The following is a 72,089-nucleotide window of genomic DNA, read 5'->3' as shown; positions in this document are numbered from 1 at the left end:
GCAGAAAAGACTTATTCCAAAGGAGATGAGGAGCACATGTTAGTCATAGCTATCCAGAGCAACGGAATTAATCAGATAGATATATTACAGAAACAGGCTCTCACAGTTCTGGAGGCCAAGATGCTGGAAGGCCATGATGTCTACAAGCTGGACAAGGAAAATCAGTGATGTAGTTCACTCTGAGCTTGTAGGCCCAAGGACCAGAGAAGTTAATGAATGGTGGAAGTCTCAGTCAAGTGGAAGAACTGAGAACTGAGAGCAAAGAGTCTGTTCTTATAAGACCAGACACTGAAAACTGTGCCAGCGTCCAAAGGCAAGCGAATACTGAATAAAAACAAATGAATGCCCACCACATGTCTGAGTCTCTTTTTCTGCCTCTATAAGGTAACTCTGTTAACAGGACCTGGTAAATTAAAAACAGTGGAAGTTTATTGGACTCATGGTTCTGCAGGCTAGGAAGTTGAAGTGCACCAAGCCAGCTTTGGTGAGGGCGTTTATATTGAATCATAATATGGCAGAAGGTCAAGACTGCTTGAGAGACAGACAGAAAAATCTGGCTGAACTCTCCCTTTCTGTAAACAATCCATTCCTGTGATAATGACCCTAATCCATTCACTCTTGATGGTGGTGTTCTAGTGATCTAATCACCTCTTTTTTGTGGTGCTGGGGATCAAATCCAAGTCCTCAAGCACCTAAGGCAATCGCTCTCCCACTGAGTTCCCCCCCCTTCCCTGAAGCCCTTCTAATCACTTTTTAAATCCACACCTGTTCTGGTTGTTTTGAGGACAATTAAATATCACTGGCATTTTACAGGGGACATTCAAATCATAAACCGTAGGGAAGGACAGAAGCTCAGAAAAGCTGGGTGTTTTGTCTTTCTGGTGGATTTTTTTACTTTCTAGTAAGAAGCAGCCCACACTCTGGAGTTTCCACTTGTATGGGGAATGCTCAGCCTTTCTCACAGCTTGGTAGAGTCAAATCATAAGGGACATTTCTCTCATTTGGCTGGGTCAGATACTGAGGTTTACAATAAATGTTTTTTTTTTAAGTACAAAAGAAGACAGTTAATTCTTCACTGCTTTTGAAATATTTATAGCAGTATAATGTTTTTGCTTTGTTTTTGTTTTTTATTTTTTGCTCAGACTCACTCCCTGGGGAGCCTGGAGGAACTACAGGCATTATCTAATGTGATCTGGGCTGGGGGTGGGAAAGAAAGGCATAATAATTTCTATTGTCTGGGGAAAAAAATCCAGTATAGGGCAGAGGTCTGCACAGTACACCCAGGAGTTGAACAGGCCTTGCCCTGATTGTCTGACTTTGGCTCATGAATCTCTCTGTGCCTGTGAAACTTTTTTTTTTAAAGGATGAAAGTAAACATTTTTATTGATTTCTTCTCAGATGAAATTTTTCTTTCTTTTGCATTCAAATATCCCATTTATAGAAAGACTACAGGTAGAACAGATTCATTTGTTCTTTATTTTTATTTTCATTCTTTACTCTTCCTTTTTATTTAACTCCTCCTTTAAAGGTCCTGCCTCCAAATACACATCTGAGATTAGGGCTCCACACACAAATTTTAGGAAGGAACAGTGTTGTCCCATAATACTCTGCGATAGTCATAGGTTGTAGGGATTTGGATGTGGATACTTTTAGGGGAAGTTTTCTGCATCTCACAAGGGTAATGTTGAAGACTATAGCACATTTTAATGCATTCTATTGGTTAGTCTTTCCTTTTTAGTGTGAAACAATAAATGATTATGCTTACAAAAGTGATATTGCATGAGATGACTGCTTTCAGACTTTATAGTAGAGCTTTATGTCTATTATACAAAATTTAAACCTCCAGAGTCCTTATTACTACTGATGGAGAGGCCAGGCATAGATCTGATTGATTGGCTTTGACAAGTGGACACCTGAGAACTTTTGTGGTTTGTTCAACCTGTAGCAAGTGATTATGGGTTCTACTAGGAGAGCGCCAACCCTGATGTGTTAATAAACAACATGGCCACTTTGAACAGGATAGGCCAAAGCCTTTATACTTTCATGAGATTCTAATCATATTAAGGTTTGAGAACCATCTTTCTAAGCGCAAAATTAATGAACATATATATTTTTAGTCTAGTTGGTTTGCTGGCATGATATTATGCTTCTAAATAATAGCATATCTCTTGGGTGTGACCTTTTTGCAAAATAATTTCTTACCTCTGGAAGGGGAGAGATACCGAAAGTACTATCTTTCTATGAGGCAATCAAAAGAAAACTGGAATCATTGATAAGAAAAGTTACTAAGCAACCATAAACCATAAATGTATACCAGGTCTTCTTGGGGGAACAAAAGCTTTAGAGTCTCTTTAAGGAAGAATTGTTATTCACTTTGTTTTGCTTCTGTTATTTCTGCTTGGTAAACAAGCTTTATGACAGCATCTTCAAATACTTAAAATACTAAAGCGTATTTGGTGTGAGAGCTAAGACTCATGTACGTGGTTCTTGAGGATAGTGGAACACACTAATCTGCACCTGTGTATGAAGTTTTGCTGCAGATCTATTCTCTCTTTAAAAAAAAAAAGAACCCTGGGAACACCCCAGAATCTTTAGTCAATAGTTACCCAAACCACACATCTTTCCAGTTCATCTTCTCTAAGCTATGAGAGCAAAACAGTTGTCAACCCTGCTGGGATTTGAACATTTGAACCTCACTTTTGCAGAGTGTGGGGTGTAAACATGCTGTTATTTGGCACATACACATCCCTACTCCTTTTTTTATTCCCATGGCAGGACACAGCAGGCTACATGTGGGAACTTAAAAAAAATCAAAAATAAGTGGAAAATTGGCACTAAATGCTCCAAGATGTTTACAAGGGCCCAGTAACTACTGACATTTTCATAAATGGAGTATTTGTTGAAAAAGAAAGAAAGGAGTCAGCTTTGAGAGCTTTGAAAAGAAAGCAGCATTCTCCAAGTTTGCTCCTCACCCTGATCCTCAGGCTACCCCCAGGAAACACTGTGATTCTTTTCAAGGCCAACTGTTGAGACGGTTGGTGACTCCAAACACAAGGCCCTGTGTTTCCCAAGTTGCATATTCTAAACACAAATTTATAGCCCTAGAAAATATTTGTTTGTGGGGTGACCGTGCAGAATATTTGCAGTCAGAACAGTTGTCAAGAACTGCGGATGTATAAATATTTCACCTAACTTTAAGGCTGCTGCCAGCTCTCACATTTAAAAATACAAGGCAAAAAGCCAGGCCCTGGTGGCTCACACCTGTAACCCCAGCTATTCAGGAAGAGGAGATCTGAGAATCATCATATGAAGCCAGTCTGGGCACAAAAATCCATGAGACTCTTAGCTCCAAAAAAACTATGCAAAAAAGCTGCAAATGGCACTGTGGCTCAAATAGTAGAGTGCTAGCCTTGAGCACAGAGAGGCTCAGGGAAAAGATCCCTCCTGGCCCTGAGATCAAGCCCCAGGACTGGCAAAAATAAAAATAAAATAAAGCAAGTAGAAGACATATTGGGCAGCACGTTTTCCACACACATTCTACTTGGGCAGGACTTGGACGGCTAGATTTGAGGATGGCTTTGCTTATATAGTATATATGTTTTTCCTTTAAGCACTCCCACCCCCCGTTCCTTGGAAAGAGAATGATTTGTTCTAGATTTTAAAATATATAAATATTTGGTCTAACTACTTATGGATGCTGGCTTGGAAAATTATTTCTCTGCTGAGGTTTTTGTTCCTTTTTATTTTATTTTTGTACCTATTTGGGACTTGAACTCAGGGTCTGGGTATTAATCCTTACCTTTTTTGAGTAAGGTAGATGTTTTATCACTTGAGCTGTAGTTGTACTTCCAGCTTTCTGCTGGATAATTGGAAATAAGAGTTGCTTGAACTTTGCCTGCCCAGGTTGGCTTTGAATCGTGACCTTCAGATCTCAGCTGCCTGATTAGCTAGGATTATAATCACGAGCTACCAGCATCCAGCTCTCTTTGCTTTTTATGACAGAGCAAGAAGGTTCTTATCAAGTATAGTCCTTCAGTCTCAGACTTTCCTGTCTCAAGCTCAATGAGCCAAAGAGAGGCAACACAGGCTGGGCTAGTCCTGACACAGCATGGCTGCCCATTTGACTAAACTCTGGCCAGAGATGAATTGGCCGAGGATATTGGACGAAGAGTAGGAATTAATGTAGTCACTCATCACACATTTCAGAAGAATGAAGGAAATAGCAATTGCAGGGATTGATTTTGCTCAGTGGCTTTGCTCAAAGTCACACAATGTTTCAGAAGTATTTCAAGTTAAAGATCAAAATTCCATCTTATTGTGAAATTCACAGATTCGTGGAAACTGTAACAACATTTATCAGCCAGAAATATGTCACTGCCATTGAGATGATGCAATTGAAAGTCAAGAATATAGCAATAGTAGTCACTAGATACTATGTTGAAGATGAACTGTACAACTCGTGGGTGGGAGATGGGAGGGAAAAACTGGGAGAGAACAAGGGAAGGGATGTCATTATCCAAAAAGACATGCAGTTATTGGCCCAGGAGTGTGGCCTAGTGGTAGAGTACTTGCCTAGCCCTGGGTTCCCATACACAGAAGGAAAAAAAAAAAGCTGGAAGTGGAGCTGTGGCTCAAGAGACAGAACACTAGCTAGCCTTGAGCAAAAGAAGCTTAGGAACAGTGCTAAGGTCCTGAATTCAAGCCCCAGGACTAACCAAAAAAAGAAAGAAATGCACTTATTAACTGATTTATTGCCTGATTTATATAATCCCTCTGTACATCATCTTTATAATAACAATTTTTAAAACTTCTTAAAAAAAGCAAGTCAAGAATTCAATATGCAGGTACCCCCAGAACCCAAGAAAGCTAAATTAACTTTCCTTGAATAAAGAATAGCAAAACTACTGCCAATCAAAATGGAAACATCTACCATTAGTAGGCAATGCTGAGCTTAAGTAAATTTTAATTGGAGGAATGCCCAACTCCACCAGCTATCAATGCCTAAGCATTAGCCAGAACCTGCATGTAAAAAATGTGACCTACATCACAGCTTTCTGTGCCATGGGCTGGACAAAGCCTGCCCTCCAGGTCCTCTGTGTAGTCACATTACATGCTATCGGAAACCTTTGCCCACTTGCTTCGGTCAAGGCTTTCTAACTACAGTTTCTAAACGTGTCTGTCATCTGTTGCTTATAAACAGTTTTGCAAAACTTTAGCTTTACCAGTTGGCAGCTGCATTTATCCTGGGTTGGGTTTTGTTCTAAGTAGCTGAGGGGAGGCCTGAATACACTTGTAAATGTCTACGTGTTTACAGATACAGTGATACCATCACATGTCAAATTCTGCTGCATGGAGGCATCTCCAAGGAGCACACCTAGGCTGTGAGTCACTACTCTTTACCTGTAAGCACAGTGCTGCCTACACAGGGGTGTTGGGTGAGGGGTACAGGGCAGCTGTTCAATTTTTGTTTGTTTGTATTTCCTACTTGCACATATTTTATGGTAACTAGTTTTTTACCTCTGGGGTTTTATGCAACGCTCAATGTCTTCTAGACCTCTTTCAACTGTTATGTCAGTTCATCTTCCTAATAGCCCTGCAAAATAAACAATTACTATTCCCATTGGACATATGAAGAAATGAACTTCAAGTGCATGTAATATGATGGTTGAGAAACATCCGTAATGAATACCCTTGAATAAATTTCTACAGATCCATATCTGTCTTAAGTTATTTTTTATTATGGTGTTAAAAAATGTACATCTAGGCCAGGCACTGGTGTCTCATGCCTGTAATATAAGCTATTCAAAAAGCTGAGATCTGAGGACTGTGGTTTGAAGCTAGCTGGGGCAGAAGTAGAGTTGTGGCTCAAGTAGTAGAGTACCAGCCATGAGATAAAAGAGCCAAGTGAAAACTCAAGGCCCTGAGTTCAAGCTGTGAAGCCAATACACACACATACATGCTCACACACAAAAAATATACAGAAAGAAAGGTAACCATATATCCCAAATACTTACTATACAACCCCTAAAATTTTACCTACTAAATACAAAGAAGATAATATAAATCAAATTCAATTTGATAATATCCATTCTATGTGTGGCATGACATTGCTAAAACTAAATTGCCAATTAGAAGATAGATGTATCTACATTATTTTGTACTATACTTGTTAATATGATTGTTTGGATTAATTTAAGTCTTTGTACTTATTATGGTTACTCTTCATCCATTGAGATTGGTGTTTATGAGAAGAAACATGAGAAGATAGAAAGACCTCTCTGCATGCTAGACAAAGTCCCTGTATAGACACGAAATATAAAACACTTACGCTTCTCTACCCCCACAAGACTCATTGTGGTATAACTAGAACTAGTCTCCCTACTGCAGAGGAAAATGAGGGCAGTTCTTTTTGCTAGATGGGAGAGTGAGAAAGGAGTTTACATTAAATTTGCCTAAAGTTCATGTTTCTTAGTCATTCATCAGTTAATATTTAAGATATTCATAAGGGATCAATGGTTTTCCAAAGACATAGGCTTCTGCTACAGCAACCGGTGTTATATACCTACCATCTGTTAGAATAATTGTTCCATTTCACTCCAAGAGATCAAATGTGCATCTCGCAGAGAAGTACGAAATTGAGTTTGCTCATCCATTTCAAACAGCCTCTTTGAGCCACTTCTGTCTCCTTGGGGAGTGTCTATTAATCCAATCAGATTCATGAGGAGATAGGACGATAAAATCAGACAAGCTCTAAAAAGCTCAAGGCCTATGAAAAATATGACTGATGAGCTGCAAGGGGAACTTCTGAAGCAAGAAAATAGAACTTATAAAGCTTGAAACCCACAGCAAGGCAATCAATTTACTGATTTCCCCAAAGTACAGAAGTTAATATGTGACATTTCAAACCAAGTAACTACTTAGAGGGACTCAATTTCAGTCCTGAGTAGTTAAGGAAAAGTTGACAACTGAAAACTGGAACTCCTTTTTGAAAAAAAAAAATAGTAATGTAGCAGAAGGTAAAAGACAATTCATGCTCTTAAACCTAATAATTCAACTTCAAGATTGTTTAAAGGAAATAATAAACAGAAATCAGTGATCCTTATGCAAAAATCATTACCACTACTACTACATGATCTTTAAGATTAAGACATGTAACATGATTTATGTTTAAAAATCCATATTAGAATGTTAAATAAATTATGCGGCTTTAATCTTATGAAACCATGATAGCAAAAAATTATAGAGAATGCATAGAAATATAAAGACATGCGGTCTAGTTTAAATAAAAATAAAAGTAACTAAAAGAGGGTGTCCATGATAACCATAGTTATGTCAATATTGTGTGGTTGCAGAATTATAAAGACAGAAAACAGTTTAATGAGGTAGTGTGATTGTGTTAGTCAGCTTTCTGTTATTGTGACAAGCACTTGAGATAAGGCGACTTAAAAGGAGTGATTGTTTAGTTTGGCTTATGATTTCGTAAGTTTCAGAAGTCTCTGGTCTCTTGGCTTGGTTGCTTTTGGTCTGTGATGGGAGCTCATGGCAGAGGAGGCTCCTCATCTTGGGAAGGCTGGTAATCAGAGAGTGCTAGGAAGGTGCTGGATGCCCTGTATTTCCTTCAAGGGTATGTACACAAGGACTGCCTTCCGTTAAGACCCACAATCTCCTAAAAGTGCCACAGACTGTCCATCAAACCTGTAGCATACAGGGATTTGGGAAAGACTTCCAAACCACACTATGGGTGACATTTTATATGCTTCTTGGATGGTGTGTGTGTGTGTGTGTGTGTGTGTGTGTGTGTGTGTTTTAAATGAATGAGAATGAGGTCAGTCACTAGTTTAAGAGAGACAGGGACAACATTAAGGAAGCACCATAGTTTTTATTTTGGCATAGATTTGATATATCAGGAGAAAATCCATGCATTCTAGTCACATCATGGGGATTTTGATATAAAGAATTTAAGCATCAGATGGGTGCTTGTTCTCCTCGCTACTCAGAAGGCTGAGGTCTGAAGATCACAATTCAAGGCCAGCCAAGGCAAGAAAGTCCATAAGAATTTTATCTCCAATTAACTACACACACACACACACACACACACACACACACACACACACACACACACACACACACAGGCAGAGCTGGAAATAGGACAATGTTAGTCTTGAGCAATAGAAGCTCAGAAACAGTGCCCAGGCCCTTAGTTCAAGCCCCAGACTGCCACAAAACAAACAGAAAAAAAAAAAAGAATCTAGACACCAGAAGGTCCTAGCCACTGAGCATCTACCGTGAGAAAATATTTTGTGGTACTGAAACAGCCTCTGTGGCAGGTGTATGTGTGTGAGTGTGCATACCCATATGTTCTTCTGATAGAGCTACCACAAATGTAATAGTCTATACACATTTTGTTTTTAATGTGTTGTGGGGCCTGAACTCTGGGCCTGGGCATTGTCACTGAGCTCTTCAGCTCAAGGCTACTACCATATCTCTGGAGCCACAGCACCACTTCTAGTTTTCTGATGGTTAATTGGAGAAAAGAGTCTCACGGACTTTAGTGCCCAGGCTTGGCTTTGAATCCCAATCATCAGATCTCAGCCTTCTGAGTAGCTAGGATTACAGGCGTGAGACACTGCACCCAGCTACATTTTTGTTTGGTTTTTTTTGTTTTGGTTTTTTGTCATGAGCCTTGAACTCAGGCCAGTAAACTGTCCCTGAACACTTTTGCTCAAGGCTAGCACTCTACCCTTTTTTAGCTATAGTAACGCTTCCAGTTTTCTGGTAGTTAATTTGGATAAGAGTCTCACAGACTTTCCTATCCTAGGTAGCTTTGAACCATGATCCTCAGATCTCAGCCATCAGCACCCAGCTCTACATAATGTTAGTGTTTATTTCTTCTCTATACCTATCCTGAGCCTTTACCTATTTTTTAAGATTGAATTCATATGATGATAAAAATTAAATAAACTCAATTTCAAGATGTTATGAAGGTCCCTTTTCAAAAAAGAGAAAATTGTTTTTATTGAAATTCATTTTTTCATATATTTTAATTGTAATTAATAGAAGGGTTACATTATATTCACCAGATAGAAGGTGTATTACTTCTCAAACATTGATACCCTTTCTCGTGTTTTGGTCCCCATTTCCCTCCCCCAATCCCCACCCCTCATTTTGTTCCCCCCCTTCCCTATCCTATTTCAACTAACCAAATAAACATATATACAATATATCAGATAACAAGGTAAAATACTGTAACAATATGAGATAACCAAGGGACAGCAAAAGAGATGAGCGATAACATAGTACATTAAGGACAACAATCACTCATTATATGGCTTTTGTTTCTATACAAATCCAAGCCAAATATGCTGAGTTCTGCTGACTCCTATTCCTGCTCCTCATTATTACTGATTTTTCTTTTAGACTATCTAACCCTTGAACACCAAAACATTTTTCTCTCCACTACTATTTTGTACTTAGGCCAAGTAAAAACACAGTCAAGTTTTACAAATTGCAAAGTTAACTGTGTTTACCCAAGGGAGCTTCTCCCTTCTGCAAAAGTTACTTCTGGATGCTTATGGTGAAGTTCTAATTCCCAGAGAGCCTGCATTTGGACACGGGGCCTCTGGGGAAGTATTAAACAAAGACCTATAGATGGGACCCTGATCCAATAGAGTAGTATCCTTAGAAGAAAAGATGTCTGCTTCTCTCTCCTCTCCATGTGAGAACACAGCAAGCCAGCCAGAGAGCCCTCCCCAGAACCTTATAGGAATAATGTCTTCATCTTATTTTTCCAGTCTCCTCTCCAGAACTTTAAGAAAATACATTTCTATTGGTATTTTGTGTTGGTGATCTGAACTGAATAACACAATGTGCTTTCTCAGTCACGTGTTCCTATGCAATCAGCAGTCATACTGTTGGGTTGTTTCTCTGGCTAGAGTGTGGGCAGGGCTTCTCTTATCTGCTTTGTGTGTTGTGGTGTATATGCATGTGACAGCTAGGATGATGCCTGTAGGTCAACAATAGGAGCTGTGAAAACAAGAAAAAGAAATCTGGCTTGCAGTACTGGTTGTCTCAAAGATGTAATGATTGTTTTCTCCATTTTGTTCTTCTGACCTCTCTCACCTGTCTCCCAGGACTATGTGGATTAAGCCACTAGATATAATTTGTACTTCCTGTCAAATCAATAAGAGGGACCATAGAAACAGGGGAATTAAAAAAAATCCAATTGCAGGAACATCAGGGCCAGCCACTTTGACAACAAAATACTGATGTGTTTACTGCTGTGTAGGAATAAAAGATGCTACTCTTTTGGGCATCTCTGCTTGCATGACCTAGGTGGTGTCCTTTGGCTAGTTCTGTGGCTAGTTCTTCATTAATTCTCCAGCCCTTACTCATTTATTGCATTTATTTTATAGCACAAACTACAAAATACAAATGAGCTCAACTTACAAGAATGCAACAGCCCAGTAACAAATCATGTCCATGAACCTTATTATAAAAATATAATATTAGCCAAGTGCAGTGGCTCACGCCTGTAATCCTAGCTACCCAGGAGGCTGAGATCTGAGGATGAAGGTTCAAAGCCAGCCAGGCACAAAAGGACCTGAGACTCTTATCTCCAAATAAACCCTAGAAAACGGGAAGTGGGGCTTGGCTCAAGGGTAGGGTGGTAGCCTTGAGCGACCCTTAAGTGGAATGGCTCAGGGGCAGCACTCAGGCCAAGTGCAAACCCCATGACCCTCCAAAAATATATACATATACATATAATATTTTTAAACGCTTTAGCAGAAAAATACTACTTACAGTTCTTTCATCATCCAAATAAAGTTGTCCTTCTTTTCTATGTTTCTGGGTATCTTTGACCATGTGTCTACATTTTCAAATAATTATAATACATATGTACATACAAACAGTAGTAGACATCTGATATCCTTGAATTGGATATAACCAATATCAGTTTACATACCTTGGACTTCCAAGATTGCAGTGCTATTTAATTTGGTAGGGGCTTTATGTGACATGGCTCCATTTCAAAATTGGTGTGCAAGAAATTAAGAATCAGTTAGTGAAGAAGCCCAGCTCACCATGGCAGGAACCAGTATTTTAATATGGCTTTTTAGATTTCCCATGGACTTGTAAGGTACTCTTTTTGAACTCAGGTCCTGGGCACTGTCCCTGAACTTCTTTTGCTCAAGGCTAGCACTCTACCACTTGAGCCACAGCACCACTTCTGGCTTTTTCTGTTTATGTGATACTGAGGACTCAAACCCAGGGCTTCATCCATGTTAGGCAAGCGTTCTGCTACCAAGCCACGTTCCCCAACCTTGTGAGGTAATCTCATGGAATGATAAAGATGTTTCTTTTGTATAGATTGAGGTAAATTTAGGGAAGTACCCTAATGATGCAACATAATGCAATCTATAAGTGATTTTACTAGAAAATTTTGTTTTAATCGGTTTGTGAGCAAATCCCAAGTACATAGATTCATTAGAGGCTTGAGGGGCCAGGCATTAATGGAGTAAGCCTTACTACTCAGGAGGCTGAGATCTAAGGACCAAGGTTCAAAGTCAGCCTAAGTAAGAAAGTCTGCAAGACTCTTATCGATAACTTATCACCAAAAATCTGAGCTGTGGCTCAGGTGATAGATTCTTAGCTTACACACAAAAAGGGACAGTTCTCAGACCTTGAGTTCGAGCCCCTAAACAGGCACACACACACACACACACACACACACACACACACACACACACACACACACACAGAGGTGTGAAGGTAAGTGACACTTTCAGTCACTGCATGGTAAAGGAGGAATAGTATGCCAGTGCTTTATACTTATCTGGGAATTTGTAAGGACATTAGGCCATAGTCTTCCTGAGGGCCAATTCTAATCTATTTTCAAACCTAACCTTCCTTCCTTCCTTCTTTCCTTTCTTTTTTTCTGTTTGTTGGTTTGTTTCTTTCTTTCTCTCTTTCCTTCATTTATATGACAGTTTACTTCATATGAATTTCTTCCCATACTGTCACATAATCTTCAATTTTCTATTGATTTGCTGTATGATGCTTTGCTAAACCACTGTCCTATCACTGTACATTTAGGTTGTTATGCACTATTCAAAATAATTTGCAATGATAAACTTTGTGTTTTCTTTTGATATAAATTCCGAAAGCCAGATCAGAAAGGGGTGGAGTTGGGTGCTGGTAGCTCATGCTTATCATCTAGCCACTCAGGAGGCTGAGATTTGAGTATGGTGGTTCTAAGCCAGTCTAAGCAGGAAAGTCTGTAAAATGTTTATCTCCAATTAGCCACCAGAAAACCTGAAGTGGAGCTGTGGCTCAAGTAGCAGAGTGTGACTCTTGAGCAAAAAAGCTTTGGACAGCATCCAGGCTCTGTGTTCAAGCCCCAGGACCAATACCCACATACAAGGTACAGGGGAGGAATGGCTGGTTTTTTGTTTGTTTGTTTTTAACTTTTAGCACATATTGTTTTTCCAAAGTTGTGTACAAACTTACAATACTCATTATAGTTCAGTAATATAGAGTAGATGTTATTATGTACCATAATAAATGTTTTCAATTAATTCAATGTGAACAAAACAGTTAAATACTATTGCTGTAATCACAGTGCTTTGATTCACATCTACTTTGAACATTATCAATTTAGTTAGAACTCAAAGTTGCCTTTTTAAGTGATATGCCTTAACTATTCTTAGCCCTTGCCAAATTTGTTTTAGGGAGTCAATCTGGGCTTTGGAGTCAAACGTTTAAATCATAATTTTATCACTTACTGGCTGTATGATCTTGAACAAGTTACTAAACATCTCTGGTCTCTGTTTCCCCATTTGTAAAGTGAAGATAGTGCTGTGTCTCTCATGTAATTACCAGAAGGATCTATCAGGTGTACTACTGAGCACACATTGTAAAAAATAAAATAAAATCAGTTCATTGATTTAAAATCATGAGTTATCGTTTGACTTTACTGGTTAGTTTGTACCCCAGACTAGTTCTTCCTCCAGTACCTATCCATTGCTCTCAAGATAAGCTCTTGGCAGCTGGACAGCCTCTCTCATCTCTAAGCTCTTTCTATACTCCTCCTTGCACACAAGTGACTCCAATGTGTTCTGCTGACTCAGAGTTACGTCTGCCTTCTTACCAGTAGTTCCTCTGCTCATTGCCCCGTCAACTTTCTTATAACCTAGTGAACTCAGGGTGTGTGTGTGTGTGTGTGTGTGTGTGTGTGTGTGTACTGAGCTTCCTTACTCAAGGCTACCAGTCTACCACTAGCTTCACTTTAAGCTTTTTGGTGGTTAATTGGAGATAAGAGTCTCATGGGCTTTCTTGCCCAGGGCTGGCTTCAAACCATAATCTTTATATCTCAGCCACCCTGAGCAGCTAGGATTACAGGCATGAGCCACAAGTCCCCAGCTAAATATACACTCAATAATCATTCACAACAATATCAGAAGTTTCTTTGCCTGTACAGGCCAACTTCATTACTCTTCCTCTGATAGACTCCTAAGCATACCTGGATAATAACACTTACTTCACTTTTCTACATTGACAACTTCTCTGTAATTTTCCTCCAATATGTAAGTAAAACTGTTTCAATTTGTTTTATAGCTTTACAATACTACAGTGCTTGGAAAGTGCTTGATAAGTATTTGTTGAAGGAATGAATCAATTGCTACATTACTCATCAGGCATAGATCCAAATGTCTCATAAAGGAGAGCAAATATTTGCCAGCAGCAGCATTGGCTGCATTATGGGAGAAAGGGCTTCATCTAACCAGGGACCATGCTAGAGGTTTAAGTTACACAATTAGAAATACATATGTGCTCTCAGTAACCTGAAATCACTGGCCATGACTCCAAATGCTTTTCTGAAGCCTCAAAGGACAGAGAATTGCTGGAGGCTACCATGTTCAACAGTGCATGAAACACAATTTGATGGCAAACCCAAAAGAGGAACCCCTAAATTATACTGGGCAGTGGCTATTCTAGAGGAAGTGATTAATCCCCCAAGATGAGTATTTTTGAAAGTGACAGCCCCTACTTGGGTGATTCAGTTCTGACGTCATCGTCTGGAAAATATAAATTGGTCATGTTTTGACATATCCCTAAGTGCTGAAAAAGTTGTGTAGCTAAGGTAGAGAATGATCCAACTCAGGTCCAAGCCTTGGGAGATCATAGTATAAGTTAAAGCTGAGTCAGGTCTCAAGAGAAATGGCTCAGAGAAGAACAAGCATTTCTTACAGTGGGAAAAACAAAAGTAAAAGCACAAAAGTGGAAAGCATGGTGAAGGGCTGTTTGGACAAAGCAGAGAATGGTAAGGAAAGTGGGTAGAGCCAATGGTCTGAAGAGGAGCTGAAAGACTAATCCCTTATTTGATCAGCCAAGCAGCAGCATGAAGAAATGCTAGGGATCATGGTTTTCTGAAGTGTTCTAGAAGCAAAGCCTGAGACAGGTAGTTGACAGGTGATTTGCTGAAGAGTTGTTTTCAGGGACAGAGGGAAGCAAGAGAAACAAGAGAAGAATCTGGCAAAGGTCAGGTCTCAGTTAAAGATTAGCCTTAGCCCGTCCACTATGGGGTGAGTGGTCTCCATGTAAACCACACTATCCTCAGCTTAAGACAAGGGTTTGGTCTTTGTGCCAATCATTGCTGGTTGTCCCCAGAGGAGAGGTACAGTTAGCTTCCTTGGTGTGGGTCTCTGGTCAGCTTAGGGAAACCTCCAGAGCTGGACAGCAGCTGTGAACTGTGAACCACCTAAATCCCAGCAGGCAGGAGCTAGGAGACCCACATAGAAAATAGAGATGGCATGAGGCCAACACCTCTGCTATGTTTACACCTGCAGTGACATGTGCTCTTCTTTCCCAACTCCACCTGCCTGAATCCCTGCTCCTTTTGAAGACCTCTATGAATGCTTCTTCATGAAGATGCCTGTCCATAGATTCACCAGTATTGGGGGGGGGGGGGATGTTATCTCTCTTCAGACCTCCTAAGATAAATTGTTCCTATCTCACTTGGTATTTACATGGTTTGTCCCCACAGGCAGGAACATTTAGCTCTGTAGTCTTCTGATGCCACCCATACCATAGCTGGTACAGGGTCGTTCACAATAATTGTGCCTAACAAGAGTGTCAAATGCTGCTTCTTCTCTAATAGCCAGGAACTTAAGCTGTGAATTCATTCTTTCCTAGTTGACTGTTAAATAACCTTGGATGATTATAACACAGTTCTATAAAATCCTTTTAAGATCCTTTCTCCTTAAGCATTAATGCAATCTTTTTGTTTTATTTCTTTGCCTGTGAGTGATTAGCAAGACTTGCATGGTAGCAACTCTGAGTGCTTTTAGAAGACTTATTTTGTGCTGCCCAGTGTCCAATCTCACAGCTCAGTGTTGGGCCTGTGAATTTACTAGTGAAGTGATGTATTTGACATGCCCATGAATACATGCATCTGCCAGGCTGTGGCCAGTAGCCAGGTTGTAATTCTGAGCCTGCCTTCTAGACTCTGTTTTGGGAAGTCCCTGCCAATTGCTTATCAGTAGTGCAGAGCAGCAAGATGCCATGGAAATTGCTCCTCCAAACTTTCCTTTGTTCTTTAAGGTGCCCCGAATGTGGCCTCTGCCCTTTATATCCTGAAGGAGGGCACAGAAGACGTTGTATAGAACTACCAAAGGCAGAATGGCCCTGGGGACTGTGTGTTGCAGGCCTCAGCTTGTCATTGTTTGGTGTAAGAGTGGAGAATGAGAAGGGTCAGGCAGGAGCCTTTCTTCTGGCAGAAAGACAGTGAGTTTTTTGTTTGTTTTTGTATTCATTCTTTGAAAGAACACCCAAGATATATTGCTTCATCGTATTATGCAATCTGATATATCTGGGGCAGGTTGCATTCATGACTTACTGTGCATATTTTAATCAAACTCATTCTCTTAGAAATGTTATTGGCAGAGATGGCCAGTAAGCACCCCATAAAGCATCTTGAGCTGATGGTGATGGTACTGAATGTTATATAAAGTTGGCCTTTTAAAGACTGTGATGTCACTAGTGCATCTTAAAGGAAACTGAATAATTAAAAAAATAAACTAATAACTAAGGACTCATATGCAGTCACATATTTTCCTTGAGCAGAACTGCTTGTTGGCCAGAGACAGGCAAATAAATAGTACACTTAGACAACCAGGGTGTCTGTTTAGGACTGGGTGCTGTTTATAGTGATGAGAATAATTAACTCTGGAAATGCTGACCAGATCATGGTTAAGGCCCTTTATAAATATTTGGTATCAGGCTCATCCCTGGTGTTACATTCCAGCTATTGCATAATGTACTCAGCATCAGAGACTCTGAAGTGCAGAAAACAAACAGCATGTGCATTTGTCTCTCTTTTGCACCTTAACGGGTGACAGTTTCCTGTTCTTCTCAGATGTTACCAATCCTTTCTTTTGTCTTCAGTCTGGGTTAAACTAGGAAATGTTTTTAAATGGCTCCATTTACTGAAAATTCCAGTTTGGGCTCTATCCACATTTCTTGATTTATGTTCGTTAATTTTGTCTGACTTGGCTTGCTTGATTTTCCCTTGGACATATGATCTTTATGAATAAAACATTCAAGGGCCAAATGTTTTTCTGTGACAACTTGATGTGAGTATCAGCAGAGACTGACATAAAGCATCTCTCAGGGCAGGTGCTCCTTTGCCAAAGTAAGAGCTGGAAACAGCCGTGGTGTAGTGGAAGGATATCTCAAACCAGGAATCTGAAGTTTGTCCAAACACAAATCTGTCATTAAATAAGATCCTGGGCCAGGCAAATGGCTTTTCCTTCATGTCTTTATTAGACAGTATGCTGTATGGAATAAGCAATCATAATCATTCTCTCTGGGGAAAGATTATGCAGCCCAGTCCCATGATGCCAGTCGTGGCCATGTCATTTTTTGGCACCATTACCTCTTATGGAGAGACGATGTGTCCCTCCCATGCTGACATCAGACTTGGCGATGAGATTTGCTTTGACTCACAAAACTGGGGATGAAGAATGGTGCCACCATTGAAGAGATGCTTTAAGAGCCATTGTGTGCTTCAGTGGGTCTTCTTTTCTCTTTGTTGTTGGGTCTTTGAGTGAAGAAGACCTGGAATCGATCTGTAGCTGGCCCATCAGGCATGTGCGATATAGTGAGAGTGAAAAGCTTTGTGCAGGAAAACACAGATTTTCAGATTCCATGTGATAGCATGACTTAGATTAAACTAACCACCAGATGGGCTTTTTGTAAGAAATATTAGAGAGCATTAATGTAAAAGTGTATTGTGTGTTTATAATGTACCAGGTGTCTATAAGTTATAATTAATATAAGATGTAATCAATAACGATATATAGTAGACTTTCGGTATTCCAAGGGATTCAGCATGGGCTATCTATCTTCAAATTTAGGAAAACTTCTTTACATTTGATGTTTCTCCCCAAGATATTGAAAGTGTTATTAATAACATGGATACAAATATAGTGGCCAAGTCGCTAGTTAAGTAACTCTTTCTTAGTTAACTCTCTTTTTACCTACACCTTGCAGATAAAACTGCCTTAGTCCAATTGTACTCAACATATTTTATTTCAGCTGTGTATGGTAACTTGCAAACAAGTACGTTATTCAAGACTGAAGGATAGGTGATATGTAACATGGCAGTAACCAGTTGGTTCCTTGCTTGATAAACTTCTTGTCAAAACTGAGAATGAGGCCACCTCGTGAAGCACAAACGAAGACACAAAGTCCTGTTCTTGTCAGGGATGGTTCAGCCGTCAGAGAGGGAAACTCACTCTCAGAAGTTCATTAAGGATGAGAGTTGTAAGAATGGAAGGGACTTAGGGGTTCTAGAAAGGTATCAAGAAATATCTGCTCCGTTCTTCATCTCCATTTCTCAAGCATTCACAGAAATGGAAGTGAGCAAAAGGTGAACAAATGAGGCAGTGAAACTCGCCAGACAGTATGTTGACAATAAACAAGACAACTGGGGGTTGGGATGGGAGGGACAAACTGGGAGAGAGCATGAGGGAAGGGGAGAATATTGTCCAAAATCAAATGTATTTTTTTTTCAGTCATGGGACTTGAACTCTGGGCCTGGGCACTGTCCCTGAGTTCTTCAGCTCAAGGCTACCATCCTACCTCTGGTCATGAATTGTCTCTGAGTTTTTCAGCTCAAAGCTACCGCCTTACCCCTTGACCATAGTTCCACTTTTGGTTTTCTGGTAGATAATTGGAGATAAGATTCTCATGGACTGGCTTTGAACCGTGATCCTCAGATCTCAGCCTCCTGGGTAGCTAGGATTACAGGTGTGAGCCACTGCGCCCAGCCAAATGTACTTATATAACAGTAACCCCTTTGTACATCACCTTTATAATAACACTAATTTTTTTAAATAAAATAACTGTTGGATTCACCATAGCAAATATATGGAACCAACCTAGATGTCCCTCAGTTGATGAGTGGATCAACAAGTTGTGGTATTTGTACACAATGGAATTCTATGCTGCTGTCAGAAAGAATGACATTGCCCCATTTGTTAGGAAATGGAAAGACTTAGAAAAAAATCATATTAAGTGAAGTAAGCCAGACTCAAAGGAACTTAGGCTCAATGGTTTCCCTCATTCGTCATAATCAGTAGAAACCTTGGGCTCTCCTAGCAGAGATTTGAAATAGAGCAAAACCTTGATACATAAGGCCATATAGTATGAAGCTAATTGAAAGGACCTCTAGGATATAGAAACAGAAGCCATATAATGAGTGATTGTTGTCCTTAATGTACTATGTTATCTCTCACCTCCTTTGCTGTCCCTTGGTTATCTCATATTGTTACAGTATCTCACTTTGTTATCTGATATATTGAATTTATTTGTATTTGGTTATTTGAAATTGGATAGGGAAGGGGGGAAAACCAAGACGGGTGGGGGGGTGGGGGGAGGGTAATGGGTACCAAGACATGTGAAAGGGTATCAATGTATGTGAATTAATGCACCTTCTATCTGGCAAATATCATGTAACCCTTTTATTAATTACAATAAAAAATAAAAAAAAAAAGAACTGTTGGGGCTGGGAATGTGGCTTAGTGGTAGAGTGCTTGCCTAGCATGCATGAAGCCCTGGGTGTGAGCCCTCAGTACTACACACAAAAAGCCAGAAGTGGTGCTATGGCTCAAGTGGTAGGGTGCTAGCCTTGAGCAAAAGAAGTTCAGGGTCTGTGCCCAGGCCCTGAGTTCAAGCCCAAAGACTGGCCAACAAAAACAACTACAACAACAACAACAAAACTGTCCATGATCCCTGTTTTGAAGCTGAATTTGTCAGCAACTTTGATAAATTCTCGTTTGGTTTTATCTTATTCTGATCTGCCACTGTGCCAATGGCTCTCTAAATGACTGTGATGACTACTTGCATGTGTAAACTTGACTTAGCTATAAGGTGCCCCGGGTTTAAGTATTTCTGTGAGGATGTGATATTTTCTTTTTCATCTTCTTCCTTCTTTCTTCTTTCCCTTCCTCTTTCTCTCTGTGAGAATGGGATATTTTCTTTTTCTTTCTGGTTTCCTTCTCCTCCTCTTCACCTGCCCCTTTTATTATACAGCCCAAGCTATTCTCAAATATGTGGTCTTCCTGCCTCAGCATCAAATTGAGATCTGTGCCCCCAGATCTGGCTATGTGAGGATGCTTTTGGATGAGATTAACATTTGAACCAGTAGACTGAGAGCTGTAGTTTAGATCTGAACAGTTGCCAAAGGAGAACGTGTTACAGGCTTGATCCTCAGTGTGTGTTACTATCGGTAGGACTTCCAAGAGGTGGAGACCTAGTGAAAGGAAGGTAAGTCACTGGGGAAGGCCATTAGAGAGGATATTGAGACCCAGATCTTTGCCTCTTTCTCTCTGCTTTCCAGCCTCCATAGAAGGAACAAGCTGCCTCTGTCACACATTCCTGCCACGATAAACCTTATTACTACCGTGGGCCCAAAGCAACAAAGTTCAGGCAAGCATAGACCCAAGTCAAGAGCCCCAATAAACCTTTTCACTTGACTTCCTCAGGTATTTTGTCTCAAGAATTGAAAATACACAAGAAAAGCAAATAGATTTCTCTAAAGTAGATAAGGAAGACTTCATTCAATTAATTGAAGCTCTGAAGAGAGTAAGAGCCTGGTTAGCTTAAAGAAATGTTGACATTTTCCCGGCCTTTGGTCTCAGGTTGTACCAGCAGCGCTCAGAGGCCTTCAGCTTGCTGCTTAGACACTAGGACATGTAGTCTTTATAATAATGTAAGTCAATTCTTCGTGATAAATCTCTCTCTAGGCACCATGCTTGTGTGTATCGGAGTACACACTCACACGACCTCTACGTCTTGTTTCTTAGAAGGTGAAGGCTCACTACTACTATGGTGGCCGCATAGTTTCAGGCTTCCTGGCATTTTCTCCGTACTTTCCACGTGTCCAAACTGGTCTGGTGAGAGAACAAACATGATTAGCTCCAGGCCAGATTCTGTTTAGAGCTTGTTGGGGACCTTGTGTCCCATAGAACCCTCAGCTGAGAACAAGGTGAGGGCTGGTGCTTGAGGAGGCTGTGAGCAAGGAGCAAATAAACAACATTGTCTCAGCATCCTCTGGGGCAGACTGACTGTCACTCTGACCTTTTGAAGTAAGGTGGCTGAGCCAAAGTAAGGACATTGAGTCACAGCCATTCCAGTACCTACCCAGGTGCCTGAAGGTTGGGGGCTTTTCAAGTCATCCTGGAGCTTCTGGCTGGGGGAGAGAATTCTCCACCCACTGCTGGAAGCCATTAAATGCAGATGCCTAGCCTCAAGGTGAGGTTCAAAGGCTTCAAAGCCTTACAAATAGAGATTTGGGGTCTGGATCCTGTCCTCCTGGTGGGGGGAAGGCAATAGCTCCCTATCCCTCCCCCGCCCCATGGATGGTGCCTGCATCCCTGGAGACAGGGATGGCTAGCTGGTAGGTTACTAGGCCTGTCAGTGTCCTGTGACCCTGCCCCCTGCCCTGAGTCTATTTAAGTCTGAACCAGCTTGGGGGAGTGCAGGGATGCCTTTGCCATGAGTCTCCATGTTTGAGTCCTATCCTGTCTCCTGGCTGTTCTCTCATCAGCCTGGCGTCCCAATCCAGCTTTCCATGGGAGAATTGGTCTATTGGTATTGTATCTGTTGTTTCTGTCATCTCTGGCATGGTTCCGGGCTGTATCCCTGGCCTGTTACCTGACTGTATTGCGTGTGTTTTCTGGCGGCTGGCCTTTGAGACACAAGTCTGCCATGCAGTCACTGGCCTTTTAATAAAGACTCCTAGATTCGAACTGGCAATGAGCAGCTTTCGCATATTCTATAAATTCTCGCATTATAACACTTTATGTTATTGGGAGAGAAGCTTCTAGGGGACCCAGTGTTGTGTATCCCTGGAGAATGTCACATGAACTGGTTCTTCTTTCCTACACTGTTTTAAAAACAAAAGCAAGCAAACAAAAAAAACATCAAGCGATGCCTTGGTGGTTCATACTTGTAATCTTAGCTGTTCAGGAGACTCTGATCAGAGTTGGAAGTCAGCCCAGGTAAGAAAGTCTGAGAGATTCTTACATCCAACTGACTACCAAAAGGCCAGAAGTAGAACTGTGGCTCAAATGGGGGACTGTCAGACTTGCTAATCTAAGAGACTTCAAGCCCCAGGACTGGCACAAAAGAAAACAAAAACAAAAGACCCTAAAAGCTCAGGAATGAAAGCATTCCCAGTCCATTGTTGCAAATGTATGATGAGGCTGTGGTGGGACATGATACTGTCCTGTGATGATACTCCAGAAAGCGTGGCTAGAAGCCACTAGAATGAGGGCTCTGCTACCTATGAGATGTGATCAGCAATGCGTAGGCAAGGCCTTCTATGGGGCACGGTGTTTTCCTCTGAAAAATGTGTCGGCATTCACTGCTAGAAGACATTAAAATGGCATTATCCCAAATCCCTTGATAACTTATCTGGATGTAAATATTAAAATTGTTTATGGATTCTAGGATATCATAACTGGAAGATTATTAGAAAGAATAATCACCCAGTCCTGTCACTACAATGATAATAGAACTGAGGCTCTGGGAGATAATACTATCTCGCTGTGGACATAAGTAATGATTCTCACAGTTCTGCGGTTTGTTCTGACCTTTCCACCATTCATGAGGTGGCTTGTTTTCTTAGCCAGGCCAGTCACAGTCTCCAGGATGCCTCACCTCCCTCTCCTTTTAGGGCTTTTCTTTGTTTCCTCTGGGGCCACTTGTTGGACCCTCTGATCAGTTTTCCATATAAGGAAGCAGTCGGCCAGCTGCACAGTGAGGACTGACTTGCGGACTTGCTCAGGGCTGACATTCAAACCTGTATGGCGAGAATAGTTAAAAACTGCAGATCCGAGCAAGGATTAGGACCTGCAGGCAGGAAAAATATGTAGCACCTAAGCATGTAGTCCCATGGCCAGATTTTTAAGGGTGTTCTGTTGGGCAGAGCTGAGCTTAGAGTGCCTAGTGAACAGCTTTTGATCTAAAGCCATAGTAGTGTTTGAACTTAGACTACAGTGCCTTTAATCTCTCTTGGCTCTGATTTCCCAGGTTAATTTCCTGACATCTAAGGAGTTTTGTGTAGCCTGCGTAACTTCCTGCCTTTTATGTCAGAGCCTGTGAACTGACGGAATCCTGGAGTGAGCCAACATAACTTGGGGTGGGGGCAAGCCTTCGAGACTTGCTTCCAACTATTATTATTTTTTTTTCTTAGTCATACACTCCTCAGAACACAATAGTAGGCTCCTTATGTAAGATGTTTGGGGACATTGGAAGGAGGGGTTTGTCTTTGTGTGTATGAAATCTTGGGAGAAGTTTTATTTTGGTTTTTGTGACTTTGCAGATATGTCAACTTAGTTATGGGGGGGCAGAGGAAGGAAGCAGTCACTGACAGGCAGGGTCTTTCCATTCCCATCTCTGCTCTGTCCACTTTCTAGTTCCCACCATTCAGAGTCCCTGGGGACTTAGAAGTCCAGTTACCTCTCACACCCCCCTCCCCCAACCTCCTATTCAGCTCTTCATTTACATTCATTTTCTTTGTCTGACAGCTTCATTTTATCGAGTTTGCTCAGCTGTTTGTTCTTTCTTTTTTTTTTTCTTTTTTTGTGGACAGCTGCAGGGTTTCTAGAAGATTCTAGACAGCTGGGCTGTGCCTCTTTCCTTTAGTGCCTAGGGTGGCCCAAGCAGACAGGCTTCTAATGAGTGGTTTTGATTGTTGCAGATCTTTCAAGTTTAACCTCTCTCCAGGGGCTGCCGTGAGGCTCAATTAACATTTCAGACATTCACATTGTAAATGCCAAGTAGTTAAGTTTGGGGACAAAAATGCAAGGAATACAGACTGACCCCCTTAACTGAGCTAGACTGAATTCCTTAGTTCTGGAGAGGTAGAGAAGCCCCCTGGCCATTTAGGAATTATTTAGTGACTGTCTGATGGGGACCTTCCACTTCTAAGCTCTTGAACACCTGGGTCTCAGTCAATAGTTTTCCTTTTGAATTTTATGGCTACTGAGGGATCTCCAGTGTCCTGCATTCAGTAGGTGCTCAAGACACCAAGTTTGAACAGTGGAATTAGGAGGATATATGCTATCCCTCATCTCCCAGAGGACTTTCCACTCCATTCATCTGTTGGTTTTGCACATGCTTTGTTGACCACTGCTTCACAGCGCCACCCCCCACCAATGAAATCTACAGGCCTGAAGGAAACTCCTCAGGACTTCTCAGCTGAGTGAAGACCACCCAGTCAGCCCAGTAGATGGAGTCTTCTTAGGCGATGGCAGAGTCTCCACTATTTGAGCATTCACTGATATTTGGCCAGAGACAAATGGTCTCACAGTGTTTCTGGTCATGCTGAGCTCCTACCTTAAACTGCCTACTGAAGGAAGTTGTTCAGGATGCATAGGGTTTGTGGGTTTGGTTTAGATGAAGACCAGGGTTAATTACCTATTAAGAAAGTTTGCTTTTAAAACCATACCCTCCCAGCAATGAAACACAAAAGAAACAATGAGGCTTCTTAGAAACAAAACAACTCAAACTAAATTAAAGTATTCCTTTAGGAATCTCCATGCACTCTGTGACCAGTTTCCTTTCCCTGTGCTTCTGGTTTCCTTTGTTTCTGGGTCTGTTGGTTTATCTGTGTTTGCTTACACATGCCCAGCCCTCTCCCCTGCCTACATACACACAGAAAACACACAGACACAGACACAGACACACACACACACACACACACACACACACACACTTTAGTTAATTCTTTTCCTCAGTTTTTCTTATCATCAACCTTGTACTTTCTGGTCTGCATCAAAGATGGATCTTGGGGAGAGAGGGAAGAATTTAACTGACTTGTATTCCAAAGGGCCAATTTAGAAATGTCCAGGTCCTCCTGAGGGAAGGGCTGAGGGAACCCAAGGGGAATATTGTTGGAATATTGCAGCAGGTGCAAAGACAAAGCAGAGTCACCAAAACCACCCTGAACCCAGGTGCCTGTGCCCCTGCTCAGGACATCTCCTTTCTGGCCCATGGCCTCGTGATGAATTCCCACAGGCTCAGGCTGCAGATTCTAGCTTTGTCCCAAGTTAAGGCCTTGGGCCAAAAGAATAGGGGAATGAAGAAGAGAGCATGACACTTCCTTTGTATGTGAGAAATGCCAGGGGTGGAGTCCAGTTCTATGTCAGCAAGACATTGTACAGTCGAGAAGTTGGAATTTCCTGCACTAGAAGAAAAAAAGATTGTTTATAGCATGGAGGCTAGGTAGTATCATGATTTCTAATTTAACTCTTCCCAAAAAAATTCAGTTCTATTTTCTAGACTATTTCACTACCTCCCTAGGGGGTTCATAGGAATAAAAAGAATGTGTATGATTGGTGTGAGCTCCTTAAAAGGAAAGTGCTATATAAACAGAGAGTATTCTATGTATGTGTATATCTTCTCCGGCTAAAAGAGCCTTATTCATAGAACTAAGGACAGCAGGTTTACTTAGAAGTATGCAATCTCAGAGGGCCAGAGCATTATCAAAAGCTGTATGAGGGAGGATATTAGACAAGGGCAAAACTGTTTCTAGTGTCAGCTCCACCCCACGCCCTGTCTGTGGAGTTCTAGTTTCTTCCTTTTTCTTTTCATTTTCCCTTAACAAGGCAACCCAGACACAGTCATACACTGGACTCTCTGTGTAGCCCACAGTGTTCAGGCAGTGGTGTTCTGGCAAATGGTTAACAAATGGCTCTGTGGGTGAAGGAGGGGATAGAGGGAAATTCTGCTTTTCAGTTTGTGCCAGTTTTCTTGATGCAAATACTTCTCAGCAAGGCCAGTTTCAAGCTGGACACGTGACTGATGGTGACCTTGGGAAGTAGATTCCCATCATGCAATTTGTCCACTATTCACATAGGTTAGACAATTTCAAGAGCATAGATAACAGTGAAGTGTGAAGGAATTAGAAAGTGACATGCTTTAAGAATTTATTTATAAAAAATGTGATTTAATTGTAAATACTTATGATTTAATTTTCAATAATGTCTGAGTACATAATAAGCAGCCTGATGGGGATAATGAATCACGCTTGTAATCCCAGCTATTCAGGAGGTAGAGATTAAGAATGCGTGGTTAAAAGCCAACCAGACAAATAGTTTACAAGACCTTATCACAACCAATAAACTGGTGGATGAGGTGGTATATATCTGTCATCCTAGCTATGATAAGAAGCATACATAGGAAGATTATGATCCAGAATGGCTTGTTTAAAGCAAAAAGTATAAATGGTATAGCTCAGGTTGATAGAGCACCTGCCTAGCAAGTATGAAGCCCTGAGTTCAAATCCCAGTACAACAACAACAATAGTCTCTTGTAAAATTTCAGAAAATGTAGCAGCTGGTCCTTGCTAACTAGTTGAGGTATTGTTCCTCGTTTTTGCATTAGCATCCCTCTCTGAGTTTATCTAAGTTAAAATAGTCAATCCCCCTCGTCCCTTTGGTTCCCTCCGTCTAGCCACATGTGACCAATGGTGGTTCTCAAACTTGGCTACATACTGGATCACTCGGGAGCATTAAACAAGTACCAGTGTCTGAGTTCTGTTCCTAGTCAGGGGGGCAGCTTGGGTATTATGACTTTTTAAGGCTCCCTGGGTAAATCTCATATGCAGTCAGACCCGAGAAGCACTTGATTATTTTTTTTTAAACCAATCTCATTACTCCAATCGTCTAATGCAAGATAATGAAATGCTGACTTGAAATTTCCAAGAGAATTGAGTGAGAATCATGGTTTTGTCACTCACAAGAATATTCTTTTTAAATGCTCTGAGATTCTCATTGGCTAACTATAAAGTAAAAAAAAAATAGCTCTTCTTCTATAAAGCTATATAAGAATGCCTTAACTCTGCATGTGACTTAATAAGAGTCAGATTCCTACTCTGTCTTTCCCTGATCTCCTAGTTCTTGCCGGTCATTTTCCTTATATATACATATGTGTCTAAATGTGTGTTTTCTTGGTAGGACATGCATGCATGCGTGTATGTATGTATGTATGTATGTATGTATGTATGTATGTATGTATGTATGTATCTCAGACTCCACTGCTAAAATGATTGTTGTCCAAAGTCAAACACCTTGGTTGGCTTGCTGTTAACCAATTGAGAACGGAATCTGCTTTGCTCCACTAGGCACAGCCCCAAGGATTTTACCCAACACACCTCCCACCAACAAAAAAAGCTACTGTCCACCACCAAATTCAAGATGGCGCCAGCCTTTGCTCCCCTTAATAGTTGCAACCTCTGGTCTGACTACAAATCCAGCTGGTGCTTTTGCTCCCTTTCCTGTTTTCCAACTTCCCTCCGTGCTCCTCTTGGACATGAAAAACCACTCCCATTCTTCAATAGTCAGCTCTCTATAGCATTCACTTTCTGTACCACTACTGAAGGAGTACCTCCTTTCCCCAGGTTGTCTTAGTCCATACTCTTCACATCTGTGGCTTGAAACTTTAGGATTCTCTTGGCTAAATCTACACATTTACATTTCAGATTTCTCAGACTGAAGTCTTCCAGATGACAGGCAGAGACTGACTTATCTTCTCTATTCCCACAGCCAGTGCTATCTCTGGGATGTGGCCAACAAGGATGGCTAATTAGGCACAGTAATGGTTAGCTCTAGAGTTTGGAAATGGCACTTTTTGAAGCTACTCAGATTGGAGTAAAAGGAAAAGGCTAAGGAACTCTGAAGCCGTTTGGCCACACTTTTAGGCTTGACAGGGCATTTCTGCAAGTCCCTGAAACCTACCCCATATATATATATTGCTCCTGAGCCTGACTGCTACAGCAGCTCTCCCCACTGGCCTGTCTGATCTAGACCCTCAAAAGTATGACATAGTGAGGGGACAAAGGTTTCTGCTGCTCAGCTCATTGTGTTTAATAGCAGTTATTCTTGAGAGCACTATGAGGACAGGAAAGGCCTACAACCAACACTGCTAGTCACTTGTATCTTTAGAGAATACTTACAAATACCATGTACAATAACAAAAACATTTTAATTGTATAGCACTTGATCGTAAAATTGCATGTAAATTAGAGCAACCGTCCTTACGTAGACTATATGCAATATCCTGTTACTATACTGAAAACATTTTGGATGGGCAGGACCCAACTTCCCAGTTTCCGGTGTTTAGACCATATGAATTCAGTTTCTTAGCTCAGTTATTACCATCAACTTTGACTCAAGTTGGCCAAGTTGGAAATCTTAAGAATACCTTTGACTTCCTTCCTGCCTCACTCACCCTCCACACCTAACAAGCTACCAATCGTTGACATCATCTTCTAAAGACCACATGCCTGGCTTACTATTATGACTTGGGTCTTAAATGTCCCCTAAAGGTTCATATTGACCTCTTGGTACCTAGCTGGTGGTAATTTTCTTGGGAGGTTGAAGAAACATCAGGAGGTAACGTATAATAGGACAAAGCAGGTTATTGGAGGGACTGTTTGAAGGGCCTCTTGTGACTTTATGTACTCCCTCTTTCTCTCTCTGTTTCTCTCTCTCCTCACTCCCCCACTTCCTGTCCACCATGAAGTAAGCAACTCTGCTTCGCCATGTGCTACCCACCAAGGTGGGTTTTTTTGTTTGTTGGGTTTTTGTTTTATTTATGTGTTTGTTTTGCCTTGCCACAGGCCTAAAGAGATGGAGCCAAATGATTATGGACTGAGACCTTGGAAGATGGAGCCAAAGCAAAGTTTTCTCCTCTTAAGTAGATTTTCCTAAGTATTTTCTCACAGAGATAAATAGCATTTCCGACATTATTTATTTATTTCAGGCTTTCATTATCTCTTAATTTGGTCTATGGTACAAAATCTAAAATCTGATAGATTGTAATCGCACCTATCATGCTCAGTTGTTTCTCCATCATGCAAACAATCACACCCCAGACACTGTGGAGTTCTCAGGTGCTTTTACTCTTCCATGCTTTCTGCCTCCTGTCCCTAGAATGCCTTCCCTTTCCTTTCCCATCCAAGCACTGCCACTCCCCTGCCAAGGTACAGGTCAGAGGTCAACCTGTACAAAACCTCCAAAATTAATTATCCCTTCTTTGTGTTCCCACAGCCCTAGGTCCAACCCTTATTCAGTACTTGACTGTGATATTTTGATTATCTGTTTTCCTATCTGCCCCCATTCAACTCTAGCTTAGTCATCTTGGTATTCCCCAGTGGCTCCACACAGAGGGAGGAGCTTATAGATGCTGGAATAAATAGGTGCATTTCCTGCCTCCTTTGCTTATATCATCTTCTGGTCCTTCTATGTAAGGAGCTACACAATAGATTAAATGGAGTAGACGTAGATCAGACAGCAACACTTACAAGCACCCTGAAACTTCTATGCCCAGAAAAAAAGACTCCTTTCAGATTCTACAAAGCCAAGCATGATGAAGTAAGATCCAGCCAGCATGTGAGAAATATTCTCTTCAACCTCGCAGAGACTGTGTTTGGAAAACTTTTGTTGATTTTAACTTAAATATTAGTCACCCGTAAAATGCTGCCAGGAATCTCTCTGGGGCCAGGCCCAAGTTGCAGAACATGTGCAGATTGTTTTCTAAGCTGTGCTTTGTTAAAATAGCAACTCCCTGTTTGCCTCAGGTGTAGAGTTTAGGTTCATGGTTCACTGGATATTTTAAGAAAATTCGAGTTTTTCTTTCCCCATTCACACAGTATGTGTGATTGTTTGTTCACATGGATCAGACTTTTCGGAGAACAGATTGCTGATAATGACTATTCCATCTCTGGCCTTCTTCCAAAACAACCATATTTAAGCTCTCCATGGACTTAACTACCCACAAAGCATTGCTCTCCAGGGTGAGCAGGAGTTGGTATCAAGGACTTTTGAGTCCCTGATAAAGCCATAGTACAGGACCTATAGGTTCTTGGCAAATTTCTAAGAGGCTATGGATCTAACCAGAGTATAAGGATGAATGAATGAACAAATAACCTAAATAGAAGGATTAGAAACCTAACAATTCTGTCTTCTCATCGGCTTCTCCCCGTCATCCTCTCGCACTTCACCCACTTGCCTTGGCATGTGGACTTCTTGATGTTTTCATGCTGTAGGTTGCTTTGTCAGTGAAAAAGGCTACCGATGGTCCTGTGCATGATGGAGGTTGGATAGCTCTGTGTCTCTGTAATGAATGAACGCAGAAGGAACCTTTTCAAAGCCAAATTAGATGAAGATCGAGGAATGATGATAGGGTGTTGGGGGGGGGCTCTTTCCTCCCTCTTTCATTTATGAGTGGCAGGTTGCCACCCTTTGTCCAGGGTTGCTGCCTGCTGCAGGAGGTGCTGACAGCTTGGAAAGGGGAGGTGGGAGGCTGGAGAGCCATGTTGGCGAAGTGATGAGGTGGTGACAGGGAGGAGGTCTTGGCAGAGTTCCAGCTGGTGCTGGTTAGAGCTCCAGCAAGGGTGAATAGAATGGATCATCCTCATTGAAAGTCGTTGTTCTAACTCCATGTCATCAGACAGATGACCACAGTGGCGGGTGGGGGGAGGGTCTCTCAGTAAGGCCAGTGCTACTTCACGTCTGCCTGGGCAGATATTTGTGATGTTACTTGTCAGAATCTTTAGGAATGAGAGTGGAAATTCAAGGGAAAGAGATACGTTTGGGAATTAAAATTCAGTTCCATTACATCAGTCAATTAACAGCTATTTTATGGAACAGGAAAACATGCAGAAATGAAGAGCTGTGATCTGAGCTAGGCTACCACACAGAGTGGTGTAGCTACTTTCTGTCAACTCATTGGTTTCATTGGTCCAAACCGCTTCTTCTTCCTTCTCCTCCTCCTCCTCCTCCTCCTCCTCCTCCTCCTCCTCCTCCTCCTCCTCCTCCTTCTCCTCCTCCTCCTCCTCTTCCTCCTCCTTCTCTTCCTCGTCATCCTTCCCTTTCTCCCTTTGCCCTTTCCTCTTCTTCCCCTTCTTCTGATCAATTTCTTCCTCTAATTCTTTCTTTCCACCCCTCCCTTCTTCCTCTTCTATCTTCTTCTTTATGTAGCTCTACTAAACAGAGTCTTGCTTTGCCGGGCAAGTACTCTGAGCTACACTTGTAGCCCTTTGTATATTCATTTATTTTTTTATTGAGTGCCAGTCCTGGGGCCTGAACTCAGAGTTGGGGAACTGTCTCTAAGCTTTTTTGCTCAAAGCTAGCATTCTACCACTTGAACCACAGCTGGCTATTTGGAGATAAGAACTCACAAGCTTTCTTGCCTAGTCTAGCTTTGAACCACGGTCCTCAAATCTCAGCCTCCTAAGTCACTAGGATTACAGGTGTAAGCCAGTGGTGCCTGGAACTTTTAGTCTATCTTTCAGATTAAGTATGGTGTTTTCTTTTTGCTGGCTTCAGACCACTTTGAATAGCTGGGACTAGAAGCATAGACCAGCATAGCCAGCACTCTGTTTCTTTTTTAATACCTCTTGAGTTGCTCAGTAGAACATACATCTTGGAAATTTGTCATTCTTGTTCCAAGATACGTTCTGGCAAAATGATCCTTTATGGCTGTTCCCTGGGGTAGAGATGGAAGTTTATAGTGGGCACGAGCTTGGCCACACAATCCTATTATGGTTACAAACTAAACATGCAAGTAATAGAATTCAGAGAGCCACACCCTTTATCTCATTTGATTCTCACTACCCAGGTAGTCAAGAGATCATTTCACTTATTCAATATTTTTTAAGCATCCAAGCTAGCATCTGTGCTAAGAATTATGAACATAACAAGACAGACCTAGTTTCAAGATGTTCAGAGCCTCGTAAAAGAAACAGAAGAATATTAAGTCTGGTATTTTCACTCCACAAAATATCTGATGTAAACATGCTGTCAGAATATATCAGAGGCACTAGCTGCCATCTTTGGAGAAAAATCTTTACATTGATCTTGGGGATATGTAGGTTTCAAGGAGACAAGGGTGAGGTTCAGATTACAGGAAGTAAAAATAGGTAGAGACATGGGGGAAAACTGGTAAGCACTATATTTTAAGTATGTCTGAAACAAGGTAGGTGGGATTCTAGCAAGAAACAAAAGTCAGAGAGGTAGAAAGGATCACAACTGTATATCAGACTAACAGTAAGTAAAGAAAAAAGTGCATATTATATATATTTTGTTTTAAAATCAGGTTTATTATTTTACATGCAATAAAATGTACCTATTTTAACTCTGTGGTTTGATGAGTTCTAACTATAGCTTAAGTTAAGATATAGAACACTCCCACCTCCTTCAGAAGATCATTGTGTCCCTTTCCAATTAATACCTGCCTCAGCTCCCAATTTCAGGCAACCAGCAATCTGCCTTCAGTCACAATAGTTTAATTGTGCTATGTTAGAATTTCATGGAGCTGTAAGTAGAGTATATCCCTATTTTACACCTGGCTTTCCTTTAGTATAATGTTTTGGGGTATTATCTGTGTTATTGGGTGATTCATTTCATTCCTTTTTATTGCCAAGAAATATTCTACTGCATGAACATACTATAATATGAACATCTATTCCTTGTTGATAGATTTTGGGGTTCCCAGTTTGGAATTATTACCAAGTTACTATGGTCATTCATATTCAAGTTATTTTGTACAGAAATGTGATATCTTTTGACATGAGTTTTAAGTCTCTTAGATAAATAAATACGAATGTCTAATCAATCCATGAATCATTAGTCATCAAGGAATGTGAATTAAAACAACAATGAGATACTAATGCATCTCTATGAGCTTGCATAAAATGGAAAGTAATGACCATAGCAAGTGTTAGTCAGGGTATGGAGGGACTGGAACTCTCTCACATTACTAGTGGATACATGAAATGTAGTCCCACTTGGGGGAACTGTTTTACAATTGAGTATATACACAGAAATTTACTGCATGACCTAGCAATCCTGCTCTTCCTCTTTTTTTTTTGCCAGTCCTGGGCTTGAGCTCAGGGCCTGAGAACTGTCTTTGGATTTTTCTCAAGGCTAGAACTCTACCACTTGAGCCTCAGCACCACTTCTGGCTTTTTCTAAGTATGTGGTACCAAGGAATCGAACTCGTCTTTGTGCATGCTAGGCAAGCACTCTACCACTGGGCCAAACTCCCAGCCCCTGCTCTTCCTCTTTTAATCATTCAATCATTTTGGGCAGGGAACAAGTTTTGTTTTGTTTTGCCAGTCCTGGGTCTTGAACTCAGGGCCTGAGCATTGTTCTTGGGCTTTCTCAAGGCTAGAGCACTACCACTTGAGCTACAGCTCCACTTCCTGCTTTCTTTCTATGTATGTGGTACGGACAAATCAAAGCCGGGTCTTTGTGCATGCTAGGAAAGCACTCTACCATTAGGCCAAACTCCCGGCCCCACAAGTTTGATTTTTAAAGGAACATTTGAGTAGCACCGAGGATTGTGGATTCTTCATATTTAATCTTCATAAACACCATTTTTTATTGTTGAAAAGTCTATCACGTTTAATTATCATACATGAGCAATTATTACCTTCAGTGGTAAGTTATGCTATTAGGTATTTTGTTATGAAGTTTAATTCAGAATGAATTCCCCTATGCATGTAACAGCTGGGATCACCAAGTGCTGTTCTAACTGTAGTCAACCACAAAATGAGTATTATCCAATACTTTTCAGAAGAAAGATCGGATTGGGGAATTAGCCCAGATAGGGACACACAGAACACTAATTTGAGAGTGGTAGCTATAGTTAGACTGTGTTAGCTTGACCCTTCTTTCTCTGGTGGTTTTTCTTTTCTGCTTACTTTGTTAACCAATTGTTCTTCTATTCATACTTGCCTTTACTCAGAACATTGCCTTAAGAATCTCTGTTCTGGGCCACAGACTCTTCTAGGGATTAGGAATACAAACATGAAATACATACAGTCGATCTTCTCAGAGAATTTCTGGTCTAAGGACCTTCTTTAGTCCTTTCTGTTTGTCTCACAGGCACAGGGAGGAAAATGTCTCAGGTGAGCAGACTGAATGGCAAAAGAAAGGAAAGAAAAAGATTCGAAGCCATATGCCGGGTTATCGCTTTAGATGATAAATCTGACTCAGCTTCCAGAACCATGCTGAGAGACAGGGAGGGAATGGTCAGTCACATGGAAGGAAGGCCAAGAATTAAGTAACCTTTCTCAATGGGAAATGACACAAGGTATGAGCTAAGGAAGGTGAGAGAATACAGATGCACTCAGAAGAGAGCAATAGCTGGGGGAGTTGATGGAACCATTATGAATCCAGTGCATGTTACTGTGAATGACTTGTATTTCTGGAGTTCTTTCTGTGTGATTGGCATTGTTCAGGTGCTGGAAATAAGTAGAAGTAAAAAGCTTTGGAAACTGGAGACCAAAATGTTCCAAGAAATATCTGGCATGCATGAATTCACGGGAGAAAAGAGGTGACAGTGGAGTTGCTGTGGTGTTTCTGTGTAATCCAGTTCCCTCCCTCTGCCCTGCACTGTCTCTACACCCTTTTTTATCTACTTTCTTCCCCACCATACCCCTTAGGACTTCACTGACCAAACTGGACCCGTGGTGTTACCCCAGATCCTCCCAGAGGTACCTTGCCCAGGCTTATACTTCTATTCCGGAATCTTAACCACAAATGTCTTCAGATGCTAGGAAGGTCCGATAAGTGACTAGGGTTGTCAGAGGCAACCAGTGCTGGGGCTGTGGGGATATCTCCACAGTAGGAATATGCAAACCAGTTTCTATTGGAAATCTTTGTGTGTGTAAATATTGGCAATCCAATGACATTGTTTCCATTTTTGTGTTAATAAATGAATTAAGACTCTGGGTACATATGCTGGGCATGGAGGGGAGTGGGGGCCTTCTCTTTTGTGTCCTGTCCTAGGCAACACCATGTTCTTTTTTCTTTCTCTTCAGAGCCTGTCTCTTATTCCTAGATTGACTTCCTTAGGACCTATGGAGGTGATTGGTCAACTAATTAAGTTGTAAGTGTGCTAACTTAACAGTGACAAATTTTCCCTAGCATTCATATTCTTCAGGACCCAGGGGTGGTGTGGCTGATAGGAAAGACCGAGGCTCCCCATAGAAGGTGGAAGTGCTCAGTGAATGGGCTATCTCTTCTGTCCATAGAACCATATGGACAAACTGAGTTCTGCCCCTGTGTAGGGTCAACTTCAAGGAATCTGGAGACACCAGTGGTTGTTCATGAATGGCTTCACATGGGCTCCAGGCGTGGATAGAAGGAATTGTTCCAGAAGAAGGTATCTATGGAAAGTTACAGCTTGATCCCCAAACCCTGCCTGTATGGCTCTGGTTTAGCATTACGAGCCTGACTAAATGGTCTGATATGGAAGCCACTAGCCTCATGTGACTGATTAAATTAGTTGAAATAAAATAAAAAATGTAGAACCTCAATTACACTAGGCACATTTCAAGTACTCAAAAGTCCTACTGGGCTGGTGACTACAATATTAGACTATGTAGATGCTAGCTGTTTCCATCACCATGGAAAGATCTAGATCGTCAGGAACATGAGGAGGCAAGAGAACTGAATTCTGGCTCCAATCCAGCCTCTCACTGGCTCTGTGACCTTGGCAAATGATGTAATTTCTTTGGAGCTTATTCTTCTATTCATGTAATAGAGATATAACATTTTCCACAAAATTCCCTTGGTAATTAAGAGAAACTGCCAAAAATATAGTCACCCCTTGGAAGACATTCCCAAGGGATTAGCTCCAGGGTCCCCCAAGGGGACCAGCTCAAGTCTCTCGGTGTAACGTTTACATGTAACCTGTGTAAGTCTTCCCACATTCTTGACAACATCTCTTGACTACTTACAGCACTTAGTATAATTTAAGTGCAATGTAAATAAGTATTATATGCAATTGTTTAGAGAACAATAACAAGAAAATGAAATTCTGCACATGTTCAATACAGGTAGATGCAATATTTCTCTTAAATATTTTCAGTCTGCGGTTGGATAATCTTGAAATGTGCAACCTGAGGATAAAGAAGGACAACTAGATGTTGCAAATATCACGATGAATTATATCAGTGAGGTCTGCAATGCTAGCTAGAATAACATCTGCATGAAGTGAAGAACTAGGTCTTGCATGCAGAGGGGGTCTCTGAGCTTGACTCATAGTTTTGTCGTATTGGCTCCTTTTCCTGTAACATCAGAAAGAATCCTTAGATGTATGTAGGCAAGGAGGACCAGCAAGAAGACGTAAAGAAATATGTTGTAGATTTGTATAGTGAACTGTCCACAAAACTGATCAAGGTGGCCAGAAAGAAGTTCAGAGCTTCTCACTGGGAACCGTGAAGGAAGAACTAAAGGGTAAGGCAGATCTAGGGGAGGACACTGGTGATGCTGGAACTCAGAAGAGGTCCAGTGGCCAGGAATGTGGCTTGGTGGTAGAGTACTTGCCTCACATGCATGAAGCCCTGAGTTCAACTTCTCAGTACCACATAAACAGAAAAAGGCAGCCAGGAGTGACACTGTGGGTCAAGTGGGAGAGTGCTAGTCTAGAGCAAAAGAAGCTCAGGGACAGTGCCCAGGCCCTGAGTTCAAGCCCCAGCACTGGCACAAAAAGGGGGAGGGGTCTAGCTCTAGTGCTAGCATGTGGTAGGAGCCCAAGATATATTTGCTAAATGAATGGACTATACAGAAAGTAGAGGCCGGCAGGGGTGGGGGGAGCTTCTAATGACCTTGATTACTAGAATGACTTCCCCATCGATATAAGGTATGGAGGCTCAATTTACAAATAAGACATAGTAAACTCATACAAAATATAGCAGTCTTTGTTTATTAAGTATTGATTATATCCTAACGAATCTGCTTGTCTCTTTTCTTGTAAATATCTATAAGTTAGGTGATTTTTATCCTTGTTTCAGTGATCTCCTAAAGTCACACAGTTTGTGCAGTCATCAGTTGCAGATTAAAGACAACTTAAAATACATATCTTTCCTGCTATGCCAAAGCACCCTTATATGGACAGCATACTCTCTCTGTGAAAGCCAGTGTTGCCCATGCTTTAATGAAAAAGGTTGCCATAATCTACAACCTTCAGGAGGACACCTGACTTGATACATGCTCCTTTGAGATAAGCTTAGTTATTAGGCTTGTCTGACTGTTCACAGTGTCCTGTATGCAAGGAGTTCCCAGAGAGAAAAAGGGAGGGGGGAGGGTAGAAGAAAGGAAGGAAGGAGAAGGAAGAGGAGGGAGGGAGGGAAGGGAAGGGACCAAGAGGAGATGGGAGAGGAGGACAAGAGGGGAGGGGAGAGGATGGGACATGGGAAAGATAGAGAAATGTACTTTTTCAATTAAATCACCCTCTTAAATGAACCCAGTACTGTAAGAATGACATGAATCTATTCATGGAAACAAATCCTTCATGACTTATTCATCTCTCCAAGGATTAAATTTCTAACCCTCATATTTTGGAAAAGATACATTTAACTGTATGTATCTATTGTTATGGTTAAAGAATCATTTCATATTTTTAATTCTTCAACTTCAATGCTTGTAACTGTAGATTCCAGTAAGCAACAAAAGCATGCCAACAGGCTTCCTATAATGGAATATGGGTGTCACCAGTGGCCATCTGATCTGAGATTGGTTTGTCTTTCCTGAAGAATGTTGGGCCACGTTAGAGCCTATTGATTCCTGGGGTTTCTATTTCCAGCTCGCAAACCTTCTATGTAAGCATGTCTATACGGTTAAGGGTATGTGGAAGAAGCAGCATTGTAAAAGGTAAAGAGAGCCACTTTGCCACCATCCTGTCTGGTTCTTTCTTTTCTTATTTATCACCTGGATGACATCTTTCATGTCTGAATCTAGCCACAGCCTCTCATACTCCAGGGGATGTCTAGCTGTTCTTGAGCAGGGACCTGGGGATGTAATGTCTGGTCTAGGGTTGTTGGAAACACCTGGAAAAGAATAAGGGAAGGAACTTTAAATCAATCACATTCAACCCTGGTGGAGTGTTCTTCAAATTAAGTTTCATAAAACCCTAGTTTTACATGGATTTTCTGAGCTGATTTTAATCCATGATAAGATTCTAATCCAAGGATTTGGGAGTTGTTGCATATCACATCACCCATGTGGATATTCACTGCAAATTAGTGCGTTAGGATTCTGGTACATTTCACAGAAAAGAAGTCACTCAAGCTGAGCACTGATGACCCAAACCAGTAATTCTAGCTACTCAGGCTGAGATCTAAGGACTATGGTTCAAAACCAATCTGAGCAGAAGAGTCCAAGAAACTCTTTTTTTTTTTTTTCTTTCTTTTTTTTTTTTTTTGTGGGTCATGGGGCTTGAACTCGGCATGGGTGTTGTCCCTGAGCTCTTCAGCTCAAGACTACCACCCTATCCCTGGGCCTGGGTGGTGTCCCTGAGCTCTTCAATTCAAGGTTACTGCCCTACCCTAGAGCCAAGCCCCAGTTCCTGGTTTTCTAGAGGTTAATTGGAGATAAGAGTCTCAGGTCCTTTTGTGCCCTGGCTGGCTTTGAACCTTGATCCTCAGATCTCAGCCTCCTGAGTATCTAGGATTACAGGCATGAGCCACCATGCTTGGCAAGTCCAGGAAACTCTTATCTCCAATTAGCCACCAAAAAGCCAGTTGTGGAGGTGTGGCTCAAGTAGTAGAGCAAAAAAAAAAAAAAAGCCAAATGAGAGTAGTACCAAGTCCTGAATTCAAGCCCCAGTACTAAGATGTGTGTGCATACACTACACTACACTACACACACACACACACACACACACACACACACACACAGAGTCCCAGCTCATTTGATTAAAAGTAATTTTTTTTCTGAAAATTACCTCTATATGAAACCCTACCCTTCACATACCATTCTTGTCTCCTAATATCCTAAGAAAGTACTTGGCATAAGCCTGAATTTACTGGCTAAAGGAGAGTCAGCCTCCTTCCATATGCTGGTTGTTTAGGTCAGTCAGTCTCAGACTCTGTTTAGTATGCCAAGCTTTGTAAACTTCCTCACTTACAAAGCACTTTTGAAGGCATGTAAGTGAGTAGAAAAGCACTCACTGCCATATTCAATGTTTAGCAGAAAGGAAAGGGCTGCCCTGAACCTGTTCTTTTTGAACCCTACTTTCTTTTGTAGAAGTTTACTCCAGAAATCCTAACTACTACTTTCTGAGGCTATCTCCTTCATTCGCAGGACCTAATGGCTCCACACTCCAGTGACACGAGGCACTCACGGGCATAGTTATCTAGCATTCACTGTTATCCAGCATTCACTGGACCAAAGCAGCCAACATGCAATATGACTCATCATCCCATCCCATTAATAAATCACTCCTTCTGCTTGCCTTTTCTTATTAGGGTTCCTGAAAACGAAGGCTTATACCTCCTACCATTACTGATTCTCCCCACTCACACAACTACCTCTCTGAAAGAAATCAGGTGGAATATATATACACTTGATCAACAAGACCTTTGGTTCTGTATTAGACCTATCTTTTGACTGGGGTAGGAAAAGGGCAGAAGAATTAATATGGAAAATTGAACAACAAAAATGTTCTGCCCTGCCCCTCAACAAATCATAGAGTTTGAGTCTTACATTCTGAATTAACAAGTCATTTTGGGAGCAGCTGGATCTTTCGGAGTTGAGGCAGAGTACTCCTGAGAATCACAATTGTTTGTTGGTCTAGGATTCTTTTTTTTCCCCATAATTTTTTTTATTGTAATTAATAGAAGGGTTACATTATATTCACCAGATAGAAGGTGCATTATTTCACATTGATACCCCTTCTCATGTCATGGTCCCCGTTTCCCTCCCCTGCACCCCGCCGCACATGTTGTTTCATTTCATGAAAATCCTCCTCTTTATGACTCCCTCCTATACCTTCATCCTTTCCCTGTAAGCCCCAAACATACTGTTTCTAGAACAACATTGCCAGGAATATCTGAGTGGCATCATTCTTATTTTCCCAAATAATTTGAGAGAAGGTAAGAACAGCTAGGGAGTCTTGTCTTTTGCTGCTCATGGGAAAGGAAAGAGGTTGGTATGTCTCAAATGGTTTATTTCCTCTTTTTGTCTATTTTCTGAAAAATAGAAAAGTACAATGTGAACTCACAGATGAGGAAGAGTTCACCAAATAAGTGACATGCTGAGCAATTATCCTGATGCATGAAGAACATACCCTAGATGCAGAAAAAATGTTTCCAAAGATTTTGTTGGAGAGAGAGGAAAAGTACAATAACACTAACATCCAAATCTGCAGAAGTAGGAAGTGCTTGCTGCAAATTAAGTTTCCAATAGATATTGATGATACTTTGATCATTGGGCAGAAAATCCCCTACATGGGTTTCCAAATTGTGTTTCTTAATCTTCTTTTTTCTTTCTTTTCATGAGGCATAATTAAGAAATTCAGAATCAAATCCAAAAGATTTAGTACTTGGTATGCAGAAGCACTCACAAACAAATATTTCAGAGCCCAATAAAGATGATTCTGACATGTTTACATGGAGAGAAAAGGCAATTTTTTAATTCTTTCAGATCTGGCACCAGAAATGCATTTCATTAACTTTGATGCATTAGGGCTCTCTTCATTTTTCTTTTTTGGAAAATGGGAAAATATGCCTTTTTTTTCCCCAACATCTTCTTGTTTTGAGAATATTGCTTTACACACACACACACACACACACACACACAGGCACATAGTGTATACACATAGTGTATACAAAAATTACATGCATTTACAATCGATGTCCTAAGTGAAGTGAATTGCAAAATGATTATTTGATTCTTTCAGCTAAGTAGAGGAGTTGTTTGGTGGTTTCCTTTCAAAGGTAGGGTGTGGAGTGGAGCTTGGCAAAGAGAATGGCCTTCAGTGCCTCCTCTTGGAACAAGAGGTGGAGGCTGAGATGGAGGAAACACTACCAAATGAAGTAATAGTCCATTCAGTGTGCCCACTGAACTCTGGGATGGTGTCAGGCAAGAGCTAGTGAAAGTCAGGGCAATGAAAACAGCTGAGACAGAATAGGGGAGGAGAGAGGGAATTACTGGAGGAGATTTCAAGTGAGGTCATGAGTTAATGACATGCAGGCTAGCTGTTCCAGACAGGCACTGAAGATGTCATTGCGCACTTATTTGTCTTTAGGTAGGAAGAAAGGCAGAAAGTGACAGGAATATTGAATATTAAAAATGTTATGTGCACTCCAAATGGATCAAAGACCTCCAGGTAAAAGCCTACACAAAAACTTTACAAGAAGGAATAGGAGATACACTAGGCCTCCTTGACACAGGTCGAAACTTTCTCAATAAGGACCAAGAAACACAACAAATGAGAGAAAGGCTGGATAAGTGGGACTGCATTAAACTGCAGAGCTTGGGCCCGGGAGTTTGACCTAGCGGTTAAAGTGCTTGACTAGCATGCACAAAGACCTGGGTTCGATTCCTCGGTATCCCACATACACAACCAAGCCGGAAGTGGCAGAGACGAGACACAACCAAAAAACCGGAAAAGTGGCAGAGACAAGACTGCGACGGCGACAGAGAGCGAAAGAAGCGAGCTGAGCTGAAGTGAACAGAGCCCAACCGAGTGGTGGCCGGAGCGAGCGGGGCCAGAGCGAGCAGGGGCCAGAGCGAGCAGAGCCAGGAGCAAGCGAGGGCTGGCCGGGCCGGAGCGAGCGGGGCCAGGAGCGGACCCGGGCCGGAGCGAGCAGGGCCAGAGCAGGGCCGGGCGGGAGCGAGCGGGCCAAGAGCAAGCTGGAGCGAGCCGGGCGGAAGCAAGCGGGGCCAGAGCAAGTGGGCCGGAGCGAGCGGGGCTGGAGCGAGCGGGGCCTGAGCTAGAAAGGGGGCCTAGCCGGGCCGGAGCGAGCAGGGCCGGAGCGAGCAGGGCCGGAGCGAGCAGGGCCGGAGTGAGCGGGGCCAGAAAGAGAAAGGGGCAAAAAAAAAAACAAAAAAAAAAAAACTGCAGAGCTTTTGTATGGCAAAGGACATAGCTAGTAAATTAATTAGGAAGCCCACAGAATGGGAGAAGATCTTCACCAACCAAACAACAGTCAAAGGCCTCATAACTAAAATATATCAACAGCTCAAAAAATTGAATCACTCCAAAACTAATCTCCAAAGTAACAACCATCCCATTAAAAAATGGGCCAAAGACTTAAAGAGAGTCTTCTCTGAAGAAGAAACAAAAATGGCCTAAGACACATGAAGAAATGCTCAACATCTCTGGTCATAAAAGAAATGCAAATCAAAACAACTCTAAGATTCCACCTCACTCCAGTTAGAACAGCCAGGATCAAGAAAACGAATAACAACAGATGCTGGAGGGGATGTGGCCAGGAGGGATCACTACTACACTGTTGGTGGGAGTACAAACTGGTTCAACCACTATAGAAAGCAGTATGGAAGTTCCTCAAAAGACTAAACATAGAACTCCCCTATTACCCAGCAATTCCACTACTTGGCATTTACCCAATCATCCAGAAACAAAGACATACTAAATCCACCAGCACAACAATTTCATTGCAGCACTATTTACCATAGCAAAGATATGGAACCAACCCAGATGTCCCCCAGCTGATGAGTGGATCAACAAGATGTAGTATTTATACACAATTGAATTCTATGCTGCAGTCAGAAAGAATGACATTGCCCCATTTGTAAGGAAATGGAAAGACTTAGAAAAAATCATATTAAGTGAAGTAAGCCAGACTCAAAGGAACACAGGCCCAATAGTCTCCCTCATTTGTCATAATCAGTAAAAACCTTGGGTTCTCCTAGCAGAGATTTACAATAGAACAAAATCTAGAGACATTAGGCCAAATAGTATGACACTAAATGTAAAGCCCTCCAGGATAAGGAAACAAAAGCCATAAAATGAATGGCTGTTGTCCTTAATGTACTATGTTATCTCTCATCTCTTGGTTTTCTCATATTGTTACATTTCACCTTATTATCTAATATATTTTATATGTGCTTAATTGGTTATTTGAAATTGGATAGGTAAGGGGGGAAATCAAGATAAGTGGGGAGAGGGTGGGAGGGAAATGGGGACCATGTCATAAGAAAGGGTATCAATGTTTGTGAAGTAATGCTCTTTCTATCTGGTGAATATAATGTAACCCTTCTATTAATCACAATAAAAAATAAAAAAATAAAAATGTTATGTGCAGAACAAAACTGATTTGAGAATTTGGGGATGTTACAAGAGTCAAGAGTACAGATTATAGCCGGGCGTGGTGGCTTATGCCTGTCATCCTCCTACTCAAGAGGCTGAGATCTGAGCATCAAGGTTCAAAGCCAGCCTGGGCACAAAAGGACCTGAGACTCTTATCTCCAATTAACCTCTAGAAAATGGGACTTGGCTCAAGGGTAGGGTGGTAGCCTTGAGCTGAAGAGCTCAGAGACAGTGCCGAGGCTGAGTTCAAGCCCCATGATCCACCAAAAAAAAAAAAGTGCAGATTTTATTGAAGATAATTTTTTTGGCAAAGCATGGTTTTCTAAATGCTAAGAGTTGTACATAGTATGATGGCGGGACAGTGGCATTGTATTCCCCTCCAAAAGACATTAGGTAATCCCTCTTGGTCAATGTTAAGTCAAGGATCTTTATATGTGAATGTCCTGGATAACTAAGTGGATCCTATGTCCATCATCTGTGTTCTACAAAGATTAAAAGCAAATAATATTAGACATACAGGGAAGCAGGCTTTAGAAAGACAGAGGTAGAATCAGGAGTGACGCAGCCATAAGCCAAGGAATGCCTGGAAGCCACCTGTGGCTGGAAGAGGCAAGGAGACTGTCTCTTGATTTCAGAGATATCAAGGCCTAATCACTACCTTGATTTTGTACTTTTGGACACTAGAGTGAGACCACATAGTTGGATCCTTGTGAGCCACTCACTTTGTGGTGCCGTTATGGCAGTGCTAGAAAACAAGCATGGGAAGGGCTGATAGCAAGGTCTTAACATCCAGGCAGAGCTGACTTTGACTACTGGGTTCTCTTCCTCCTGACCTATGAGCATCTCAAAACATTAGCTTGTGCATCTGTAGAATTGGAAAGGTAGTTAGGACAGAACTTACCACTCAGGGTGAGGTCCATGGAGTCAATGTGGGTTACAGACAGAACACTGTGAATGTCATGTCATAGGGGCTTGGTGATGGCACTTGATGCTATTGCAGCAGTGGTTGTCTCTCTTGCTCCAAACCACATACACGGACATTACACACACCTCCCTGTGTGGTTAGAATTGTCCTCCTCACTCAGTTCCAGATCCACTCTTCTATACTTGGCCTTGTCAAACTGGGACTGGGGCTCTGTTGACTAGGTTCATATCCCCTTTACCAGTTAGAGAGTCCCGGGGGGAGGGGGGCGCCGATATTGGATGGCATAATTGGAGAAAGGTCTTGCCTTTGTGTTTACTTATTCTCTTGTTAGCATCACCCATGAAGTTCACCTTTGTGTTAGTGCTTTTAGCTTTTGTTGGAAGCTTGGAACCAGCACTATCCTTGTTCTCAGGGTCCAGCGCATTGCAGGTAACACACATGTCCCGAGAGTCTAGAGTCCTAGCTCCCAACACCTCCAAGCTTCTAGGGGCCGATCACTCCAATCCCCCCTTCCCATGCTCACCCCACCCCAGAGGAAGTAGTAATATCCTACAGTTATTAGAGTTTGTTATTCACAGGTTCACATGTGTCTGTCGTCAGCCCCTTCTGCCTATGTAACCAGTTCCTTGTCTTCAGTTATCCTCTGTTAAAATCACTGGTGGAGTTTTGTTTTCTGATTGTTTTCTGGCAGATAGGACACTTTTCTGCGGGTTGCTCGGTTTCCCGTGGGTGTGGGGAATGGTTGGTACAGTGAAATAAGCACTGAATTGAAACCAGAAGGACTTTGATTTGTATTCTAGTTCCATTCGTTTCTAGCTGAGAAATATTGGCCAAAATACTTGGCTTCTTCAAGACTCTAATTTTCTTATTTGTGTAATAGGATTAATAATGTTTAGCTTGTATGGTCACATGTAGTTGCATGAGGTAATGTCTAAAACGTGCCTGGCACCTTACAAAGCTTCGAGGGATGTTGGCTATCGTTTTACATGTATCAGAAACATCGCTTTGTTTCGGTGTCTCACTCCCAGGCTCTTTGTAGTTGCTTCTGACCTCTTCCAAGCAGGCCTGGGATTTTTAAATTTCAGCTTCCTTGTTCATTTAGACAGGGAGACTGCAGCACTGTTGTACTATTTGGCAGGAACTCTGTCTTAGGAATGAGGAAGTGAGAGTTATGGATGTGAGAGGAGTTGCTCTGAAACTCCAAGGTACCAAGGCCCAGGATGAAAAACAAGACCTCCTGTGGGAAGGTCCCCTGGGACACTTGTTAGGCCTGGTTCTTGCTGCAGCTAGGTCAGCACTGTTTCTCATGTGGACACAAGCCTGACTTTCAGAGGCACACTCTATGGTAGTTATGACATCTCTGGAGTAGTGGAAAGTGAATTAAAAAGTGAACAAATCCATAATGGCCAAGATAGCTTTGCCAAAGACTTCAGATCTCATTTGAAGCCACTTCCGTAGTTAAAGATTCTCAGTGTCAAAGAAGATGGTCCATCAGTCACCAAATACTCTCTAGGCATTATTGTAAGTAAGAATGCATTTAGCCAGGAGTTTGGCCTAGTGCTAAAGTACTTGCCTAGCATGCATGAAGACCCGGGTTCAATTCCTCCATACCACATATATAGAAAAGGCTAGGAGTGGTATATGGCTCAAGTGGTAGAACTCTTGTCTTGAAAAAGCCCAAGGACATTGCTCAGGCACTGAGTTCAAGACCCAGGACTGGAAAAAAAAATCCTTCAGTAGGAGCTGCCGGAATTATAGACAAAAAACCCAGAAGTAAAGGTATGGTAGAATGCTGTGATTATTATTATTATCATTTTTTTTGCCAACACTTCCATAGAATGCTATTCTTGAGCAAAAAGGAGAGACAAGGCCCAGGCTCTGAGTTCAAGCCAAATACAAGCACAATAAACCCCGAATCAAATCCCTCAAACCACCCTCCCCCCAAATCCATGATCTGAGCCCATGTGGAATTTTCAGTATAATAGAAAGACTAAACTAACAGAACAAAGACAAATATAATACCTGGGTGTGTGATTCTTTTAAGTTTTAGGGTTTTTCAATAACTTTCAGAAAGATTCCTGAACTGTCTAGGACACAGTCTGAATCACAGTTACTATCACTGAAAAGTGTCTTTTGGAATCTGTCATTAATGTTTTCCCCTATTCTCTTTTTCCACTTGACCCTACTTGACTCCAGTACTTGATGCTGCTCTGAGTATCATCATATCAACTCATCGGCTGGGATAGCCACAATTATGTCTTGTTCACCATCAATGCACCCTTACTCTCTGTTTCCTTTATGTCTCTATCTGTAGTCAGGCTTGTCTTGGTTGACTATGGCATGAACATACACCTACCAAGAATGGGGTTGGCTATTGTGAGACCTGCAGGAGGTTCAGAGGGAATATCTTCTTTTTTTCTTTTTTTTTTCAATTGTATTTTATTGTCGGGTGATGTAAAGAGGGGTTACAGTTATATTCGGTAGATAATGGGTACATTTCTTCTTGAATATTGATGTCCCTTCTGTTGCTTTTCTCCCAGTTTCCCTCCTTCCACCCCCTCCCAATCGTGTTGTTTTTTTCCCCTTCCCTTCCCTATTTCAAATAGACAAATAAACATACATACAATATACCAGGTACAAAAGTCAGATACAGTGGCACTATGAGATATACCAACAGGAGTGAAAGAAAACAAAAAAAAAAGGAGAGAGGGTGGGGGGAGAAATAACTTCATACAGTAGGTTAAGAATAACAAACTCAAATATAAAGCTATTGTTTCCATATCCAGGAGTCCATTTCACTTATCCTCATCCTCCTCATCCTATAGGGCCGCATGTATATAGCTATTGAACTATTGTAGTATTCTGCTAGGAGAAGCCTAGATGTGAACTACTTATTGCAAATGAGGGAAAACATGTGGCCTATGTTTCTTTGAGTTTGGCTTACTTCACTTAATATGATTTTTTCCAAGTCTTTCCATTTCCTTATGAATGGGAAGATATCATTCTTTCTGATGGCTGCATAAAATTCCATTGTGTATAAATACCACACCTTCTTGATCCATTCATCTACTGAAGGCCATCTGGGTTGGTTCCATATCTTAGCTATGGTAAACAATGCTGCAATGAACATAGCTGTGATAGTAGCTTTAGTATGACCTTGTTTTTGGACATTTGGGTAAATGCCAAGAAGTGGAATTGCTGGGTCATAGGGGAGCTCTATGTTTAGCCTGTTGAGGAATCTTCATACTGCTTTCCAGAATGGCTGAACTAGTTTACACTCCCACCAACAGTGTCGTAGTGTTCCCTTCTGGCTGCATCCCCATCAGCATCTGTTATTGGATTTCTTGATAATGGTCATTCTGGAGTGAGGGGAAATCTCAGAACTGTTTTGACTTACATTTCTTTAATGGTCAGAGGTGTGGAGCATTTCTTTATGTGTCTATAGGCCATTCTTATTTCCTCTTCAGAGAAGTCTCCCTTTACATCTTTAGCCTGCCTTTTAATGGCAGGGTTGTTTCTTTGAAGACGTGCTTTTAAGAGGTTCAAATTTTTGAGTAGTAGGTATGTTTTAGATATGAGACCATCTTCTCCTGCTCTGTGGGCTTGCTGTGTAACTAGCTAGCAATGTCCTGTGCCATACAGAATCTCTGCAGTTTAATGAAGTCCCATTCGTCCAAGCTTTCTTTAATTTGTTGTGTTTCTGGGCCTTTGTTAAGAAAGTTTCAATCTGTACCCAGGAGCCCTAGAATATTTCCTATTTCTTGCTATAAAGTTTTCAGGGTATCTGCCTTTACATGTGCAATTAATTCTGGTGCAGGGTGACATAAAGGATCCAACTTTAGTTTTCTACAGATTTTTAACCAATTCTGCCAGCAGCAATTGTTGAAGAGGCTGTCTTTCTTCCATCCTATTTTCTTGGCTCCCTTATGGAAGATTAGGTGACTGTAGGTCTGTGGGTCGATTTCTGGGTCTTCAGTTCTATTCCATTGGTCTTCAGGCCTGTTCATGTGCAAGGACTAAGCTGTTTTTATTACTATATATAGCTCTGTAATAGAGTCTGAAATTTGGTATTGATATTCCTCCAGTCCTGTTCTTTCTGCTAAGGATTGCTTTTGCTATATGGGTGGTCTTTTATTATTCCATATGAATTTTTAGATTGCTTCCTCTATTTCCTTAAAGAATGACATTGGGATATTGATAGGTATTGCATTGAATTTATAGATAGCCTTTGGCAGGATTGTCATTTTCAAGATGTTAATTCTCCCAATCCAGGAGCATGGGAGGTTTTTCCATTTCCTTAGTTTGGCTTTAATTTACTTTTTCAGGTTTTTAAAGTTTTCATCATAGAAGTCCTTTACTTCCTTGTTTAAGTTAATTCCTTAGTATTTTTTTGAGGCTATTGCAAAAGGAGTTGCTTTCCTGATTTTAGTCTTGCTCTTACTGTTGGCATACAGGAAAAAAGCTATTGATTTTGGAGGGCTTATTTTATAACCTTCTACTTTGCCAAAGTTTCATACGAGCTCAAGTAACTTGGGAGTGGAGTCTGTAGGGCTCTTTAAATACAGAATCATGTCATCTACAAAGAGGGAAAGTTGTACTTCATCTTTCCCTATTTGGATCCCCTTTATATTTGCTTCTTGCCCTATTGCTCTAACCATAAATTCTAATACTATATTGAAATGGAGTGGAGAGAGTAGGCATTCTTGTCTCATTCCTGAGTTTAGAGGGAATGGCTTTAGCTTTTCACCATTAAGTATAATGCTAGCTGTGGGTTTGTCATATGCAGCCTTTATTATACTGAGGAATGTCGCTTGGATTCCTAGTTTATCATAAAGGAGTGTTGGATTTTATCAACTTATTTTTCTGCGCCTATTGAGATGACCATGTGGTTCTTGTCTTTGCTCCTGTTGCTGTTTTGAATCATATTAATTGACTTACATACAATGAACCAGTTTTGCATCCCTGTGATGAATCCTGTTTGATTATAGTGTATAATTTTTTTGATGAGTTGTTGAAGTTGATTAGCCAGTATTTTGTTGAGAAGTTTTGCATCAATGTTCATCAAAGAAATGGATCTATAGTTCTCTTTCTTTGATGAGTCCCTATCTCATTTTGGGCTGAGGGAATGACGTTAGGTGGAAAACTTGCACTTTCAATTTCATTGAAGAGTTTGAGGAGTATTGGTGTGAGTTCTGCATTGAAGGCCTTATAGAATTCAGCTGTGAATCCATCAGGTCTTGGGCTTTTTTGTGGAGGAGGGAGAAGGGCATTTCCAGGTTGCCATTATGAGGGATGAGTCTCTGATTTTTAGTACTCTCACCATCTCCCACACTAGATCAGCTAGGACATAAGCCTAACTGAACACTGTGTAATATATTTTAGTATACCATACAATGTATATTGCACAATGAAAGAATTCCATTGTCCACAAGAGCAATGTGTCTTGGATTCTCCATTATATCTGAACTGGAACTCAGATTATGTTTATCTAAAGAATAATGAGCAGTTGACTACCTGACCTCCCTACATCTTCCTGCCTATCTCTTTTGCCTCCCTCTCTCCTTCTCTTGCTCTTCCCTCCTGTCTTCCTTTTTTCTTCCCTGATCAATAGGAAGTCGAGCCATGTTAACAGGCGCTTCCCTGTTTCTCGGATGGATGATGTTCAAGAAGTTTCATTTGCTGTAGACCTAATCTACCATAATTTCTGGGATGCATGCCTATATACATATGGATGCATATGCACGAACACATATGTGTACATACATATGTGCCCGTGTACATATGTATGTGCAGTCACACTGTACATGTGTGACTATATTTGTGTGCAGGCATACATGTACAGCCATACATGTACATGCATATTTACATGTGATCCACATGTACACACATACTGTGCACGTGCTGGCATGCGTGTACACATGTATGTGTAGTGCATTGTGCACATGTGTATACACACATAGACATTTGCGTGACCCTTGTGTGCACATGTGTTTCTGCACATACATGTGTGTGTGCAGTGCATCTCTGTACATGTGAACATGCATGTGTGTGTGCTCATGTCTGTGTTTATTGTGTGTACATATATGGAAATCTACTCCAGTAGCTGTTAGGTGGCTGTAGTCTGAACAATGTTCCGTAAGAGGCAGAGCACATTTCTGTCGCACCACTCACAGAGAAGATTTCACATTGAAACGACAGCCCATACTCACAGTTCCAACTAACTCTGGATTGCTTGAATCATTCATTGAGAGATTGCTTCTGCCTGCATGCATGTGAAGTCTCAGAAAGGGAGGCCAGGAAGGCCCTGGCTGCTCCAATGCAGAGCTCACCTGAGGAGCAGGCTGGCTGCACACAGGGGTGAAGGCCAAGGCTGGTGGTTGAAAATAACCCTGGAGGGGCTGCTTAGTTCCTGCCATGAGGGCTGAGCCAGTCAGCACTCTTTTCCCATTCCTGACATGTTCCTGCAAGCTGTTCCCGCCTCTATTCCACTGCAATCTGTCTTGCACATTTCTTTATGCTTAGGCCTGGACAAGAAGGTATGTGCAATTATACAGTGGGAAAAACACACACCAAATTTTAAAGCTAGATCTTGCAAGCTTAAGCACAGATTGGAGAATATAGAAAATTCAGAGGTTGGTATAGTAGAGCCCCTAAAAAGCAACTAATTTAGTGAAAAATAAAAGCTGCAACATACACTTACGTTGAAAGTAGAAGCAGTGAAGTATCCATTCATACTAGAATGGATAAGCCACATATGAGGAAATACTATTGAGCTTGAAAAGGAATGAAACTCTAGCACATGTTAGATAAGCTAAGAGCAGTAAGCTTAGTGAAATAAATCAGCCACAAAAGGACAAATACTGTACAAACCCCCTTGCACAGGGTCCTTGTGTAGTCAAATTCATAAAAACAGACAACAAAAAGGCGGTTTGCCAGAGGCTGGGGAAGGGGAACTGCAGAGTTAATATATAATATTTACAAGATGAAAAAGTTCTGCAGACTGTCTGCACAGAGTGTGAATATATGTATTGTCAATGAACTGTGCACTTAGAAATAATTAAGATGGACGATTTTATGATATGCATATTTAACCATAATTAAAATGTGAAAAAAAACCTAAGGAAAGACAAGCCCATTGTAAAACAATTCATTGATTCACAACTCTGCAAACTGCTTTCAGCCAAGTGTGACCAGGCAAGGTTGCAAAGTTAGGGTGACTTCAGGGTGACTCCAGGAAGAGTTGAAGCTGTGGGGAACGTTTGGGAAGGAGGGAGGTGGTCCTTTATTGACCTTTGTCTCATCCTCTGACCTTTGCCTTCAGGACAATCCTCCTCCCCCCCCCCACATCTCTGGTATACATAGGAAAACTTAACTGCAAAAGCACTTACCTTGGTGTTATGAATGCCAACAGCATGTAGGAACTACTGAGTGTTCAAGGTCTCTGGAGATGGGGTGGGTTTCTCTTTTCCTGAGCACAAAACAAGGTTGGTTAGACAGATCAGAAACAGGGTACATAGCTGATCTACTCACAATGTATTTCCCAACCTGGGATTCACAAGTGCTCTGTGCAAATTTCACATACCTTCTAATAAGCCCAGCCTTTATAGTATAAACGCATCCTAAAATCATAAATTGAACTCTATAACTGAGGCAACCTGATGACCAAGTTCTGTGGGCTGAAGTTCAAGGTCTACATTTATCACCGATTCACTCTATTGAAGGGCAAATGACACTTTGAAGCTTGGCATAAATGAAGGTGTGGCACCAAATTGAACAGGAAGGTGGTGGGAGAACTGAGTCATTCCCCCATACAAGTAAGTGGAGGCAAGCCACAATCCAAAATGCCAACACTGTAACAATGCCAACAGTGTACGGAGTGCTGAGAATCTGCTTCAACAAAATAACAGGACTCATGTTGGTAATCTCATGCAGGTTGATTTGAATGAGGTTGGCTTCTGAAGTTTTCTTACCATTTAATTTGGGGATGTGTGTTTTCCAAATTCCATCCAAGTGGCTCGTGCCTGTAATCCTAGCTACTCAGGAGGCCAAGATCTGAGGATCATGGTTCAAAGTCAGCATGGGCACTAAAGCCTGTGAGACTCTTATCTCCAATTAATCACCAGAAAACCAGAAGTGGGGCTGTGGCTCAAGGGGTAGAGTGCCAGCCTTGAGCTAAAGAGCTCAGGGGCAGTGCCCAGGCCCAGAGTTCAAGCCCCATGACTGACCAAAAAAAAAAAAAAGAAAAAAAGAAATATATATCTGCATTTGTGCTCAACATTAACATTGGAGTATCAAGATGTCTTCTTTTCTTTAAAAGTATGTAAGACATCCTAATAAACAAAATGGAGTTCGATAAACAGCCCTACTGAGATGTGATTAGATCTAAAGGCAATCTTCAACTTAGTTATTGAGAATAACTAAACTTACATCAGGAAGGAATTGTACCCATTGTCTTCAATATAAGTCACACACACACACACACACACACACACACACATACACACACACACACACAGTCCTGAAGGAAGTGCCATGCCAACTTCTAAGCTCCTTCTTGAAGGCTTGGCTAATCTTCTTATGTTTCTTACCTTCCCATATTTCACATTCTTTTATGTTTCATAACCTTCTAGTCTTTTTTGGTCCATTCTAGGGTTAGCTGCTTTCATTTAGGATGCTTGTTTTATATAGATTTGACATTAGCAAATGCTATGATTTCACCTCAAATGAATTTCTGGTCAAGTAGTTCCTATGGAGTTTGGCCACCTTAAAAAGCACTTGCTAATTGCCATTTTCTTATGACTTCAAAATTTGCCCTGTGCATCTGCTTGGATTCCCAGCTATCTTTATCTCTGACTCCTATGTTACTTTATTATGGGAGCAGGAGTGGGTCCTTTCGGAGCATAGACAGGCCTTTGGAGCTTTTTGTCTGTACACTCACTACCTTAGCAGAGTTATGCCATATATGGATTCCACTTGAAGTAAAACTTGGACACTCTGACACTTTCTTATGAAAATGCTGATGTCTCTCCTGAAGGTAATAGATATTTCTGGTTAACTTTCCATGGCCTGTGTCATTGAGATATGATAACTCCCACTTTTTTCTTTCTTTTCCCCCCATCCTTGGGTTTGAACTCAGGGCCTGGGTGCTGTTCCTGAGCTTCTTTTGTTCAAGACTAGTGCTATACAACTTTGAGTCACAGCACCACTTCTGCCTTTTTCTGAGTAGTTTATTGGAGATAAGGGTCTCATGGCCTTTCCTGTCTAGGCTAGCTTTGAACCACGATCCTTAGATTTCAGCCTCCCGAGTAGCTAGGATTATAGGCATGAGCCACTGGCACTCAGTTCCCACTTCTCAGGAAAATGTTTGTCAGATCTCCAAACGTCGGAGCTCTAGACTTTGTCAATCTAAGTTGAACAAATAATGGTATCTGATCTTCACGAGCTGATGGGCTTATTGGGGAGGATGGTACAGTACATTGCGATAGGGCTCCACCAACCACACAAATGTCATTCTCCATGGTAAAGCCCTTTGCCTGTACAAGGGCGAATTCCCTAACTACTCCTACCAAAGAGCATCACAGTGAACTGGGTCTTGAAGGATGAGTGTTCAAGGTCAAGAGAAGCGTTTGGGAAAAGGCCAAGAAGGACCATCTGCCTGATGTTTGGATGTGCTTGAAATGCCAGGTGCATAGGGTTTGTAGTGGGGATATATGTGGTGGCAGTTGGAGAATGGTGGGAGCTCATAGCGGAAGAAAGTAGGAGGGCAGATCTCAAAGAGACTTGCTCATATTCAGGCCAAGAAGAAGCAACTGCATACTGCTGCTCACTCCTTCTGCCTCTCCCCTCCTCTTTCTCTCTTTCCCCCCATTCTCTCTTCTCTGTTCTCCTTCCCTCTCCCTTTTCCCCTTTTCCCCCCTCCTTCCCCATCTTTTGTTCTCTTCTACTTTCTCTTTTTCCTTAGCTTTATAATTGTGAGATGATACAATTAACCCACTTAAGGTATATAATTCAATGAATATTAGTGTACTCCTGAATTGTAAGACTATCATCACAATTTGAAGCTATCTATCTACTTACCTATCAATCACTTATCTATATTAGTATAGTGAAACCCATCAAATGCTGTTTGAAAGAAGAGGAGGGATGAAAGGAATGGGGGCATAGTAGAAGAGATGAATATACTTATTCAGACTGCACTGTATATATAGTATATACATATATATATACAGTCTCTCTCTCTATATATGTGAATATTACAGTGTAACTCCTTTGTATTATAAATGTACGCTCATTCCAAAAATACCTTTTAAAGTATTTATTTTATCAAAAGGCTTCCATTTGTTCTGAAGAATGGGTGACTTATTAGGATCCTCAGTGATTTTAGTGTTCATGTCTGTTTTCCAGTTGGTGGACATGATTCCTCTCTTTCTTATTGGTGTATTGACATTGCCTCCAATCAACCACTGAATTTGGTGTGTGTGCCACTTGTTTATTTACGAGCCTGCTGCCTGACAGTAGGTAGACATACAACTGCCCATCCTCCAGAACAGACTGGTTGAGCTGGTACATGATATAGACATATCCAGTTACAGTCACAATGGCAAATTCAATAGGGAAGCCCTTGGCTATTTCACTGAGTGACTGTGCCCTAGAACAGAGCTCTGAAAAGATCTGGTTTCTTTCTCTGGGAGCCTTGTTAGCCCAAGTTCAAAGACTGCATCAGACAGTAAGAGCAGCCTGGGTTCTTTCCACACAGTTCCAACAGGGTTTCATAGGCTCTAGGACAGATTCTCATAAAGACCTCTTGGTGATTCTCCTTCTTTTCCTACATGGAAATTTGATTTGAGATTGGTTTAGAAAATGATAGGATTAAAATAGAGCTGCACAGGTAGTGTTTGACTCACACTATTAAACTACTTATCACTTAATGCTACACAACAGGGTGGATTTAACAATAATTGTGTAAGGTATATAAATGCCAGTGAGCTTTATCCATCTTGTTCTCTTCTCGAGTGATGTATGTCATTGTGTACCCTAACAGATAAGAGTATTTTAAGAGTTTGTCATGCATAATTTCTGCTTTTTTATTGTCTTTCTTATATTTACCAAATATATAATTTCAAACGTTGGCTTAATAATTTAAGTCATTGTAGCATGTGGCTTAAGTTTGTCTTTTAAAAAGGTGCTGATGAGAATAGGCAATGGGTTGAGGTAGGAGGGGTCGGGGCAAGTCTAGGGAAGTAAGAGAAAGGTATGCTTAGTACTTAAAGAGACCCTAGCCTAGTTAAATGAAGTTTCTACGTGGGGGTAAAGGCCTACATACTAATCCTAACAGAGATGAGTCCAGATCTGCTCCAGGGTTCAACTTCTGAAAGCTGTTGTGACCATGTGAGCCTGGAACATATTTATCATCAGGGAGAATGAACCCCAAACCTCTGGCCAGTCTAGGGTGGGAAAAGGCACAAATGGTGTTAAGCTCAAGGAGCTAGAATGGCGTTAGTAGCTCAGCATGAGGAATTTCAGATTCCTACCCCTGTTCCTTGAGGAGACTCTGGATATCTTATGGGACCCATTTGAGGATACCTGGCCAGTTATTTAGCTAGAAAGAAGGCTTTCTCCATCCATGTGTTTATTCTATCTTTGATTTGTTTACTCATTCAATGCTGACCACTCAGTGTGTGACACTAGAAAGACAATGGAGGTTGAGTGTTTGTAAAACAGATTCTGTCTGCTTTTGCCGCTCTGGTAGAGGTCTGGCTACAAATAATTACAATCCAGTATTGATGAACCCTACATTGAGAAACGTTGTGTGGTGCTGTGGCTGTGCTGGGAGAATCAGCTAACGTAGCTGGAAAGGATAGAAAGAGTGAAAGCCCAGAAGAAGACAAAGAGGAAGTTAGGCAGAAGGTATAGCAAATGCACAAACAAACCATGAACCATGTGTAGATATTTTGATACCACTGGAGTGTCGATGTAATGGGAACCACAGAGATACATTCTCGAAGTGGAGAAAGGTAACGAACTCCCTGTGTCCACCAGTTTTCTCCGGGCTGCCCCAGTCTATGGACACGTTTTTCATCAAAGACAGGACATTCCTTGTGTGTAGTTAGAAATCACAATATATTCTTCCACGGAAACGTGCCCAGGGGTAGTTCTGTGTGATTAGAATTATGCTATATCTAACACATTTATTTAGTCTCCATTTCCTCCCAGAAATGCAGAGGACCAGGTCCTGTCCTTGGGTAGGGCTCCTTTTGTGCAATGCAGAACACCGCACTTCCAGATTTAGCCATCTGACTCAGAGCTTCGCCTGCCTTCCCTTGTGTTTGAATTTGAATATTTTGCTCTTATGAGGCTGTACACGTGGCGTTGCCATGGTTCCGCTCCTCCCTGCTCTTCAGTATCTGAAGCACTTACTCATACCCCTGTTACCCACTTGGCCCAGAAAGCCACTGGACTTGGAAGCCTTTTCTCTAAGCTGCAGAAGTTGCAGATAATATCATTATTTCTGACTGATTCATCATCAGTTTAATCTTAGTTCACAAACAAAATCAAATGTGAGATGGATGGCAAGGCTTGAGTATGTCCTCTCACTTTCCATCAAACCAATTATTTCTTATTTTTCTCTGTCTTGTCCTTCCAGAATTTTTCTTTGCAGAGGCTTATAAACATCCACAATGTGCCTGGTACTTAGGATGCCAAGGTTGACAAAGCACAGGGAGGTGTGAGCCTAGCAGGAAGCAATGGCAGATGGACAGGTAGCCAGCCAGTTCTATTGGGTAGGATGGGTCAGGGATAATGAGACAGAGATCAAAGGAAAGGAGAAGTTCATCCATCCTAGGGATGCAACTGAGCAGAAATTAGCTAGACAAATTCACATGCAGTCCAGGCAGAGAAACATGGGAACAAAGGATCAGGCGATTGCAAGATTGAATTGATGTCTGGAGGCAGAAAGAGACCATGGTCACGATCGCTGGTGATGGGAGGCCCCTGCCTTTCCTGTCCTTCCCCTGGCACATGGGATGATCCTAGTCACCTCCTGGCAGCACTCGGAGCTACAAAGGACACTGACCTCTGTCCTAGAGGAAATCTGTATTTTTCAAATGTTTCCTTAGAGTCCCAGGAGAGGTGAGGGGCTGAGTCTGCACTGGCAGGAAAAGTGGGCTAAATGCAGGCCAAGACCAAAATAGTTTCTTGACCAGATGGAAATTAGATTACTGGTCTGTGTGGGTGTTGGCCTCAGGAGGCCCATAAAAAAAATGTGAGAACAGGGCAGAGATGCCTTCTAGAGGGATGGGAATGAATGCTTTAGAATATCTATATGCTATGTCTTTTATAAATTCAAAACCAAGGTGTTTTTCACTGCCCATGTAGCTGTGAAAATCTTACTAATTGATGGTTGCCAAGATTCTTGGCCCCGTTGCTGGCCCTGCTGGCTCTGAGCAGGCACTGTTGACTCATGCCTATAAATCCTAGTTCTTCGGGGGGCCGGGAGTTTGGCCTACTGGTTAAAGTGCTTGCCTAGCATGCGCGAAGACCCAGGTTCGATTCCTTGGTACCACATACATACAAAAAAGCTGGAAGTGGTGCTGAGGCTCAAGTGGTAGAGCTCTAACCTTGAGAAAGACCAAGGACAGTGCTCAGGCCCTGAGCTCAAGCCCAGGACTGGCAAAAAAAAAAAAAAAAAAAAAAAAAAATCCTAGGTCTTCGGATGGAGGCTGAGACATGAAGATGCGGTTCAAAGCCAATCCAGGCAAGAAAGTCTGTAAGATTTTTATTTTTAACTACCCAGCAAGAAGCCAGAAGTGGAAGTGTGGCTCAAGTGGTCGAGTGCTAGCCTTGAATGAAAACACTAAGGGACAGCAATGTGGCCCTGAATTTAAGCTCCGATTTCGGCAAAACAACAACAAAATCCCCCCAAACAAAGCACAAGAAAACAAAACAACAACAAACCCCACCCTGCTATTTGGACATCTTTGGAAATCACAAACTGGAAGGAGGCTTCTGACCTGCCTTCCATGTCATCATTCTTCTTTCGTCACTTGTTCCAGACTCTTGCGGTCTGGTTAGGAAAGGGGCTCAGAAAGGAGCCAGTCTGTGATCTTGTCTTCTTACATCTGTCAGTCTGTATCTGATCCTTATGTGAAAATCCACCTGCTTAAGAACTTCCAAGCCAGATGCCACAAGACTTATCATCAATACTGTTTTGTTTTGTTTTGCTTTGCTCTTCTTTCATCACTGGTGTTTGGGGAACTCGATTTGGGGAAATGATGATGTTAGCCACACAGACAGCTGGGAGTCTCCCAACATCCCCAAGGGCAGCCCCAGGGCAGGCAGGCCTGCTTTCCTCAATTAAAGCCACAGGAAGCAGCCCTCCAAGAGAAGCCCACACTTCAGCCTCTTGAGGAGGCCGGTGTGGGGCAGGGAGATTCGGATTCCAAGTAAACAAAAGAGAGGATTTCACAAGCTTCTCGGAAATGGAAACACCGGGACCTGACACTTGTCATCTGCTACTAAATTTGACCTTTTCATTTTCCTTGCGCAGGATATAATGGCAACCGTGGCACAAATTCCGGGATGAAACGAGATAAACAACTGGTTGCTGAGGGTGTTTTTGATTTTTGGTTTTTTTTTTTTTTTACCTGCTATGGGTCTCAGATTCCCTGAGTGGTAAGCATGACTCAGGACAATTCCAGCAAGGTATTACGAATAGAAAACCTCAGAAGTAGAGCTGAGCATTCTTGTTTGGACTTTTCTACATTTGTAATTTTCATTATGCTCAATAAACTGCTGGAGGTAAAACTATTTTTGTCACACTGGGTGTAGACTGATTTCCCTGTTTGGGCAACTCTGTGCAGTGCTTCAGTGTCACTATGGAAGGAAGCTTTACTGGGTCTTGAGTACCTTCCCCCAGTAGGCAGAATGCATCTCTCCCCTGTTGTGTCTCTAGAGCACCTGTGTGTGCTGCGTATTGTGCATGTGTTGTGCTCTGACTGTGTTATTTCTTCACAAGTCTGCCTTTCCCTTGCTGCTGTTGAGCCCCACTGTGGACCATCTCCTGTTGAGCTTTGTATTCTCAGTCTAAGCACATTGCTGGCACGTGGTAGATACTAGTCCTGGAGCTTGAACTCAGGTCCACTTGAGTCACAGATTCACTTTTGGCTTTTTGGTAGTTAATTGGAGGTAAGAATCTCATAGACTTTACTGCTCAGACTGGCTTTAACTGTGATCCTCATATCTCAGCCTCCTGAGTAACTAGAATTATAGATGTGAGCCACCAGTGCCTGGCTAGATACATGTTTGGTGTGAAGAGTTGATTTGATTTTAGAAGCAAGTTTAGAATTATAGAATGTTGGAACTGTTAGGTGACAATGAGATAGCATATAAGGAAAGTTAGAGCTCAAGGAAAGCTAGCTAGGAGGTGAAGGAGTAAATGACTTAAAGATAGATGATTTCTCTTTTCATTTAACCAGTCACTTTGGGCAAACCATCAGTGAGACCTTTCCTTGCCTGTGAAGTGACACTATAGCTTTCCATCCAGGTTTTGTGTGGACGAAGTGATACCACAAATCTGATCGAGATTTTTCCAGTTGTGGTAAGTGTTGTGTGAGACACACCAGCGTTAATGTTAAGAAGACTGAGGACCAAGGAGCCAGAACAGGCCACATTCCAATGTGATTGGCTCCTTGGAGTTCTTTCAGAATGACCTTGGGCAAATAAATTTGTTGTTCAAAGGAAACTGCCTGGCCCATTTTCTAGCATCACCATTATGATCAGAAACAAAATGGAAATGGATATGGTACAGACATTATTAAGTCTGTGAACTGGTGCCATGTTTCTAACAGATAGGGAGAGAATGGGCTTTTCTAGGGTCTTTGTGCTGTTTTTCTCCCTTCCTTGGCATCTGTGTGGCAATTCTATCCATATATACATGCACACCAGAGTGAAGAAGGCCAAAAGGAAAAGCCTCTCTAACTACAGTGTGGGGAACATTCTCCCCCTCCCTGAATGTAAGAATGTGCCTGCATAGTTCCTTGCCCTAAGGGCCAGAAACATTTTGTGATTAGATTACTAAGCAAAGCATGCCTGTTTGCATTGATATGCAAACATCCTACCACCTGACCTCCTACCCTGAGCAGTTTCTTTACCCCAACCCCCTCTTGCCTCTCCTGAAGAGGTATATAAACCCCTGTGTGAAAAATAAAATTCGCAGCTGATCAGAACTCTTGTCTTGCTGCCTTCCTCGTATCTCCTGTCTCTCTCATTCCTCCCTCTAGGTTCTTGGCCCTAGTTGATGTCCTGCTGGACGGGACACTACGGGTGCCTGCAGCTGGGGATCCATTCATTATGCAGTAACCCTGAGGGACCCAATTCTCACCATGTAACATGAGTACAGAATGAGGGAAGGCAGCAGAAGCCAGCACTCCTGAAATCTCACCTTTGGGGAGAGATTCAACACAATGTCCAAACAGACACAGTCATTCTGAGCATATCTAGACAGACACTGGGCCCCATTAGCACATATCCCTCTTTCATTCAAGATCAGCCTTTTCTGCCTGTCAGAGGTTAGGCAGTTCCAGTTCTCACCTGTACAATAAACACAAAGCATACAAAAAGCATGAATAAGAGACAGAGATAGCCAGAACCCTCAATGCACTAGAATTGTGTTGCACCATCGAGTGTAGAAGAATTGAATAGAATCTGACATTGTTACACTTGACTCCTTTTAGTTTGCGTCTTTTTTTCCCCCAAGAAACTCAATAGGTCTTTTGGATTGCAAACTCCCAGGAGATGAAAGAGAAGAAGGGTCTTTGGGGGTGCCAAATGAGAGCTGAGAGGAAAAGGAAACATTCTGGGAAAGTGGGAGCTGATAGAGATTGGGAGATCCTTGAATCATAGTTTTCTTAGCCTAGTCTCTGTTGCACCTCAGGTAAACAACAAAACAGACAAAAAACACCCTAGAGTTGCTAGGAAGACTGAAGCCCGGAGAATGGGCATCCCAGGCCCAGCCATAATTGGATTTGTCTACTCTAAGCACTAGGGCACCAGGGCCTGGAAAGACTCTCATCAGCTCTTTGTTTATGTCAGGAGGCCCCAGTAGGTACTAAGACTGGTTTTTACAACTATTGCTCTGGGTTGATTTAATGAAAATAAATAAAGGCGACTTTTTTTTTTTTGAGAACTGAATATGAGCTTACAAGTGTCCCTTCAATTGTCCACAGTATTTGTTTTAGTATTTATTTTAGAAGTGCAATATCCAGGGTTATCTCTGGGGTCAGTTACTACGCAGTCCAGTTTCTGAGCATCTATCTATTCATAGGGACTTAAAAAGTTGGCAGTGGAGCAAGAGGAAAGCTGAGAACACTGAGTGAGTCAGAGGTGAGGATGACAGGCTGTGCGGAGGACAGGAATTCACTGAGCCAGTGTCTCTCCTATGTTGTCCCACAGGTACTGTGCTAAACATGTCATACACATCCATTTTCTGATCCCATAGAAAACTTGTAAGGCTGGGACCTTGATTAGCCTCCCATCTATGTAGAGAAGTGCACAGATAACTAAGCTTTCATAACCAGGAAGAGACAAAGCCTGGAGTGGGCCAGAAGGCCTGGCTTCAGAGTTCATGTTCCTAGCAACTACCTTCTTCTGTAGTAGATAACAACTCACAATGCAGCTGGTCACCTGAGGCTCATGCCTGTAATTCTAGCTACACAGGAGACTGAGATCTGAGGATCTCACTTCCAAGACAGCCCAAGCCAGAAAGTCCATGTGACTCATCTCCAATAAACTGCACAGAAGAAAAACACATCTGAAAGTGGAGCTGTGCCTCAAACAGTACAGTGCTAGCCTTGAGCAAATGAAGCTCAGGGACAATGCCCAGAGTTCAAGCTCCAGAACCAGCAAAGAAAGAAAGAAAGAGAGAAAGGAAGGAAGAAAGAAAGAAAGAAAGAAAGAAAGAAAGAAAGAAAGAAAGAAAGAAAGAAAGAGAGAGAGGCACAAAACACCTCACAATCCCTGGGCTGGGCTTTGAGGTGTTATAGGTATATTTATTCCTCAGTTATAACAAATTCCTTCCCGTATATTGTGATTAATCTGGATTTCATTTTGACAAATGATGTTCAGAAACTAACCGGTCTTGAAGTGAATTAGAATAAATCTTTTCCCACTCTGCCCTAAAATCAACTCAAATGCAGTCTAGTCTGTGGGGCTCTCTACTGCATACACAAGGAGTGGCAGGTTGGAATCATAAAAAATTCTTTGTTTTCTGACATGAATATTGAATTTTGGCAGAGGGTTTGTGGCAAACACAGAGTAAATGGTTTCACCTGGTTTATTATATTTGAATGAAATTTGACTAGGGATTCAGAGAGCATTAGTATATCCTTGGGGAATTCCTGTGAATGCAAATACAGTTTGGTGTTTGTTTGTAGGTAAATGCCCTCAAGAGTGCCACAGGTGAGTGTTCAGAGGATTTGGCACAATGGCTCTTCCTCCCCCCCCCCCCCTCCTCCTCCTCTTCTTCTTCTTCTTCTTCTCCTTCTTCTTCTTCTTCTTCTTCTTCTTCTTCTTCTTCTTCTTCTTCTTCTTCTTCTTCTTCTTCTTCTTCTTCTGTCAATAAGAATTTTGTTCTGTATGTGGATCCTTCCTATGTAGTATTCCTTTTCTGGATTCCCAGATTTGATTCTTAGGATACTAAATTCATAGTCCTTTAGCAGAATGGTTAGGTAATAGAGATGCATTTATGCTTGATGTGGGTTTTAATTTTATAAACACAGAGTAACACCTTGCTTAACGCCTCTTTGGTTAGAGGCCTTGAGAGTGTGTGACCGGGCTGTTTGTCTCAATAGAAATAGGTCTCAGTAGTGAGCAAATCATTGAACACAAGTCATTTGCCAATCTCTTTATCCTTAGTACTTTGCCACTACCTTTCATTTGTCACCCAGTTTTCTCTTTGGACCTCAGCTTCTGGTCCTGCAGCAAGCCATCCATCCATCCATCCATCCATCCATCCATCCATCCATTCATCCATGCATCCAGTGAGCCAACCCTCATGCCTCTAGCTATCCATCCATCCTTTAAAAAAGATGCATTGCTCATATCTTGTGTCTCATGACAAGCTCCCTTGGAGCTTTACTCTTCTATTCCCCTCTTGCTTTGAGGGCTGGGAATCTCAGTGACTCCTTCTTGCCATGCAATTCTGTGTGGGGAACTATGAGGGCATTTTGGCCCCTCTTCTTCCTTTTGAACCTGCTTTGTTGTGTGTCATCAGCTGAAAAAGATTTCATTTTTATAGTTTTTTTTAAGTAAGTAGAGAGGATTGGGAATCCTAATGATTGCTGTTCTCTCTCAATTCTTTCTTATAATCTACTGCCTTTATTATGAAGTATAATTTGAGTTTACAGCATAAAGATGATGTCTTTCTTCAAGTTAGCCTATTCCCTTCCTGGAATTGTGAGCCTCTGCAGTACTGGGCAGAGGAGCTGAGGGTTCGGAATGCAACAGTGATCACTGGGGAAAGGCAATAGCTTATCACTGAAAACACTACTCCTTGTGAACCTGAGTGCCTCCCACTTCCACTGACCTTAATCTGAAAGGTGCTGCTATCATCCATTTGATGCAGACAAGCTGTCTTTTCTTTACTAAGTGAGTTCTAAGTGAAGGCTTAGTAAACAATAACTGCATCTAGTATAGTCTATATCTTAATATAATTGTTAATGGTGAGCTCTGAGAAAGGTCCTGAGTTCAAGCTCGAGGACTGGCAAAAAAAAAAAATGTTTAAAAATTTTGCAGTCTTCTTCAATTTGAGAGAGAGAGAGAGGAAGATTCACTGAGTTGATTCAGTGTTACAGTACAAAGTCATTTAAAACACAACACAAAACAAACTATCTGTAATAGAAGGGCAGGGATCAAAACTGAAATAAAGGGCAATGAGGTAGAATCCCTGTGCATGATTTTCTTTGGTGGATGCTGAAAAGATGGTGAAACACTGGGGAATTCATGAAGGCACAGGCCTTCCCGGAAAGCAGCTGGCAGGGACACACAGCTGCTCTGCAGGATTTCACCTTACCTCTTGCAATTGTTTTCTGGCCTGCAGTGTTCTCATGGAAGCTCCATCAGGAGCCAATTCCAGATCTGCTTTTTTTTTTTTTTTTTTTTTAAGTGAGGGTTGTTTGCCTCCTCATTCTGACATTCTGTGGATCAGTTCGTTGTCATGGAGACCATTGTTTAGACAATTCATTTGAACAGAGCTTTGGTAACTGGGTAAGAACAGACTTCAAAAAGTCTCTACTTCAGTGCATAACAGCCTCTTAGGCAGAACACCATGTCACTGCTGGGTAAGAGGCACAGCTGATTGTCACTGTGGTTTTGAGCTTGGCTGTGCTCATCTATCCCTTTATCTCTTCATCTGCTCAGCATACCCTTGTTTATTGCTTCCTACATGCAACGGATACATGGCATCAACCGTACTGTTTCTGACTTCCTAGACTTGTCAGGATTTTCCTGTGGAGTCTAGGCTCCCCACCTTTGTGAGGATACGACCACATGCCCTCCCCCACTATTCCAGTATTCTGTTCTAAATATTCCATATTTAGAATATGAAGGATCTGAATGTCTTATCACAGAAGGCATTGAGTGTGAGATCTCTGGCTGCTTTGGGCCCTCTGAGCAGTCCTGTCTCAGAAGCTTCCACCAGACAGTACTGCCCAAGAGATAGGGGGTGATGACCAGGTTCAAACCTAGAATGAATGAAAGGTATGTAGTAAGAGCCACTGGTAAATCTATTTTCACAGGGTCCCTGTCTGTGTATAAGTGTAAAGTCACTCTCAGGGCTGACCCTGAACACTGGTGTGAAATACAGGACTTAGAGGGAAGTGACCACGCAAAACAGAGAAAGTGTAGTTTGGGTTAAACACTCACAAGTGATGTTGGAAGCTAAGAGTGCTGCATATCTCAAGAGCTATGGAAGATGTTGCTCTGTATCCACAAGGCACAGCCAGCACCAAAAAGGATAGATCAAGAAAAACCAAATGCTCCTTGGCTCATGGTAAGTTTATATCCCAGTAAACCCACTGGAAATTAAAAATGGGTTTATTGGGATATAACTCAATTTTTTCTTACTGACTACAAATGAAAATGCACTTAATATACCTATTCATCATGTTAGTTTAGCAACACAGCTTACTGTAGACTGGTGATCAAGTAGCTGATGGAGAGCTCACAAATACTGCCCAGAACTGTGAGACTTACGGTGTTGCCTATTGCTAATGGAGAAAAACATCCAATTGAAATCAACATGTGCTTTCTATTGTATATGTATTATCTTTTAACCATCATAAAGTTTAAAAATCTTATAAGTCAAGAACTGCATTTTTAAGGTGATAGAATGTGTTGGGTTTCATTTAAATGCAGGCTTAATAAACAATAATTGCATCTAGTATAATCTATATCTTAATATAATCTTTAATGTTGCTGCTGGTGAACTGTGAGAAAGGCAGCCTGCATTTCTAGTCCTAAAGTTTATTTAGATTTCAAGAAAGGACAGACAGAGACAGGAAGACAGGAGAGACAGAGTAGCTAAAACCCCAGGAGAGTAGTCGTTTGGATTCCCATAACAAAATACCTCAGACTAGCTGGCGTAAATGTATGTTGTCATAGTTCTGGAGCTGAAAGTGCAAGTTCAAGGTAGAGGGGTAAGTAGCTCTCTAGCATGTACCTGGGCTTGGAGGGATGCTTTTAATCCCAAAATACTTAAAAGACAGAGGCAGCAGGATCATGGTTGGCCTAGTGAGTTGGCTGAGATCTGAGGATCTCAGATCAAAGCCAATCCATCTAGGAAGAAACCTCCATGAGACTCTCCATGGGATTTGAACTCTGGGCCTGGGTATTTTCCCTGAGCTCTTCAGCTTAAGGCTACCACCCTACCCTTGGAGCCACTTCTAGTTTTCTGGTGGTGAATTGGAGATAAGTGTCTCACAGACCTTTATGCTTGGGCTGGCTTTGAACTGCAAATCTCAGATCTCAGCCTCCTGAGTAGCTAGGATTACAGGCATGAACCACCTGGCCCAGTTTACCTTCAAGAGACTCTTATCTCCAATCAGTTAATTACAGAAAAGGCTGAAAGTAGCACTGTGGCTCAAAGTGGTAGAATGCTGGCCTTGAACAAAAGGTCAGGGACGGCGCCCAGGCCCAGAGTTCAAGCTTCTCCTCCAGAAAAAGAAAAGGAAAAAAGAAAAAAGAAAACAAGCAAGCAAGGAAGAAGGAAGGAAGGAAGGAAGGAAGGAAGGAAGGAAGGAAGAAAGAAAGAAAGAAAGAAAGAAAGAAAGAAAGAAAGAAAGAGGGAAAGATCATCTTGTACTATTGGAAAGACTTTTCAAATAATGTTTTTAAGTCATGTCTCCAAACTCCAATAAAGAATCACTGCCTCCTAGAGAGACTTTAACAAGTAAAAATAAGAGAATTAGAAGATCAAATGTGATGGAAGCCATGAGCCAGCAGCAAAAGAACAAGAAAAGAGGCACATCTCATAAACTCAGGATATTTCAAATCAGATTCTACCACTGTTAATAGTCCTGTAAGAGCCTGCTCTGATGACAATGTTGGTTAGCAGAAGATAGCTCAGGAGTTAAAAGCAATTATCTTCCTCTTCTTCCTCACTGATTTTGTAGGCTTCATAGCTTATTTTCCTGCTAACTCTATTGTGACTCACACTCTGATCCTGTCCTATGGGAACATGACAGAAACACCATCAAAAACCAGACAACGAACAAAACAGGCTGCCCAAGCTGAACTGACAAAGGTAAAGAGATTGTGACTGGCTGGAAAAGAAGGTGAGGAAATCACCCCTGGAGATGAAGTGAACAGATTTAATTTACTATTGATTTCAATTTCAGGAAGAAGAAATTGCCTTTGCAGCTGAACATGCTGTGGTTGCAGAAATTTGCTTTTTCATTCTGACTAGGACTCTCCCTCTTCCCCCTTCCTCCTATAGACTCCTCATGTGTGTGTATGTGTCTTATGCCCAGAGCACTGAAGGGATCATTTATTCTCAGTGCCAAGGACTGGGCACAGACAGCATCTTCAGTGAAAAGCACCTCTGTCTGGAAGCCAGAAAGCCATTAGCAGAAGGATTCCCATAATATTTCTCCTTGCATCCTAGTTATGTTAACTAAACCTGTAGCCTGTTCTCACAAATAAGTTTTGTTTTGTTTTGATTTTGTGTTTCAGGCAGAGTCTTGCTAGATAGCCAAGATTAATGTTTAACTCAAGAGCCTCCTGGTGTAGCCTAAGAAATGCTGGGACTGTAGATGTGTGCTATTTACCTGGTTTCTAAATTTTTTTTTCTGGTTGTGAGGCTTGAACTCAGGGCCTGGGTATTGTCCCTGAGCCTTGTGTGTGTGTGGGGGGGGTGGCTATGGGGCTTAAACTCGGCCTGGGTGATGTCCCTGAGCTCTTCAGCTCAAGGCTATCACCCTATCTCTGGGGCTGGGTGTTGTCCCTGAGATCTTCAGCTCAAAGCTACCACTCTACCTTTGAGCCACGCCCCTCTTCCCCTTTTCTAGCAATTAATTGGAGATAAGTCTCAGTTCCTTTCATGCCCCAGCTGGCTTTGAACCTTGATCCTCAGATTTCAGCCTCCTGAGTAGCTAGGATTACAGATGTGAGCCACCACACCCAGCATTTTTTTAACGTTTTTTTTTTTTTTTGGTTGTTGTTGTTGCTTGTTTTTTTGGTCAGTCCTGGGCTTGAGCTCAGGGCCTGAGCACTGTCCTTGAACTTTCTCAAGGCTAGAGCTCTACCACTTAAGCTTCAGCACCACTTCTGGCTTTTTTCTATACATGTGGCACTGAGGAATCGAACCCAGGTCTTCGTGCATGCTAGGCAAGCACTCTACCACGAACTCTCGGCCCCCTGAGCCGTTTTTACTCAAGGTTAGCACTCTATCACTTGGAGAGCCACGGCGACACTTCCAGTTTTCTGGTGGTTGACTAGAGATAAGAGACTCACAGATTTTCCTGCTCAGGCTGGCTTTGAGCTTCCAGCCTCAGATCTCAGAATTGTAGCACCCAGCTCTAAATGTCTGTATTATTCATTTCTTTACTTCTTTATTTATTTTGTGCTGCTGGGAATGGAACCCAGGGCCTTGTGCATGATGGGCAAGCACTCTTACCACTCACTCACATCCCCAGCTTGAATGTTTTTGTTTTTTCAAATAACAAACAAGAAGTCTTGTTTTGTCTTTGGACACAAAGGAAATTTAAAAGACCTAGTGTTAAGATCAAACATCAGTGGGCTCACCTCTTGCTCTGGTACCATATCTAGTGAGTGTTTTTCTTTTACATCAGGAAGAAAATGCATTATTCAGTCCATAGTGGCACCTTCCTGCATGGCAGTTGGCACAAGCACCTATCTGTCCCTTCCTTACCCAACCGAAAACAATGTGACTCACTTGTAAAGTGTGCCAAGCAAGGGACAGGTGTGTTAGCCAAGCTTGGGGCCCTGCCATCCCTCTAATCATGAAATAAGAAAGTTCTGGAATAAACATTTTATGATATAATTGAATCAGAGCTAGGAGAGATACAGTTTGTACCAGAACTAATTATGGCAGACAGCTTGGCACATTAGCGCAGTCAATCTCACGATAGCAAGGCCCTGAGTGGCCACTGGGCCACTCTGGTCCCTCCCACTGCTTCTCCTTTGCCCTCAGCTCTTTTCAGTCTCTTGCCATGACTTGCCATGACTTGCAAACAAGTTGTGGGGAGTGGTGGGTACAAAAATAATCCCAGCTACTTGCTGCATTTAAATAGCATATCATGGTGGAGGAGGTGATAAAAAGAGGACGAAGAAAGATACACATAAACATTTAGCCCTGGAGACATAAAATGAAGTGCAAATTGTGCAGCATCCTTTATTGCTGTCCTCAGCACTGGAGATCTTCTGTTCCCATGCTTTACGTCTTAAGATGGCTGCTGCAGTTCTAGGCATCACACAGCATTGCTTCTTCCACTTAAGGCTTCTATATGAGACTTCCTATTAGACATCCCTGTGTTCAGTTATCAATGAATGCATCCCCCCCGCCTCCACTAGCCCCAGCCACCATCCCCAGGTTTGTCAGTTCCAAGACTGAACTCAGGGCTTGGCCTCTCGTACAGGTTGTTGCTCACTGATGCTGCTCTACTACTTGAGCCTTACCTCTGTCTTTTTGCTATTTTGCCAGTCAGGGATAGAGTCTTATGGACATCTCCTGCATGGTCTGGCTCCAAATTGAGAGCCTCCAGGGGTCAGCCTCCTTAGTAGCGATGATTACAGGTATGAGTGACTGGTGCCTGGCTCAAATTAACTCTCACATGCAAATTTTTTAAAGTCTCTTGTTTTCTTTTATAAAGGAATTATGCTAGAGCTCATGAGGCACGATGGAGGACAGTTGGCTAGAAACAGAGGTTTTTAATGATGGTTTCTAAGGAGATGAAGTTCTCTCTACTTTTCCCTGCCCTTTGTGTTTGTGTTGTTGTCTTTGGGCTTTGTGAGTAATAAAAAATTGGGTAGTACAAAACAAAAAAAACCAAAACCCCAAACCTTGCTATCCACTGAGTAAGCAATGAACATTCACAAAAGTGGGCAGGGAAACTGTAGTTACATGAATGGTACAGGTCTGTCTTGAAAGGAGTCTCTGCCTCCTGGCAAATGGGTGTGCATGCAAGGCTTGCAATTAATTGTATCCTTAAGCCTTTCTGAGCTATGGTGAACCCTAGCTAATGAGGAGTTTGCCTGTTTTGCACTGGGAACAGAATCAGAGCCTGAAACATGCTAGGCAAGTACTCTAAACACAAAGCTGAACGTAAGGCACTATCTGCCATTTTACAAGTGTTCCTCCAGCACTTTCTTCCACAGGACTGGTACTTGCAAGACTGTGTCCAGGGTGCCTTCACATAAGAGGAGCTTGTGTGCTCAAGGTCACCACTAGGCTACAGCTGTGCTTGAACAAGAATTCCGCCCTCCCTTCCGCCCCCCCCCCCCCCGCCCCTCACCACCACCATGGTACCTATCTCAGCTGTTCCTAGCTTCCCCTTGACTGGCCCAGATGTAGATCTCAGGATCTTTGCTTTCTACCATCTCTGGAGAGATCCAAGTATATGCAAGTTCCTACAAAACAAATCTGGAGGCAGCCTCCCATCATTGTAAGGGAAATGTGCATGGGAGAAAATAAAGTGGATGAGCTATTGTTCTTACAGCCGACTCCTTAAAAATATTTCTTTCAGTTGCAAGGTTGCACAGGCTGAATTTGTGTTGCAAAAACTGTGTTCTTGCCATTGTTTGTGCTATGCTTGGTTCCCAGAGCAGAGAGTGGGTGTGTAATAACTTTGTTAAATGATTGCTGGGAAGGGCAATCTTGAAACAGGAAACAACCACTCAACGAGGGAGGAATGGGAACCAGAATAATCTTTTGGTTAACTGGGGCTAAGCAAGGCATTTTCTTTTCCAATCTCTCAATTTCTCATCTGAAAAAAAAAAAAACAAAAACCTGTCTTCTTATTTTGTTAAAATAGATTTCAGTGTGGAAGTATAGTTAATTTTTCATGAAGTCAGTAAGATTTTACTTAAAAACGTATATATATGGGCCGGGAGTTTGGCCTAGTGGTAGAGTTCTTGCCTAGCATGCATGAAGACCCGGGTTCAATTCCTCGGTATCACATACATAGGAAAAAAATGGGAACTGGTGCTGAGGTTCAAGTGGTAGAGCTCTAGCCTTGAGAAGTCCAAGGACAGTGCTCAGGCTCTGAGCTCAAGACCAGGAATGGCAAAAAAAAAAAAAGTATATATATGTGTGTGCACATGCATATATACATGTACATGATATTTAAATAACATAGATGCATATTTATATTACACATGTATATATGTACATAATCTAACCTCTAAATATTATAGTTAAATATTACATAACTTCTCTGTTCCTATCACCCTACCCACCTATCAGGATTATCTTTATGCTATTTAGGCACCATTCTTGAGGTTGCCACAGAAAAAAATATTCCAGGAATGTGATCCATAAATTACATTAAATGTTTTTCTTTTCATCATAGAAGAGAGTCTCAGTTTCCTTGTGTGAAGAGTGAAATGTCGATATTCAGATTTCTCAGTGCTCTAAAGAAGGACAAATTTTCAGGCAGAATGTTTAGGGTCTTTCTTAGCTATGATTTCAGGTTTTCTAGCTGTGATTTCAGAAGGTATAGAGCTTAAATATTGAGTGCTGAGATCATTTCACTGCTGGTAGAAACATTGTTCTAGGACAAGAATGGAAAAGAAAGCATTTGTGTTGATGAGTCTGAGGACTTAATAGCTCTTCCCTGAAGGCCCTGAGAGATTTCATCTATGAGTTGTCTGCTGTGGTAGGGAGAAGGATGAGAAAAGACCGTAGAGAGCTATGGAGATTGTAAGTACTTTTAGATTTTAAAATGTCTCCTTGCTCTGTTCCTCTGAGCTGTGATATGAGGACCCTTCTCTGAGGGATCACAAGTGGAAGCAGTGATTCAGGTCTGATAGCTCACTGTCCTGTGGGGGGGGCAGAGGGTATTAGAGAGGCAGCTTGGACCAGGAGGAAACTGAAACAGGCCCATTTAAGATGTTCATTTCCATTTAAATCAATGTTTAGAGGGTGGGTTTGTGTGATCTCTTCTCTTTTTCTTTTTCTTTCTTTCTTTCTTTTTTTTTTTTTTGAGCTGGTTCTGGGCTTAAACTTGGGACCTGGGCTCTGTCCCAGGGATTTTATGCTCAAGATTAGCGCTCTACAACTTAAGCCAAAGCTGTGAGTCTCATAAACTTTCCTTCCTGGGCTGGCTCAGAACTGTGGTTCTCAGATCTCCACTTCCTGAGTAGTTAGGTGTAAGCCACCAGTACCTGGCTTTGTACAATCTCCTTGTGAAGTAGCTGATAGGGTTTAACTGGCACTATCTTGTCTTCATGGCGGAGGCAGAGAAGTCCTACTTCCCAGATAATGGGCATGCCTGAATTCTAGAGGGGTGGCAGGGCAGGTTACTAGATCTGCCAGTCTTGGTTTGTGAACTCTCAAGCTCCCTGTGATCCTGCCCTCTGACCTGATCCTATTTAGGCTTGGACCAGCAGGAGCTGTTATGCCATGCCACATGTCTCAGTGTTTGTGTTATGTCTCCTGGCTCTTCTCCAGTCACTATGGCATCCCGCTTCAGCTCTCCAATGAAACTGATGTGGTTTGTTGGTATTGTTTTCTGGTTTTTCTTTCCTCTCAGGCTCTCATGGCTCAGTTTTCTGACAGTGTTAAGTGTATTGGTGGGGCAGAAGATGTTTGGGACAGCAATCAATCAGCAGACATCAGCCTTTTAATAAAGACTCCCAATTCAGCCTCTCAAAAATATGGCTTCTGTTTTCTCAGTGTACATCATATGAAGTATACGTTAGACAACAAAACAGTGTCCCCCAATAATTTCCAGCAGTGGGTGATATGAAAAGGAAGAACAGTCCCCAGCTTGACCTTTGTGCAGATAAAGACGCC

The 72,089-nt window shown here is 41.8% G+C and overlaps 2 long non-coding RNA genes across 2 annotated transcripts; one reads left to right on the top strand and one right to left on the bottom strand.

Moving 5' to 3' along the window:
- Positions 1-37,281: 37,281 nt before the first annotated feature.
- On the bottom strand, positions 37,282-63,692 carry LOC150056936 (uncharacterized). The gene is made up of 3 exons (XR_016537022.1): positions 63,630-63,692; positions 50,953-51,032; positions 37,282-37,411 (listed from the first exon to the last, which is right to left on the bottom strand). It is a non-coding gene; the product is annotated as an uncharacterized LOC150056936 (long non-coding RNA).
- Positions 63,693-63,815: 123 nt separating this feature from the next.
- LOC150056935 (uncharacterized) lies at positions 63,816-66,738 on the top strand. Its single transcript, XR_016537021.1, has 3 exons — positions 63,816-63,897; positions 66,229-66,359; positions 66,454-66,738. It is a non-coding gene; the product is annotated as an uncharacterized LOC150056935 (long non-coding RNA).
- Positions 66,739-72,089: the final 5,351 nt, after the last annotated feature.

Source organism: Megascapheus bottae, chromosome 11 (assembly GCF_031878675.1).
Source record: "Megascapheus bottae isolate mThoBot1 chromosome 11, mThoBot2.hap1, whole genome shotgun sequence".
Classification (NCBI taxonomy): domain Eukaryota; kingdom Metazoa; phylum Chordata; class Mammalia; order Rodentia; family Geomyidae; genus Megascapheus; species Megascapheus bottae.
Note: the sequence above shows the minus strand (reverse complement) of the source record. Positions and strands in the feature narration are given on the sequence as shown.